Source organism: Leptosomus discolor, chromosome 2 (genome assembly GCF_034619465.1).
Source record: "Leptosomus discolor isolate bLepDis1 chromosome 2, bLepDis1.hap2, whole genome shotgun sequence".
Lineage (NCBI taxonomy): Eukaryota > Metazoa > Chordata > Aves > Leptosomiformes > Leptosomidae > Leptosomus > Leptosomus discolor.
In genome coordinates this window covers 46,543,160-46,604,218 of record NC_141392.1, presented here as the reverse complement: position 1 = coordinate 46,604,218, position 61,059 = coordinate 46,543,160, and the positions used below count along the sequence as shown (strand labels likewise).

The 61,059-nt window shown below is 41.8% G+C and overlaps 2 protein-coding genes across 3 annotated transcripts; one reads left to right on the top strand and one right to left on the bottom strand.

The window, feature by feature from the left end:
• The first annotated feature begins 12,633 nt into the window (after positions 1-12,633).
• Positions 12,634-19,303, top strand: AGT (angiotensinogen). Its single transcript, XM_009945894.2, has 4 exons — positions 12,634-13,431; positions 17,436-17,700; positions 18,165-18,309; positions 19,112-19,303. Exons 1-4 carry the CDS (start codon positions 12,642-12,644, stop codon positions 19,301-19,303), a joined length of 1,392 nt encoding a protein of 463 aa, XP_009944196.2. The 5' UTR covers positions 12,634-12,641.
• A 5,231-nt stretch (positions 19,304-24,534) lies between these two features.
• Positions 24,535-56,573, bottom strand: COG2 (component of oligomeric golgi complex 2). 2 transcript variants are annotated; one of them, XM_086482365.1, is made up of 18 exons: positions 56,487-56,573; positions 55,537-55,698; positions 54,670-54,735; positions 53,660-53,740; positions 52,932-53,035; positions 51,516-51,624; positions 49,525-49,704; positions 47,454-47,578; positions 46,046-46,172; positions 42,130-42,269; positions 38,738-38,799; positions 37,305-37,456; positions 35,680-35,880; positions 33,116-33,188; positions 31,767-31,909; positions 29,313-29,452; positions 26,440-26,620; positions 24,535-24,815 (listed from the first exon to the last, which is right to left on the bottom strand). In XM_086482365.1, exons 1-18 carry the CDS (start codon positions 56,553-56,555, stop codon positions 24,714-24,716), a joined length of 2,217 nt encoding a protein of 738 aa, XP_086338491.1. In that variant the 5' UTR covers positions 56,556-56,573; the 3' UTR covers positions 24,535-24,713. The 2 variants fall into 2 exon arrangements, with proteins under 2 accessions (XP_086338491.1, XP_086338490.1); XM_086482364.1 differs by having other exon boundaries at positions 26,422-26,620; positions 56,487-56,555.
• Positions 56,574-61,059: the final 4,486 nt, after the last annotated feature.

The following is a 61,059-nucleotide window of genomic DNA, read 5'->3' as shown; positions in this document are numbered from 1 at the left end:
TGCCAGGATCTGAAAGCAGGAGGGAGTCCAATGTGGCCAACAATTTTGGTATCACCAGTTGGGTGCCCCTCAAATTAAAGTGAATCTGAAAGCCATGCCCTTATTTCGGGTTGCAAAGGGGTCTGTCTTTTTTTATACTACAGGTTATATTTGGAGCAGTGAAAATTGCTGCTGCTGGCCCGAGAGAGTTGCAGTTTTGCCCCTGTAGCTGGCTGGCTGTATGGAAGCTGCCTTTCAGTGGCTACAACTCGAGAGTCCAGTAACCCCCACAATGGGAAAGAAGCCACTGTTTCTCACTAATTTAAACTGCATAAACTGTATATGATTAAAACCACTCCTTGAGTGAGGCAGGAGACCACCACAGATAGTCTTCTCAGAGAAACACTGAAGAGCAGCCAAAATAGCGGAGTACTGCTGCTTGAAATTATTTGCCCACCCAGGGCAAGAGGCTGTGGGCAGAGGAGCAGGAGGGGTGGATGTGGTTTGAGGGAGGCTGGGGAGAAGACGAAGGGAAACCTGAGTTTGCGCAGGGAGTAGAGGTATCCCAGATTTCAAAGGTCTTTCTATGGCCATGCTTCGAATTTCCAGGCTAGGAGAAAACTATGCCCTGGGGACAGTTCAGCTCAGGACCAAAAAATGCAATGAGATTTTCAAAATCCCAGTAGTGCCAGCAAGGCTTAGCCTCCTAAGGTCTCACTTAGAAGATCCCCAGGGAGTAAATCTTCACTGAGATTTATGCAGCAACCTTGCAATATTGAGGGGAGCAGGATGTTTGGTGGTGGAGTTTTTTGGAGCCAAATATTGTGGCATCTCCCAGACAGCAGTCACCTGGCTGCTTCTCTTACTCATCTTGGGGAACAGCTTGAAGACTTCAGTGGCTGACCCAACTGGGTGATGTTGGGACAGTGCAAAATCCCTCCCTGGTACAAAGGCATCCACCAGGAGAGTATCATGGAAAGTGTATAAATCCTGATAACAAAGCTGGCCCCAGCTCTTTGAGGCAGGCATCTCACTGTGCAGGCACTGCCATCCTTGCTCGTCTGTCTGGCAGCTCTCATCTGAAGGATGACGATACGGCGTGATCAAATAAGTAACACACTGGGCTGGGAGTCAAGAAACCTGAGATGTTACCAACCTGCTGCATGACTGGAGGTGAATCAGGTCACCTCTTTGCGTCCGCTTTGCCTCTTAGGACAGATTCACTCTGTCCTGGCTGCTTCAGTCTGGGATTGTCTCTCACTCCTCACAGGCACAGCACCTGCCACAGGGAAGGACCCAAAATCAATTACAGATCGCTGATATAACTATTAGACTGCAAAGTATTTTGAGATCCTCAGGGTAGGAGGTTCCCTTTGCCCACACACACAGTGGGCAATGGTCACACCTCTGTGTGCATGTGCAGGCCGTGCATAGACCATTTTTAAAATGCTATTAAAAACTGCATCTTCCACTGGGAGAGTTAAAAAATAGGGTTACAAAAATTCAAGGTAATCTCTACACTCAGGGCCTGCAAACAGATGCCATAATAAACCAAATGTAATTATAAGCTGAAACAACAAGTGCTAATGTTAATATAAGCTCATATGGGCATTAAATCATTAGAAGAGTTCCACAGATAGGGGATCATCAGCATACAGTCCTCCCTCAAGGGGACCGTTCCTTAAGAAGTAGAAGGAGATTTGGAGATCGTGATGCTCCCTCCTCCATCCCGAAGGATTTGCAGCACTGCCAGGGTGGTGACTGCTGGGGCAGCCAGCACAGCCAGGGCACCTCTCCTCCTGTGGAAGGGAGGGCCCAGCTATGTGAGTCAGCTCTCTGGCTGCCCCCTCACCGTGTGCATTTTTGGTACCATCCAGGCTGGCATGCTGCGTCCCTCCACTCCAGCACACAGGTGGCACACGTGGTCCATGGGGTTTGTAGCAGCAACGTTACCAATTTTTCCATTGCTCCTTGCTGTGAGAACCTGTGGCAGAAGCCGGATAATCTCTCTCTTTCATCATCTGTACTTTGAATGCTATTATTGAAAAGCATTTTTGCAATCCTCTTTACACAAAAAAATTGGGCAAGGTGAGTACATCCCCCATGCTTACCAGCCGCTTTCACAGAAAAGTGGTTCCAGACAACAAGAGCAGTGGTCAGGTGTACAGATAAAACATGGGAAAAATCACATGCAAACCTATTCCTTATCAAAGTTTTATTAAAACAGTTAAAAAAATTACTTTGCATGGTCTTTCCCCACAGAGATAGCAGAAATAAACGAATAAAATCAGGCCCATGGCAGCTTGCCACAGTTCTCACAGAATGGGGAAAATTTGTTTATTAATGTATAGAAACCTGCCTGACCCGTTGCCAGAGCTGTACCCCTTCTTCCTACTTATTTACCCTGGAAAAAGTCATAGAATCATAGAATGGTTTGGGCTGGAAGGGACCTTTAAAGGTCATCTAGTCTAACCCCGCTGCAATGAGCAGGGACATAGTCATGCTCAGAGCCCCATCCAACCTGATTGTTTCCAGGGATGGAGCTTCTACCACCTCTTGGGGCAACCTGTTTCAGTGTTTCACTACCCTCATTGTAAAAAATTTCTTACTTATATCTAGTCTATATCTGCCCTCTATTAGTTTAAACCCATTACTCCTTGACCTATCATAGACTCATAGAATGGTTTGGGCTGGGAGGGACCTTAAAGATCACCCAGTTCCAACCCCCCTGCCATGGGCAGGGACACCTTCCACCAGACCAGGTTGCTCAAAGCCCCATCCAACCTGGCCTTGAACACTCCCAGGGAGGTGGCAGCCGCAGATTCTCTGGGCAACCGGTGCCAGTGTCTCACCACCCTCACAGTAAAGAACTTCTTCCTGATACCTAATCCTAATCTACTCACTTCCTTACACCTCATCCTATCACTACACTCCCTGATCAAGAGTCCCTCCTCACCTTTCCTGTAGGCCCCCTTTAAGCACTGGGAGGCCGCTACAAGGTGTCCCCGGAGCCTTCTCTTCTCCAGGCTGAACAACCCGAAGTCTCTCAGCCTGTCCTCACAGGGGAGGTGCTCCAGCCCCCTGATCATCTTTGTGGCCCTCCTCTGGACCTGCTCGAGCAGGTCCATGTCTTTCTTGTGCTGGGGACCCCAGAGCTGAACGCAGGGTGGGGTCTCACCAGAGTGGAGCAGAGGGGGAGAATCCCCTCCTTCGACTTGCTGGACAAGGTTGTCTTGATGCAGCCCAGGATGCAATTGACTTTCTGGACTGCGAGCGCACATTGCCAGCTCATGTCCAGCTTTTTGTCTACCAGCACCCCCAAGTCCTTCTCAGCAGGGCTGTTCGTCTGAGTCACAGAGTGCTTTGCGTGCAGCTGAAGTGAGAACAGGGCCCAAAGGTCCATCAGGAGACAGAGACATATTTCAGACTCCAGTGCAGTAACTCTGTCACTGGTTAGTACATGTACCCTGATTAAGAGAGAATAAAATGTGAAAAGTGGCTAACTAATAGAATCATAGAATCATTAGGTTGGAATAGACCTCAAAGATCATCAAGTCCAACAGTTGACCTAATACCCCCATGCCCACTAAACCACGTCCCAAAGTGCCACATCAACACGTTTTTTTGAACAATTCCACCACTTCCCTGGCAAAGAAAATTTTCCTAATGTCCAATCTAAACCTCCCCTGGTGCAACTTGAGGCCATTTCCTCTTGTCCTGTCACTTGTTACTTGGGAGAAGAGACCAACACCCACCTCACAACAGGCTCCTTTCAGGTAGTTGTAGAAAGCAATAAGGTCTCCCCTCAGCTCCTTCTTCTCCAGACTAAACAACCCCAATTCCCTCAGCTGCTCCTCATAAGACTTGTTCTCTAGTCCCTTCACCAGCTTTGTTACCCTTCTCTGGACATGCTTTCAATATTTCAATATTAAAAGCCTACCCACAGTTTTTGAAAATTGTTCATAATTTCCAGAGCATATCTTGATTTTGAAGACATAGCAGTGGGTTCTTAATGCACAGGAGCACCGCCCAGCAATGCCAAGGCTGAGGGTCAGGTTTGCTGGGCATGATGTTTCTCTATCATAGCTCTACTGAAAGAGTATTACCAGTTTATGCTGCAAAAGGAGCCAGAAAATCTGGCCTCAGCTCAGACATCTCTATTTCCATTGCAAGTTGAAGACAAGCCCTTAGAGAGGAGTGCAAGAGCTGTTATATGGCTCAAGATAAAATTCACGACGGTCTGCTGTCTGTGGATTTCCCGAGTTAGCAATCGCACTTGGGCCATCATGTTCAGCAGCCTCCAACGGCCGTGCCCTCTGTGATTTCATTTAATCTCTTTTTGTACCAGCTAAGATTTTTGGTCTGCACAGCATCCTATGGCAGTGCCCCCTGCAGTTTATATATACAAAAGGGCCCTTCCTTTCATTTACATTTGCTGCCTGATAATTTTACTGGGAACTTGCTGATTCTGGCTTCATTATAAAACAGTAATTCAGGACTTTCTGCTTACTTTCACCATTTTATGTTTATACTCCCCATACCAGTAGTTTCTTTTCTGAACTGAAGCATCTTGATCTCAGTAGGCACTTGGCTGCTCTACAAAGATTTTTCCTGGATGTCTCACCAATGGTAGTCCTTCCACTGTCACAACTGCCTGCCATGCCTGGGGCAACTACTGCACCAGACGATGAAGCGATATTCCCTGTCTTCCCTTTGTCGGATCCTTTCACACAAGCATTCTCTTTTTCTTTCCTTCCTGTCCTTTTCCCACTGCCTGTTTGCACTCTCCATTGGGTGCTTTGTCCAAATCCCACTGTCTTCCCTTACCAAAGCAGAAGAAGGGAGAACATTATGAATGTTGATGGGGTGTAGAGGTTTATGATTACCAACAGCAACCCATAGGTTGTATAAATGAACTGTTTGTAGCCTACTTCTCTCTCAAAGTACCTTTAGTCTTCAAAAAAGAAACCCTCACATTTAGTAATGAATTATATATGACCATGTAAATGCTGTTATGTCTGAGTTAGCCATATATTAATCCATAATATATGTAGGTCAGGCATGCCAGCTCAACCTAGGAAGAGCCCATGTGAAGGTCTGTCGTTCGAGGTTGTGAGCAGAGTAATTTATTATCCCTTCTCCATGACTCCCACCATAATCTTGCAGGAGACAAGAACATCATCACAGGAGTACATCTGGCTCTTTTAAGTTCAGATCTCAGTTCAAAATTTGGGAAAGCTTGAAAACAAACTGAACAAAATAGAATAAAATATTTACTATTGTCTCCACACAAAGTGCTGAATTTTATACAGCTTTTCCCAGAACAACCTGGATCAATGAAAAAACACTTTTCAACAGAGTGGAGACACAATGTTCTTCAGCAAAAGAATAGCCGCCTGGCCGATCAATTGAAATTCTAGCTTGGACAAAATAATTTTCCCATTCAAGACTGAATTACATGCCGTCAGCTGTAGGGTTAGTGTTCCTCTGCCAGGGTTAAAATTTCTGAAGTCTATTTGACAGTATTTACATGAGGAAGTGCTAGCAGCACCATCACCGAAAAACACTTGTTGGGCCGGGGAGTGCCTCCCCATTAGCACTGCAGAAGAGTGAGGCTGACCAGGAGATCTGATCCCTTTGAGCGTGGCTGCAAGGGAATCCATAACCACAGCACCAGTGTTTTTCCACTCCTCTTCGCTCTCTCTCAGCAATGACCATGAATAACAAGCAGGAAAAACAGAGGCAGGTTTTGAAGAGAAATGAGGGCAGTGGCGGGTGGGGGGGAGAGAGGGAGGGAGGGCCCTGCTTATGCAAGAGTGAGTATAAAAGGGGGAGCCGACTGACCCTCTGAAATCGGGAAGAGTGAGGCAAAAGGCGAGTGCGAACCCCTTCGTTGAAGAGCAAGTTTGAGAGGTCTGTGTTTCTTTGTACCTTTACTGCGGCTGTTGCAGGGAGCGGTTTGTTAGGAAACATGCGTGGGCCCTGGGCTTGCTTTGCACAGGGAATGCCTGTAGGAACAGCCTTGCTTTCACCTTCTTCAGTTCCTAGTTGCCAGAAAGCTTTTTGCCTAAGTTTGACCCAATGCAGGTTTTCTGGCACAGCTCTCTTCAGGGAGCCATATCCTCAGACACCGGAGCTGAAGGGCGGGATAGAGACCCTCTCCTTTCCAAAGTCGAAGCTCTGTCTTTAAGCACATGCTTGTTCGTAAAACCGTGGCAACCCATCAAAAAAAGCCTGACAACAGGGTCCACAAACAGTAATTGGAATAACGCTCGCGCACTCCCGCTTAAAAATGGCTCAGAACTAAAATGAAAGTCTAACTGTAATTAAGTCCTGCTAGGATCAAATATGTTCCAGGTGTAGCAGTCTATGTTCTTCATAGTCTGAAAGCTTCTCCTTTAGTAGAAGCTGTGAGAAGATAAAAGACAAAGATCTAAGAAGTGCGCTAGTGTGTGATGCATCTTACTAGGGGAATACTAATTGAGTGAGCATAAGTGACTGGCAAATCAGGGGGGAGTTGTGCCTGAGCTTTGTAGTAGGGCATGAACGTAAGGTGAAATCAAAGGTTCACCCTCATTACTGAGGCCAGCCAAATTCCCGGTGGTCTGAAGCAGGAGGAGCACTGTGGTGAAAGCAGTCATTAAACATTTTCAAGTGAAACTTTTTTCCTGGAGAAAGCTGAGTATTTTTATTTGATGACTTTATTGATGGTGGGGTGGTGGGGGTGGAAGACGCCTGCACTCCTCAAAGATACTGACAAGTTTTTGTCAATAGAAAACCATAGAATTGAGTGCACAAACACCAAAAGAGCACCAAAGGTCGACTTGGCCAAAAACCCTGAGAACTTTTGACTACAAACTGAGCTTTCTTTATGTTACAGAACCACCAGAACACCACATTGGAGTCATTGTTCAGGTGCCTCCTGCTCCCCCTTTTCCGCAGGGCAGCATCCTCTGCAGCCAGGGATGCCCTACTTGGGGCTGGTACCTATAGCAAAAGGAGACCACCAGCTACAGCACAACCCGGTGATGGCCTGGAGGGGAGCTGGAAGCAGGAGATACCCAAACAACACCCTTCAAGTGCTACAGCACAGAAGCATTATGATTTAAGGAAAAAACATACAGTGTCTATAGGTTATGTGATTTCCTTTTCCAGTTAGCAAACACATATCTCTGGCAGCTGTAGCATATGTTATTAGCATCACTTGTAGCTTATTATCCAAAGTCAATAATTCTTGTTAATAAGGATACTTCCCAGAGCTTTACAGAACACCAGGTGCCCTTCACTGAAACAGCCTTGGTTTCTGTGTCCTCCATACTGAGAGTACCACGCTGGGTTTGCTTTGTCCCTGTGTTCAAGCCTTGCCTAGGAGGATGTAGCAGACCAGCTATAGCTCACAGGGACAGTGTGGTCTGGCCTCTTGTGCACACTGCTTGTGCCTAGTGCCTCATGTGGACCCAAGTCGGTGGCAGTGCAGCAGACAAAGATTTGGGCTGGCTGTCACATGTCCCACTCACTCCTCCACTGGCCTCTAAAGGACCAGCTTTATCCCCCAGCCTCCCTGAGGGAGGGGCTCTCCAGGAGAGGGGAAATATTTGCAACCCAAAACCTAGCTTTGTTCTCTTAGCATTTAGCTGAACAAAATGCATTTTTAATGGAGAAATTATGTCTCCCATTGCCTGGATCCGTGGCTGGGCTGCAGGAATTTTATAGCTGCCTGGAGACGGTACAAACACTCAGGGATTGTTCTGCTGCCAGATGCTTCCTTGACGGAGATGCTCAGGCAGCAAGAGGACAAAACACCTTGAATAGCTACCTAAAAGGAAGTTGTGGTGAGGCTGGTGTTGGTCTCTTCTCCCAAGTAACTAATGACAAGACAAGAGGTAATGGCCTCAAGTTGCACCAGGGAAGATTTAGATTGGGTATTTGGAAAAATTTCTTTACTGAAGGAGTGATTAGGCATTGGAACAGGCTGCCCAGAAAGGTGGTGGAGTCACTGCCCTGGAGGTGTTCAAAAGACGTGTAGATGTGGTGCTTAGGGACATGGTTTAGTGGTGGGCTTGGTAGTGTTAGGGTAATGGTTGGACCCGATGATCTCAAAGGTCTTTTCCAACCAAAATGATTCTATGATTTCAAGCTGTTTGTTTAAGCCTTGTGTGTGAGATAGCATGCCATACAGGCCTGTGCTCAGAACCACTTTCAGACTTCATCAGAGTCAAGGTAATCAGATTGTTTAAAAGAAAAGCAGGGCTGCAGAGCCAGAAATTTCCTGTCCCTTTGGCATTAGGCACCTGGCACACAGCGCTCAGGCTGGCAGGACTCGATTGTCCCTGTCTTCACCTTCAGCTCCACCAGGTCCGACTGCTGAGGTGTACTGAAAACATCCCTCTCTCTCAGCTCCCTCTTTGAACCCAATGTGTAGCTGGACACTGCAGTACAAACCACAGCTGACTGGCCTTCTAAAAGCAGGGAATGGATGTTAAATCAGCCCTACTCCCATTAGAGCCACGGGATTGTAATTATAAACTATAATAGGGACACTGAACAAGACACAGTCTAACCCAACTGCATCATCCCTGGTTTGATTCACTGTTTGTTTACTTAAAGAGGAAGAAAGGGCACACCAAAACTGTGGACTATTTCAAAAGCAGCAGAAAGATCTCCAAATCCCACCTCTTTTGCCAAACAGGACTTGGGAAGCTGAGACTGCAAAGTGACAAAGTCTCTGTGATCTGGCTCTGGTAACCTAATCCACCTAGATTGCATTCTCTCTTTTTCAACACATTTTGTTTTGAAGAGGAAAAGAACAAACTTTTCATCTGGATAGATCAAGAGGGAAAGAAAGGGTAAAAATTGAGAACTTAATCACTTTACTCTGTAGTAGCATACGTGTCCCACTCATTGATGGGTACCCAGGCTGCAAAGAAGAGATTAAAGGCAATTTATCTGTGAAGAAAAAAAATCTGGTCTGACTGTACAACAAATACAGGTACAGAGAAATCTGCATTCCTTTCAGTCTGGCACAAAGCGAGCCAAGCTGTTTTCAGCACCTATAATTGGTTCTTCTGTGTAGTAAAATGCCTGTGTCTGTCTTGGTAAATGTGTAACTGCAGGCTACACAAACGTGTTGGGTCCGGTTAAAGGTTGTGTATCCATCCCTGGAACTTTCTATGCAGCTGGTGTTAAGCCATGCTCAGGTTTCATCGGGTCCCGTCTGCCCTGAGCTAACTTTTTTTGGCCCCCCAGCCTGTGATGTAAAGTAGCTTTGCGCAATGCCACTGCAGACATGTAGAAAGGGCCCTCCCGTGGAAAGGGCATAAATCCACACTGCCCCACTGCAGGGGGGAGAGGTGTCGTAAGGAGCCTGCCCGAGGAAGGACAGCATTGGCGGGCCAGCACACACCAGGACTGAGGCGAGTAAGCACACTTACTCAATTTGCTCTGAATGCCAGTTTTTCAGCTCAGGCTCTCATGCTTTTCTGAAAGGCTTGGGGCTGACTTCTTCAGGGAAATAAAACACGTGGACTTTCCACAGATGGGGCTTAGCGTGAGCGCTGGTAGTGAGAAGTACTCCTCTTGCTTCTGCTCATGAGAAAAGAGCTGACATGGTGGGGAGTAACCAATGGTGCCTAATGGCACAGCCTGGCTGGGCGGCACAGAGTCATCCTCCCTGCTGCTACAGGACAGATTAAGAAACGCTTCAGAAAACTGTATGATGGAGAGAACAGGGTGGGAATGACAGCGCCTCTAATTTGCAGCTTTTTGGTTTGCTTTCCTGAGCTGTACCAATCTGGAAAATGCAGCAAGTAGTCTAGAAATGCACTAGCACAGTGGCTGGGCTAACTGTGAAGATGAAGCTGGGAAGGCACCTCCCAAGATAATTTTTTAACTGGTCATAAGCAATGAAGAAGCTCTGTGACACATATCACCTGCTGCCAGCAGGGCTGGGGAGGTGAAGACAGGGCAAGGGGCAGAGGGGATAGCAGCATCGACTGCCAGTGCCTACATGCTAATTTAGAGGATGGCGTGGGAGTTCATGGGGAAGAGCAATCCTTGGATGAAGGCACGGGGCTGGAGATCTACAGCAGGTTCTCCCCTGCATGCCTCGGGGAGCAAATCGTTTCAGGCGTGACCTGCAGGCACCTGCTAGGAAGAGACTCAGACATCCTGAGGGACCATGACAACAGCAGAAAATCCATTTGCAAACCAAGCTGCTAGATAGGACCCTACAGCCTGGGGATGTAGATGTGCATGTTAGCAGGCATATACACATACTTAGCAATGTATGTCTAATTACCAAGCATCTGCACATCTCAGATTTTGTATTTGCAAGAGTGGTGATACTGCCAACCAAAGTATTATTAGGCATGAAACACTTGGGGATCCCTCAGTGAAACAGATACCGTCATACATTGTAAATCAGGCTGGGAAGGTGCCAGGTCTTCAACAGCTGGATTTAAACCCAGATGCTTCCACCCTGTGTAAATTAAAGCATTGGTGAGACAGACATTGCACTGTGTCCTCTCAAAAGGCTCAGGCCACCAGAATTACAAGACCTGACTGGCTGGTGCAACTCAAAAAATCTGGGAGAGAGAAGGCAGAGAGCAGAGCTTGGTTACTAGCAAGGCTGTTAGCATTTTGCCCATCCAATGAGCTCTGCAGAGCTTGGAAAGGGAAAAAGAGGGTGAATAGAGCTACAATAAACAAGAAATGACTGGTAGAATAAAAACACAGCTCTGAATAATAGTGTTTTGGTCAATGACAAGTGTTACAGATGCATAATTTCCAATGCATTTGGATTTCAAATACACAAATTCAAAGTTGTATACTAGAAATCCCAGGAAGGTACAGCAGAGCTATTAGTTACCAAAAAAATGGGTATAGGAAAAGTGAGAATTATAAAAATGCAAAATTTGTCAGTGTGTTTGTGCACATGTGTATATGTATGTATGTCTGTGTGCCCATGACTTTCTCATTGCCAATATGCACTATATCCTTTGTGCCAAAACATCAGTGACATCCACATCCAGTAAAATTCTCTACTTCTCTTCAGAAAAAACAAGAGCAGCAGGTGGTCTTTTACCACATGAGAAGACTGCCGGTACAGTAGAATAAAACTTGGCTTACCTTTTCTAATTCTGTAGTCAGATAAAGAAGGTGTTATGAAAATGGTTTGTCACGGTTTGAGTCTGGGCCGGCCACTAACAAATGGCAGACGCTCTCTACTAACCCCTCTCGCCTCCCAAAAAGGGAAAAGGAGAGAGAACAAGGGAGAGAGACTTTACGGTTTGGAAAAGAAAACTAAAACAGCTTTAATGGAACAATAACAATAAAAGAAAAGACAGTAATAAGAATAAGGAAATAAGGAAATATATACAATACGTACAAATATATACAAAACCAATACCAAATCCAACTCCCCCCACCCTGATGATGATACGTCACCACCACACTGCAGGGCTGGCACTGGGGCAGTCCCAGGCTGGACTCCGCAGCAGACGGGGACAGGATGCAGGAGCTGGACTCAGGCACTGGATTCAGGGATGCATGGATCAGGATCGATGACAGAAGAACAGACAGAGTCCTCCTCAGATGTTGGCCATCGAAGAAGAGAGAGACCCTCGTGATCTTTCAGCTTTATACTGAATATGACGTATATGGGATGGAATACTCTGTTGGTCAGGTTTGGGTCACCTGTCCAGTTCGCTCCTCCCTGAAGGTGCAACCTTTTTCATGCTTGCGACCCTTTTCACTCCCGGCACCCCAACACGGAGTACAAGATTTACCAGTGACCTTGGTCGCTATAAGAACAAGTATAAGCAAGGGCCTCTCTGTGTACCATTCCTTGGTACGAACTATAAACACCAGGCCTTATCACTGCTAGAAGCTGTCACTGTCTGGAAAAACATGCTGCTGTTTCAGAAAATGCCGTTATTTAGAGGAGACTTAACTGAAAAGTTAAAGCACTAAAACAGAATTAGTTGTGATTTAGCCCAAACCAGGACATGGTTTCAGTGTTAGCATGTTTGGATAAAGAAGCCTTGAGTGTGTTTCCCTAGAAGCTAGAACGAATGTTTGTGCAGGGCTATGAAAACACAAAATGCTCTGCTAGTGCCAAGTATTATGCTGACTAGACATACAAAGTGGGATTGTTCAGTGGCTGGACCTTAAGAGACCTGGTTTCCAAACCTACTTTCCACGTCACAGAAGGCAAATTGCTTAGCCCATCCGCGCGTCAGCAAAATTTAGTGCAGCAGTTCACAGAGATAGCTCTGACCAGGTCCCAGGAGCGGTATAGTTTCATTATGACAATGTTTTGCCAAAACTAGCACACTAGTTTACAAGCGTGACTAGTCGGCATGCACAACCATATTGCTTCCTGTGCTAAATCGTTACGGTACTGCAGTGGGTAATGGAGTCAAATCTGTGCTTAGCACTTCCCTGCTTGCCGCCATTGAAACTGGTGGCCATCTCACCCTGGGCTTTTCAGGGTCAGAGTCAGACCAGCTAGCACTAAATACTGAAATTCTTGCCTTTGTAACTCCAACGCAGCACTAGCACCTCACTCTGCAAGTAAGAGAAATAGTATTTACAAGAGACTGATCAGTCTTCTTTCCTCCCCACTTTTTTTTCAGCAGACAAAGTGGAAGCAATTTTTCAACATGAACCTGGTAGCAGATCTCTGTTTGTTGGCGTGCCTCACTACAGTGGCTTGTGACCGGGTCTACGTCCACCCTTTCAATTTGTTTTCTTACAACAAGAGTACCTGTGAGGAGATGAAAAGCCTGGTCCAGGAGGGAAAGAAAACCTTTGTCCCTGTCCCCATTGAGTCCCAAACTGCACCTGCCTACGAAGATGACCTGAGCGACAAGGACAAGCTGGAAGCCCCGAGCTTGAGTGGCCAGGGGAGGCAGAAACTGAGCTACATGAAGGGCCTCGTGTATATCCTGGGTGCACGCTTTTACAGTGCACTGCAGGAAGCGCAGCGGGGCCAAAACGTGCTCCTGTCCCCAACCAGTCTTTATGGCTCCTTGGTGTCTTTCTACCTGGGCGCCTCAAACCAGACAGCAGCTGATTTGCAGCGTTTGCTGGGATTTGTTCCCCCCTCTGGAGACCCTGACTGCACCTCCAGGGTGGACGGAAACAAAGTCCTTTCCAGCCTAAGGATGATCGAAAGCCTCGTCAAGAGCAGGGACGAGGAGCTGCTCTTTTCCAAGATGCTCTGCCTGTTCTCTGCCCCTGGTGTACCTCTATCCCAGCTATTCGTGCAGGACTTGCTCCCTTCCACTGATGCTCTCTACGCCCGAGCTGTTGACTTTACGAACCCAAGTGAGGCAGCAAAGCAAATAAATGCCTTCGTGAAGGCCAAAAGCAAGGGCCAAAGCAAGCACTTACTGACAGACATCGATCCATCCACCGACCTGCTGTTTGCAGTGGACATCCGCTTGGCAGGTAGGAGGCAGCACTGCTTGTTTCGGGGGTAGGCTGGGTGGAGGACAGGCAGCAGCCCTGCTCTCAGGAAGGAAGCAAGGTCGCACCTGGTCAGCAGTGAGAGGGAAGGGCTGAAATGGAAGGCTGGACGGCTGCTCCATGTACAGCGCCCTGCTCCCTACCGCTGTGCTGGGGGTCCTGCCTGCACTCTGCTATCAGCCAGCAAGGGCAATGGGGAGGAGGTGGAAGGAGACGGCCTCCAACAAATTTTCCTTGTCCAGGAAGCTAAGGATTAGGAAAGGTATGGGAAGGTGAATAGGAGAAGATTGCTCGGCATTTCTGACTGCAAAGGGACTAAAAGTCCTGAAGGACCTCCAGGAAAAGTGATCAGGAAGCAGGTTCAAAGCAAGCCAAAGAAATACCTTTCCCCAGAACCTGTATTTCCACAGGAGAGCTGGTGGTAACAGGCTGGAGGTACAGGTTCAGGAAAGGCTAAAAACTATAATGGAGAGGACTCCTCTAGTGGTTGTTAAACATCGAAGTTTGGAGGCAACTTCTGTCTCAGGAAGTAACCAAACAAGCTACCAATTACGGAATCAGGGAGCATATACAAAACTAGAACAATGAAGGCAATCCCATAATTACCTAGTGCAGTTCCATGCTGCTGTCCCAGAAATCCCCCCATACCACAACCGAGCCTCCTTTTCCACTGCTTTTCAACATCCTTGTGACCAAATGCAATACCAGAGATCACACAGGACAGCTTGCCTACCAGTGACTGTATTTCAGAAAACCTACAGTGATCCATAAGTTTCTAAGACGGCCTCTACTGCTAAAGGTAGAGCTCTGGTGACCATGAAATCCTTTCGTGCTTTCATCTTCCCACCTGTAAAATGGATATCAGCTTTTCTTTGCCTTTCATGGGTGCTGTCATTAACTGATTCTAGCCCCTCAGGGGGCTGTGAGCATCAGCTTTCTCTTCAGTGTAAGGTATAGCATAGAGATGATACTGCAAAAATAATTTTCATGTTACAGGCTTGGGCATGGTCACAAGAACAGAGTTGTCCTTTAGCAGAGTATTTTTTTTTCCTCTTCTTCTGTAGTGGAAACTTTTAATTTTATTAGCTTAGGAACACATGCTTCAGGGTCTGAGTCACTGGGTCAGCTCTACTACTTCCTCTCTCTCAGAAGGGTGCACTTGAGATGTTGTAGTCTCCACACGTGGGATGGAGAAAATTGGCTCAAGAGCAAATGAATTAGATAAGCAATTCTCCTCTAATAAACACAGGAGATGACTTCAGCTTTGCTTTGCCATTTGGTTGCGGAGGGGCAACCATGACAGCAGATGCTGTCATGTTCCATATCTGTCCCTAAAGCTGCAGAAAGGAAAAAGTACTTTTTTTTTTTTTTTTTTCCCTCTGGAACACTTTATACATTCTCCTGAGATGCTATCGACAGACACAGGACTGATAAAATGTCAGAAATCCATACAAAACAACAGCTAAATGTTCCAAAGGTCTCAACAGTTGTTTGCTTGCACACAGTTGTTTTCACTTCCATAGACTTGCTGCCAAGCAGGGGCTGCCATTTAGAATCCAATGCAGAGCGTCAAGTTCCTATTTTACTGATAGACTTTTTTTTTTTTTTTTTAAAGTTGCAAAACAATTACAAACTAGTGAATGAAAACATCACCATGGGACTGCACGATCTTAAGTGCCCTTTTCTTCCTTTTAAACTCTCTTTTGAACAGACAACCCTTGATGACTTCAGTTTTAACTAGAAATTTGGTAGGATGCTTTTTGCTATATATATTTTTTTTTAAAAAAAAAAGTAAACAATCATAGCTTGCCACAGAAAGTCATCCTCTCATTAAGCTTGTCAGGCTGGCATAAAGCCTGTATTACAGAACATGAAGCTCATTACCTGAAGCAGAGGTGTCCAACATTTCTTTCCCATTCTCTCACGACAGAGTACTCCTTTACTCTCACAGGCTACTTCTTTGCTCTGTGATTGACAGCCTTTTCCGCTTCAGTTCTCTTCCCTGTACTGTAGACACAGGTTTCTTTCCTGCTCTGATGCGGTTGCCAAAAGTTTGCCCAATCCCACAGCTTCTGTGTCCTCATACGAGAGATCTCACTGCAAGAAATCCTTTCTTCCAGTGTTGTCACCTGTTGCCTTCTATAGAAGGGATGTTCATCTTCTTTAGTCTTCCTCATTTTACATTGCAGGTGTCTGAGGCAAAAAGCAGGGTTTCTTTAGTAAATACGTCTCTCCCATGTCCTAAAAAAATGCTGTAAGAAACAAATATTAAGACTGCTAACATCTTTTAGAGCACTTTCATGGGACTACACACAGTTATAGGTTTAAGGGCACAGACCCTCAGGATGTCCAGACCCTCACCTAGCAGAAGGCCACAGGGAGCCATTTCAACCACAAGGGTGCTGATTTGTCATGGTTCATGACTGGAACGATATTAATAGACTCAGTCTGAAAGTCAATATCAGAGTTTTGAAATTTTGCAATATCTTTCCCAAGACTATTTAAAACCAATTACTATCCCACCTTGACACATTTAGCTATCTGAATGCTCATTTTTTTTTCCTATTATTTAACTCTGTTACAATCTTGATTTTCGCTATTCTGTGAGAATAAATTCTGCACGTTATATAGACCCTGTGAAAGTGGCTCCTTTCTACTGTCTCCTTGCATCCCTTATTCTTTTAAGAAAAAAAAAAAGTGAACAACTCTATTTCCTTATTCTTTATTTTGCTTATACCTTTGACATCTCCTACCTGCTGCTTCTTTTTGTAGGTGAAAGTCCCTAAATGCTCTTTTTATGCAAGCTCATTTAAAAGGCAAGTGTTCCTATGCAAAATCACTTGCTACGTAACAAGTATGGTAGGGTCCAGCATTTATCTGGATTTATTGGAGAACAGAGTAGTTAAGAGCACAGCTAGACCAGCTCCCATTTTATAATATTAATTACTTTAATACAAGGAGCGCCTTTCATTACCACAACATATACATCTGTTTTCCTAATTCCACCAAACAGCAATTCCGAGATTTCTGATATCTTTGCCCTTCTTGCTGATGGCAGCAGTTTCTTTAATGCCAACAGGATAACCTGCCTAATTGGGCAGCAGCAGCACTGATCTATGGCAGTGGCCAGGTAACACGTTGAAATGCAAAGCTGTGCAGCAGCAGCGGAAGGTGAGAGCAAGGCTTCCCATACTTGTGAACCCGGTAAGAAATGTATACTAAGGTTTAGCAAGCATTCACCTATGTCCTTTTTAGCCTCCTTGGCTCAATCAACACTTCGGTGTTAGGCTTACTATCTCCCACCTTGCTTTGGTTCATAAGATCGACAAGGTGAGACCTCAGCCAGAGCTTGTGCTGCCTTCCCTCTCCTGAGCCCACCCACCTGTCTGAGAGCGCTCCTGCAGCACGGGCTGGCCCTGATGGATGTGCTCCTAAATGTGCCATCAGCGCCACCCGAGGGATGGAGACGAACTCCGAGCAGACTCTCCGTAGAGGCCTGAGAGCCAACTAGGAGCCACGTGGCAGCCTGTGAGGAAAGAGGCAACCAAGCAAGCAGAAATACCATGCCCAGGAAAGGCTGCAAAGCCAGCAGAAATCACAGAATGTTAGGGGTTGGAAGGGACCTTGAAATATCATCTAGTCCAACTTCCCTGCCAGAGCACAACCACCTACAGTAGATCACACAGGAACGTGTCCAGGCGGGTTCTGAATGTCTCCAGAAATACAGCAGCTTTGGCCAAAGTCCTGATGGTCGCAGTCCCTGTGCCATGAGCCTGTACCAGCCTCTGCCTGATGCTACCAGAAAGCAGGATAGGTTAAAGGCAGGATACACAGGTTTACAGTAGCTAAACATGCATTTATACACCAGCCCTTGACTAATGCATAGTGTGTTGTTTTTAAATAAACATATATACCAGCTAAGGGACAGAGGAGAGGAGTGAAGGACGAGAAAAAATAAATTTCTTCTTTCTCAATCTGTTTTTCAGTGAATGTTAAGCAAGCCTCCCGGCTCAAAGAGCCTCAGGAATTCTGGGTGGATTCCAACACGAAGGTTTTGGTCCCTATGTTGTCAGTCATGGGGACATTCAAGTACAAAACTGATGCCAGTGGGTTTTTTTCTGTGGTGGAAGTCCCCATCAGCAAGACCACGCTGCTAGTGCTGCTGCAGCCCATCAATGGCAGCGACCTGGAGCATGTGGAGTCCAAGCTGCAGTTGCAGTCCACAGCCTGGCTTCAGCAGCTGTCCCCAAGGTAGGGCTCGGGCAGGCACTCCCTCCCGTAGGGATGAAGGAGCCCGGGTGCACTGTCCATGGGCTGGGGTCAGATCCTGCCAGGGAGGGTTTAACATTGAGCACAGAGAGAAACACCTGCAAACACCAGGGGCCTCACCCTAAGGGAGCTCAACTTCGGTGGGATCAGCTTTCTATCTGGGGGTATGGTATTTCAAGGAAACGAGCAAGTGTCTTTCCATAGCTGACAACACAGGATGCACGATGCGGGACTACTTGAGGTTTAATAGCATACCCAGGGCAGATTTAGGGTGACTTCCCCATTGGAAACAGTAACGTGATGCCCATCGGCCCTTGGTAGCTGTCTGCCCCCACACACCAAGCAGTTCTTGTGGCTGTTTTCCACACCTGTTTCCTAGGACTGCCCAAACACACATTTCCATAGTGGAGAACATGTGCTCACTTGTCTCTCTCTCTTTTCTGCAGAGAAATTAAACTAACACTGCCAGAGTTAACAATAGAAGGTAGCTCTGATCTACAGGAACTTCTTGCAGATATGGAACTGCCTGCACTGCTGGGGAAAGGGGCAGATCTCAGTAAAATAAGCGACACCAATCTAACAGTTGGAAAGGTACAGTACACATCACTGGCATCTAAAAATACGCCTCCTGCTCAGCTTCAGCCTCTTTAACTGTATAAATTTACTTAAAACAAACCAGTCGGTCATGTGGGGACTTTCAAGATGACTGAACAATGTGAACATTCCTTAGCTTAACCTACTAGCAGCAACAGGTTTGCCTTAAACTACTCAAATTTCATCACTGCAGCAAACACTACATTTAACACAGAGATGAAGTTTGAAATCTACGCGTGCTAGGCGCTGTACGTACTTTGTTACCACTTTCTGGCTCAAACACCTCCAGGCTACTGGGCTGTGAAGGATAATTCTCCATCACTTAAGAGACCACTCCCAGAAACTGTGAACACAGAGGTGCTTGCAGCACATGACCTCACCAGAAGACAGGCTCCAGCGTTCAAGTCCCAAGGGGAAGAAGGGAGAGCTTGAAGGAGAGGGCTGTCTTTCATACAAAGGTGGCAAATTGTATTCCAGAAGTATAATTTGAGTGCCTTTGCTTTTATTTAATTTTATTTTTAGAAGGTGCCCTACCTTGGAAGTTCTGTCAGGGGCTTCAAGGGTAGCAGGATTTCATACAGCCCAAGCATACAAGCAGCTGTACAGCTTTTTTACGTTATGGAACAAGTACTCCCAACATCTTTTTAAAAAACATCCATGGAGTCTCTCCTCTGCTGCTTACAGCTTATATAAGTTATTGTTTACTTCACATGCGTTATCATTTACTCAAACTCTCATTTGTCTCTTCACTTACCATGCTCTGATAACTCCAGAGTTACTCATCTGTTTTGCCTTACAGGTAATAAATAAAGCCTTTTTCAAACTGACCAGTGATGGAACAGATCAGCCAGAAGACTCCGCAGCGCAGAACGAAGATGTAATGTTCCTGGATATAACACTGAACAACCCATTCCTTTTAGCTGTTTTTGAAGAAAAGTCACGGGCAATGCTTTTCCTTGGCAGAGTAACAAACCCTCTGCATGGGGTTTAAACACAAGCACATGTGAGGGGAATGATGTGCATTTCCCATCACCTTTTTCTTATTCATCAACTATTTTTACGATCCTGGGAGTGCTCTACTTAGGTTTGAGATGAAGCAGGTAGTGTTTGAAATACAGCTTTTTGAAAGCTAAAACATTGCAACATTTCATCCTTGTTCATCTGTTCCCCGTGAGGCAACTCAAACTCTTCTTCCAGCTTTTCTTTCCTTGTTCCCACTTTGTCTCCCTTCTGCCACAGCTCCCTTCCTCAATGCAGTGGGGACAAAGTAGTAGCCAGCAAGGCATTGGCTTAAAAAATTAGTTTTATAAGCACAAGCAGCATTTACTTTAGAAAGGCTTGGAAAAGAACCTCTTCATTCCTTAAGAGGTCACTTTTTAACTTTTAGTTCAGTCCGTTTTACAAGAGAGATCCCCTTTTACATTACAATGGAAGTTTTACAGTTATGCACAGGGATTTCTAGCTTCAGCAGCAGCATTTTCCTTTAAAATGCTGCCAACAGCACAAGCAGGCTTCACTTGGCCCTCCGAGACAAGATTTTTTTGCCTTGGAAGCAAAAACATATTTAAAAGAAGTTTCTTCTTTCTGCAGCCCAGATGGATATGTTCATTTCTTAACTCTATGGAAAAGCTAAAAATAGGGTTTGGTAGCATTAATGAACTGTGATGGATAGTAATGAACTATTTCAATACAATTCCATTCCTTGGATTACTTTCTAACCTGAGACGCATTTATTACAGCCTTACAGTGAAGAGAACATTACTGGTTCTATAGAGCCAGATCTATAAACTTTAACATATCCAAACCATATGCTTTTAAAAAAATAGTATTAATGGCAATAAGCTATACTAGTATAAATGGCAGATGTGCTGCTAGACATGAGTAAAAAGGATCAGTGGTCCAATCCAGCCCTTAACAGTGTCATAAAGGCTTGAAACATTAAGCTTATTAGATGACTCTTGAATTAGAAGAGAGGAATTGGGAGTGCAATCTTGGCACTAAGGAAAGCCTCTTGGAACAAGGATCTCTCATCTCTAGATTTGTCTTTAGCACTGATGGCATTTAGAAAGCAACTGCAAACCTCTTTGGTATATGACGCCGGATGTATCCTACAGAGCACGGTAGCTCACTGTCATCCACAGTGGCCCAAATGTCTGTCCAATCCAAACCCACTAATGCCATTGGCTTGCTATCAGTGATGTAGGTATGTGACAGATCCTTCTAGTTTCATGGAAAAGACTAATAAATAACACAACTCTCAAGAATACTAGGATTTCAAGTGCTATGATACAGCATCCACGTATTTATCCGATTACACTGTATGTACTCCAGATGATCTAACATCTAAATACTGTACTTGTGTTATATACAGAAGCAATTAACTGCAAAACATGCAGAGGTGGAAAGACGCAAATAAAACCACTTCCAAGTTGCTTTGCCACAGTTCAGCTGGGTTTATGTCCACAACTACATCCCTTGTTCTGGGTTCTGAAATTTGCTCCAAGTCAGATTTCTCTCTTTTAAGCCAGTAAGTTGCAAATTATCGTGTACCACAGCCAACGATATAGCTGTAAGTATGAAAGAGGCAGCTTTAAAAGTTATCCTATTTACTCATTAAAGTCAGAAGGCAGCATCAGCCACAAATAAAGTTTCAGACCAAGAAAGTTCCATTTCTATGATGAAGATGGAGGATAATGAAAGGGAGCTCCTGGCCTCACTGCCAGGAAGTTCTGGGACAAAATGCTATTATTCACAGGTGGGGGCTGCATGCCGTTGGATGACTCCATACCCTGTTCGGTGGTTACCAGCAGAAAACCAAACAAAACCCACCACCCACAAGCCAAACCCTTTTCAGAAAAGCAGCTCTGTGGTGAGCACCTCTCCACTGACATCCTGGAGAAGAAAAGGAAGGAACAAAGGGCAGAGACGGGGGACTAAAAGTGTACTGGCCAGAGCAAGGACTGGGAAGAGAGGTACCGCAGCAAGTACTACAGCACCAAAAAGATAAGCTACCCGTACACACACCCATTCTCCTAGATACTGAAATGGTAAACAAACACACCTCCCCCAACTAAATCTCTCCACTTCCCCAACAACGTACATTGTCCCGAGACTTGTTTCTGACATCAACTCTGCATCTAAAATTTTTTATGGCATTTTATACTCCACTCCTCTCCAGTGGTCTCCTCCAGTTCCACCAAATTCCTCTGCCAGGCACGCAATAATCTGCATTCCAAGCACCCTAAGCATCATTCACACACTGAGCTCTCCGCTGCAGTCTACAGCTCAACAGTCCAGTGAATAAAGCACTTAAAATCATGCTCTAACAGATGGGAGATTTGGAGAAAGAAAATAAAAACAAGGATAGGCTTTTTAAATTTCATTGAAACAGCGTAGTTTATCCCTGAGCATAGCTGACACGCTCATAAGCTTAAAAAAAAATAGATAAACTAGGCAGTTTGCTTCCTCATCCCTCCAGTTCAAGCATGAAAATACAACAGCTGACGGAAAAAGGAGAGCAAATACTCCTCAATATTGAGTGGTCCAGACAAATAGACATACTGCTAGGTATCTTTAGGTGATGAGGTTGAAACAGTCTGGTCCACTTCTGGTATAACTCACAAACTTGAGAATCCAATTACCATTTTAGAGGAAAACATGCCACCACTCTTTCCCTCCTCAATACTATTATACAAAACCTCTTCCAGCCAAATTCCTTCCAGACTTAGAAAGGCACAGCAAGTTTTCTACAAGTCCTACAAGGGAGGAAGAAAAAGGCATAAAATCTGCATTACTGTCATGAAGTGAAGTGCACTTGAGAAAAATAAATCTGAGGAATGGAAGGAAGAGGATTAGTAGCAGAAGACATCTCCAACCGAACATGCTTACTTACACAGTAGATCCTCTCCTCCTGACTGATCCACCGTATTTGAAAATGCTAAAATTCATTTTACCAAAGACAAAGCCAATTCACACCTCTTCTTTCTTTCAACAGGGGTATCACACAAATTTTTAACTTATGTTGTCTTCCACTGAATGACGATTAAATGCTATTGAAGTGAACAAAAACAAGAGATGGGGAACTGACAGAAAACAGCGATGTAGACATTTACAGCGATCACAGACCATTCGGTAATTTTGATTTGCTACACAATGTTATTTCCAGCCCCGAAATTAAAGCTGGCCACCGATGGAAAAGAACAGAATTCAGCCTGCATACTCAGCAAGCTGATGATGACAAGTAGGAAGCGTTGTTATTGCAGAAAGATGTGGGAAATCATGTGCAACAGAAGGGCAAGTCACCTCTTCCTGCCTTTTTGGTTTGGTACACAGATTGCATCCTTCTCCCTGATTTTGGAGGATACAAAGCTGTTCTACCTTCAATCAGCAGTATGCACCTCAGAATCTGCTACTTTTGTGACAGCTGTCTCAGAAATTTAAATTTAAAGAGATATACACCTTCCAAAATAAGAAGTTGCACAATGCATTTTCAGTACTACAGTCTCAGGCTACACTCACTTCATAACCAGAAAACATCGTTGAAAACAACAGGAGCTAGTGGTGGCAGTACGTCTCTACTCCGGACTCTTAATAAAAGCAAACGAAGGGTGCAGGGAGACCAAGCTTTCTAGGTTCATCAACTAGAAACCTGGAAAAACATATCAGACAACACATTCTTGCTCATAAGCAGCGAGAGTTATGTTCATTTGGTGGTGTGTACCTAAGCCCTTGGCTGGCTCAGGATCTCCACGTCACTGAATGAGACAAACAGAGCTGACATCCAGCAAAGTGGTTCACTCTTCTCTTTCCTTCTCGAGCAATCAGTTTGGATGCTCTCTCAGTTGTACATGTTGCCATGAACGGAGAGACGCTGAGCAAATTAGAAGAGCCAAATCCTGCTCTCCGTTACTCAGACCCAAGAACCACCATAATTTTACACAGTAGTACTTTCCTCACTGCCTTCCTTCACAAGATTAATTTTAGAAGAGTCGTAATAACCACCTATCCTAATAGCTTCAAAAGCACATCACATCACGTACGCGGGTCTTCTCAGCTAAGACATGGTCAATTCTCTGACAGCGAGGAACAAAAGCCTCAGTGCTGTTAAAGGTTTGCTCACTACAACTTCAATGCTACGTAACAGCCATGTGCTAGAAACTCTAAGTACTTGGAAGATTTGCATCATCTTCAGCTCCCCCATTGAGACCCAAGCTCTCCACATACTTTAAGAAGAAATGGGTATTTTAAATTCATAAACATGAACTAGAACTCCAGTGTTACATTTTCACAGGGTAAAAAAATACAAAACAAAAAAACAAACTAAAACCACAAACAAAAACCTACCTTCACTCACAGAGGGCACTCTGTTTGAAAGCCTCAAATTCACCTCCTACTGTCCCCACGCTGTGCTACTCCCTCCCATATAAAAAGAGAGGTGTCAATAGACAAATCACTCTAGGTTCAAGAGAGCTCTTTGTTAATCCTTCTACCATTTAAAACCGTAATAACACTTCCAAACTTCCTGCTATATAAAGATGTACCCTGTACTGAAGCAACTAGGTTTGAAGTTACAAGAATTCTACATGTATTCAGGCAAAATACTCCCCTGAATTCTAACAGGCAATATAAAACAAATCAGAAATATGTCAACTCTGAATAAATTCTAGCTTAGTGAATTAAGACTTAGTTTGAAGGAAAACAGGTAGCCTGAATGTAACAGCCAGTAAGTTCCATACTGATACTAGAAATAATTTTTGAAATTAAAGTACCTTAAAAGCTTTTTTTAATGCAGCACTTCTCACCACAAAGTCCATGAAAAAACACAGATCAGTAAAATGAAAACATTCAAAACCCAAACAAGAAAACAAACAAAACCCAAAACCCCATATTCCACGATGAGGCAAAGCAGGTAAGTGCAAAGCAGTAACAAGAAACAGTAGATTCCTATTCCTGTAAGCACTTTTTTTTTATTCCAGAAGAGCTGGAATAAAGTTCTTTTGAAAGCTTTTGACAGCCACCAATGAATACATTTGATTCAAACACACAAGGGACATCAAAAGTTAGGAAGACAATTTATTACCTATTATTTTCATCATATAATATCATTCTTCTACATTTTAAGATGTACAACAAAAATAAAAAACACATTTTCTTCTACTTTAATTCTATAGTAGAAAGTTTAGAATTTTTTATTTGCTTTCCATATAATGGAAAACTATGGTAAATTCTCAGTCTTTTGGTGAAACAAGCCTGTCTTGACAGAAAATGCACTGATTGGTTGCTCAGGATACATTAGGAAGCACTTCATTGCTACTTATTTTGGTAAAATAAAAAAAGAGCTAAATTCTCTCTCCCTCTTTTAAGGACACGGCTTATCTTCAATCACAGGCTTTCAAAACCATCTAGGATTGTTCCGCTGTAGCCTGATCCTTGGCAGTTAGAACCAGCTCTGTAAGGGCTGAAAAGCTTTTTATGCTGCTTGTTTCCAGTCCCATCTTTCGTATCTAAAAAGACACAGAAGAAACATTAATTTTCTTTGAAACATCAAAAGCTCACTAATTTTTCTACTTAAAACATTTCACAAAGCATATGTTTTGTCCTGCATTGACATGTGGCACTGCATATAGCACACACTGGAAAAAAAAATATTTGTATCCAACTTTGCTCAGTTAAGGCTTTCCAGTTAATGCAGTGTCTTGCACGGAAATATTTAACCACCTTCTAGGCAACTTGTAACTGAAGCCAGTTGGAAGTTTTCCAGTGAAACAGTCAGAAAGAGAAACTTGGCTGTACATTTGTTTTTAATGCATTGATTTCAACCGAAATTTTTTCAAACCCCAAGTAAAGTTTCTGGGCAAAACTTTAAAGATAAACATGAACACATCCAAGAACAGCCGACAGCATCATGATGAAGGCATTTCAATAGGCTGCAAGAGCCTATGGTTCTAGCCTCAAACTTCCTGGGGGATGAAAACCGCTCTACAAATAGAGAGGTTGCTACGACTCATTTCCTACCCAGGAAATCCACTGCTCTGACAATTAGAAAAATACAGCCATGAGAAAGCTAAGAGTGCACTGAAAAAGAAAAATCTGGATCTAAATAAAACCATAATGAAAGGATTCTGAACAGGTGTTCGCTGCTGGAACTCTTTGTAATGTTCACACGCACCAAACAGCTCCTAAATGATTATCAATAATCTATCCCAGTTCAGCCTAGATTCACATTGCAGTGACGTCAGTGCACGTAATAGGAATAAAAGAACAAAAGCCCAACCCCGGCCAAAACCTGCCAAATAACAGCTCTTGTCAGTAAGATTTCCATATGCCCACTCGAATCTTCTTCCTTTGTGATAAGTCTCAGATATGAGAAAAGCAGCACCTGCTCACACCCAGGCAGACTTTATCTACCTGTTACACTGCATCAACAGCATCTGCTCATGAACAAGACTGACAACTGCTTGGCAACTAATGACAGGGACTTGCACTTGGAAGTTTGTTTGTTTCTTTATATAATTCTCAGAAATAAACGAGTACAAAACAGTACGCTTATACAATTTGATGTAGCTACTGCACACATTTCCTGGAGTATCATCATCTTTTATTTGTTTTGTTATTTAAGGTCTCATATTTGGCACTGAAAGGAACTTACAGTTACACAGCACAACAAGTAAGGCTAACATCTTCAAAGTGCTTGGGAATAGACCCTTGACTACGCAGTAAGTCAAGCCTGGAAACATCCAGAGAGAAGGCAAACAAAAGCAGGGCCATACAGATGCTTCCATCAGAGCTAAGGAAGGTCCCTGCCCCCTGATCTGTCCACAGAGTGTTTGATCTTTGTGCTTCTAAGACCTAAGCAGTACTTGAATTTTTAATAAGAAATACAAGCTTTGCAGTTGTGTAAGAAAGGACAGGAAAGCATGCATTCGGTAAGCGGTATCTACAAATCACCAAGGTCTCAAGTCACCTCCTTTATACAAAACAAAACCAAAGCAAAACCTCCAAAAACCAAAACCACACTGACAAAGCTTTCACGACCAAAAAACTAAGTCAAGCTTCCCTCTCCTCCTCCATCTCATTCCCTTCCAAAACCAGTAATAACAGTCAACAAACTTGTTTCTCATAACTTACTTGTTCTCCAAAATACTCTACATCTAGGGCCAGCTGCAGACGGATTTTGTTATCATCACTCATGCCCCCATTTGTACCAACAGGGTTTGAGGTTGCAGTTCTTCTGGCTTGCTTCAACCTTTTTAGGCTTTCTTCCATTTTCTTAACAGAACTCAGCACATCAGATACAGTTTCATAATACCTAAATTAAGGAATATTATTGAGAAAGAAAAAAATTACACTTTTACAGAAAAGTCTACTTCATACACATCCCTACATCACTGGCCCTGAGAAAAATGCTGAACAATGCTGAAAGGAGTAGTTTGCCTTGTGAGGAAGCTGCTTATAGTTCCATCATTATCAATTAATCAGTATTTCCATCATTAGTTCTAGAGGTCAATCTGAAGATTACTACTCAGTTTTGAAGTCTCCTTCCCATCATAACATTTTTGACCTGCTCAAGATGTTTGAACTCTATTGAGATCAAGGAATGCAACAGCTCAATTTCAAACAGTCTGAATCAGCCTCTGTTTACCACCAACAGCATTAAGTAAAATTCCTTTTACAAACACGACAAGAATAACAGCCCAATAGACAAAAAAAATACAGAGTTTTAGACAAGTTATAGAAGCTGAGGTGTATATGAGAGCATGCAAGCGCACACCAGACAGACATGCCTATTTCTAAAATGAAGAAACTGATCTAGGGCTCTCAGGAAGTTGTCAGGAAGTCACAACACTAATGCCAAGTTAGAAATGGTGTAGACGGAATAAAACACCACTTCCCACATACTGGGATCCACGTTAAAGAAAACGTAGAACCAAACAAGGTGAACAAATCAACTAATCTACAAAAGTTCAAAAAGCCTTATGGACTGAAATCTCATGCCTAAACAGGAAGGGAATAATATCATATAAACTAACAAACAGATGCCCAGGACAGCGAGCTGTTAAGAGGAGAAAATATGAGCAACAACAGGAAATTAGAGGATCCATAACAGAAGTGACCAGATTGAGTTATGTTCTATAATTCGCTAAAAATCTGTAACTTTCAATGGAACTTCTCTATGACAGTGATCAAACTACTACCGTAAGAATTAGAAAAGCTGAAAGAACCTTCTCAATGCTGACTTCTAAACAGAGAGGCAAAAGAAAGTAGGCAAGCCTTTTTTAAGGGACAATTAGACAGGAATGGCTAAAGAAAAAGTGCTTGCCAGTGCCATGGACGCTGTTTCAAGGTACCATCCTACAAAAAGTAAAAGTATACCAGTAAAAGTCAACCCTGCTCTTTTCCTATCTTAGTATTTCCTAGTCCCTCTCACTCATGAAGACTTCGTACTGCTGCTGTACTTTGAAGTTCCTCTACCATTTAAGCAAGTTTAGTCCTCAGTGATTTTTAACCAGTTTATGCTTTTTTCTCTTTTTCTCATCTGGATGCAAGATACTGTCACAGCAGGAAATTAAATGAATCACTTGCATCTGCACTCTCAATGAAGAAACTCCAATTCCTCCATTTAAGAATTCAGCTTGTCTCTTGTTCAGCGAGGGTAAGACATTTCAAAACAAACTGATCAAAACAATAACAACAAATAATGAAAACAGAATTCAACAGAAAATTTTAAGGAATTAACAAATGAACCTGCCAATCTTCCCTGTGTTTAACCACTGGGAACTAGTAAGTAAGTACCCGAGAGGTGCCAAAAGTGGAGCAGCAGGGAGTGATGAGGAGGCAAAGGGCAAGAAAGAACTCATGTTCTGACTATAGTTTAAAGCCTCAGTATGATGTGGCTAATTCTCAGAAAACATCAATCCAATGCTCAGCAGAGTCAAGAGACAAGCCGATATGCTAAGCATTATTAGGAAAATCATGTAAGGACAGACAGAAATCACAGCATCATACTTTAACCTGCACAGACTCTTCTGATCATACCATCTATGACCAGAAAGGACAAAGAAAACCAGCAAACAACTATAAAAATAGGAAGAGGAAAGAAATGTCAAAATAGGCTAAGGGGACTCTTTAGCCTGAAGCAAGAGATATAAAAAATTACAGCTGGCGTGAGGAATAAACTGTCCACAATGCCAGAAGTAGGGGGTACCCAGTGAAATTTTATCTGGCAGAACGTCCAAACAAAAGCAAGTTTTGCTTCCTCATGTTACACAGTTTAACTGGCTGAACTCACAGAATGCAACATCCCATGGCAGTATGAATTTAAAATACAGCTAGACAAATATACAAAACAAAATCCCCTAATGAACTTAATGCAGATGGATATTCCTACTCAAGAAGGCCTCATGATGCTAACTAGGAACCAGAAGATCTTCTAGATAAAGTACTGCTTTACTGCCTTATTAAACTGTGAACAGTTAGACTCTTCGGCAGTTAAAAAAAAATCCAAAGTGTGGTTTGTTTGGTTTTTTGTTTGGTTGTGTTTTTTTTTTTTTTTTTTTTAAACCACTAAAAAGTTGGATAATCATTACATATGTTAAAAAAGTCAGAGGAAAGCAGAACTCAAGTTTCTTGAAAATTTCACCATTGTTCACTGAAAATAACATGAGGTTAAGGTCTTATGTCAATTCTGAAACAAAATGTAAATTTTTAGTTCACTGTTCCATTACTAGAGCTAAATCAATTTTTCAAATGCCCTACCCACAATGTCATGGTTTGCACAGGTCTGAGCAGAAGCCTGTTCTCTGGATTCCCTGCCCTGCTTTTCATCTGCTTAATAAACACCAGAGTAAATCTGAAGAAATACACCCTGCCAAAAGAGCGGTATATTCTTGTTTTCTTTACAGTTACGTTAATTCATAGTGTTTTGGTTTTTTTCCTGTGCCCATTCAATGGACACTGGAGTTTTTATTTAATACAAAGAATGTTCTGTATGGTTCTCTTACTTCTGTGTGCTTTCAGAGAGGGCACCTTCCAACCAGTGATGAATCATGGGCTGCTTCAAGGTATCTTTGTATTCATTCTGCAATCGGTAGAAGGGCTTAAGAGCGCTGTCAACATAAGGTGAAGCTTTAGTTGGCACCTCCTGGTAGATGACAGGGAAACAAGGTGGGGGGAAAGAAGCAGTAATTTACTTACTGAAAGTATCAACACCAAATTCTAGCACATATATAAAATGCTAAGCCTGCACTTCAGCAAAGAGACACATGCACCACTCATGACAAATCAATGAAGAGGTCATCACACATAGGAAAGACACCATCACAAAATCATCCAGTAGTGTTATACAGGGTGGTGTAGTACAGAACAAGGTTCAAAATGACCAAAGCTTTTTGAGAGATGAATGTGCCAGGCCAGCCACTCCTATTATCAGGGCATGATCCTGAATGCTCTTTCTGCTCACACAGATTTCAGAAAAAGCTGATCAGACTTGGTGTCCACAACAGACTATTGTATCTTTGTTAAAATACCTACTATTTCGTACTATACTTCGCTAAATTGATGACATTGTTCCTTCTGTTCTTATATCACCCTGCTCCCTCAGTATATTTTCCAGAATAATGCTTTTGGGATAACTAGGATTCCCTCAGTACCATCTTCTCAGCTAGTTTTGGTTGCAGAATGCTTCATCTCTCCAGGGATGATTACACACATGGCTTGGGTGAACCTCACGCATTGCAAAGCAACAGAACGTATCCAGGATACAGAAAATCTCTGACACCTGAAGTACCTTATTAACCTCTTAAATAAGAGTTCCAAATTTCAGAACTTGGCCAAGCAAAATAGTCTTTGCACATCCAATTCCTGCAAAGACTATCTTCATGCCAAATTCTGAATTCTGCTGAAAAATCAAAGTATTAGGACATAGTAAAAACAAAGTTGCCAGGACTTCACATGACTGTAATAATGTACCTTCTCTACCCAAGTTGTCTCTCTCCTGTTTATCAGTTCAGGCTTCACACCACATAAAGCCAGTTAGACTGACGGCCAAGAGAGCAATGCAGTCACACTCGGGGAGTACAGAGCTCAAGCCAGCAACTCGACTGACTTGAAGGTGGCCAGGTCCTATGGTGCTTTTTCGGCACAGTTAGCCCACCACCTGCTTAGACACCCCATGGACAACTGAGAGATTACTGCAGTCCATAAAATCACTACGCAGAGTTTGCTTTCAGATAACTGAGCTAAGCAGTGTAGGGTTGTTGGGTTTTTCACCCTCCTTGGACTTATACACTTTGTTCAACTCTTTCCTTAACTTTAAAGTAAAAATATTCTCTGTTAAAGACAGAACAATCTAGTCACTACATCGATGAATTTATTAGCCTTGAGGTTGTTTCTTCTTTTTAGATAAAATTTCTGATTATGTCCTTAAAACTAAGACAGTGAGAAATCCTAGTAATAAACTAATAAACTACTCCCTTAGGAACAATTAATCTTCCAGCTTACCCTAAAAGTTTAGCACTCAAAGAAAATTTAATAACCTTAAAAGAAGACAACTGATCAGCCCTATTTTTTTTTTTTTTCCATTTAGCCACTGAAAAAGTACAGCATTGCTGGTGGCAGCGCAGTTTCTTCATGCTGGCCAGGAAAGTGCTCTTGATTTTGGTGAGTCAAGGCAACCCCCCCCCCCAAACAAAAACACCCCACAAACAAGTAGGAAGAGAAAGCAAGGGGAGACAGGTGAATAGGGAAGAACTGCAGCCTTTCCCATTTCAGCCTGCCTTCTGTGTTCTAGCAGACTGTGGTTCCTGTTACTCCAATTTTTCCTCTGTTGTCTGAATTATATCAAGCTAACTACCAACACGACTATGCAGAGAGCCTGGCAAAGGAGGCAAGTCACAGTAGCAAAACAAGCCAAGATCAGACAATTAGTTTTGGTACTGTATTTCACCATTACTTTTTATTAGTTTCTCAACAAATTACTCTTTTTTTTTTAGTCATTCTCATCTTGTTCCTTTTGTGCAAGATACTTCTTGAATCAAATCCAAGCAGCTAGCTCACTGGAATGAAGTCTCTCGACATAGCAGACAGAAGTGTCACCCTCCCAAAAGAAGCCTGCTACTCAGCAGCACTGCATCTTATGAGATATGCTGTGACATGAGGGAAACACATTTATTCTCATTAACCCTCTTCCTTTTGTGCATCAACAGCTCTTGCCCTTCCTTCTATCTCAGGCATGTGCTATCATCCTTGTTACCCTACCTAAAATGTTGAAAATACCTTTTGTTTGCTTTGCAATGAGGTAAACCATAAATCACTAAGTTACCTCAAGGTATTTAATAGGGCTCTTGACTGTCAAGCAGATATAGACAGACCTGAAGAACTCATAAATGTACTGCCTCGTTAACGTTCTTAGCATGACCTTTCTGAGATTTATTTTTTCAGCTGCAACCAGCACTGACCTTATTGGTTCTCCTATATAATCTTGGAACTTCCAGTGCACTCTTCAGGTAAGCGAAGGAGGACTCACTGAGATCCTGGATAATCCTGTTATTCAAGGTAGGCACACAGGCTGATAAAGAAGTCTTTGAGTCTTCCAAGGCTCCTATTGAAGTAAAAATGCTAACATTTAAACTGAGCTACCTGCCCAATCACAACACAAATGATGAACCCCCCCCCCCATCATCCCAGTGTCACTCACTATACTAGATGGCTGCTGGTGTCAAATACAGGATTCTTACTAAATAAACACACACCAGCCATATATAAAACATCACCAATAACATCGACCATTCCTCAGCCAGAAAAACAGATGGAGGGAAGGAAATAAAAAAGGAGTAAAGTAACATTCTCCAGGTTCATAGTTTTTTTTCACTATTACCAATGTAGCAAAGGGCTTGAATCAAAAGGCTCTGACCTATCAAGGAAACTGTGGTTGTGAAATTCTCTCTTGCAGTACCTAAATTCCCTACGGAGTGACTGGAACATGCTCAACTTAATGTTGTGATTGACAACAGACCATCTACTGACCGGGGGACGTGCACAAGCTCCTACTTCTCTTATGGGCGTGGACACCTACCAATAAACCTGATGTAGAGATTCAAGTGGAATTCACAGTGCAGAACTTATGGCTATATTTGAAGATAGGGACTAGGTCACTCAGCTACATGCCTGGCTTTAATTACTAAATTAAAATCAGACTACATGTTTCACATGGAGAATGATCAGATCTAAAAACAAACAAAAAAAACCAAACAGAAAAAAAAAGAGGCTAAAATACTTAATTGCTTCTGTCCTCTGAAGTTAAGGTATCTACCTACGAAACCTTGATAACTTTCCTCTTCACATGATTGACCAGGCCAGAGAGAGAAAATTCTTTTTAGAAAAATAGTCTAGCTTCAATTGGATAACAGAAAGCCTCTCCTTACTTCTTCCTCATCTCCTTTACAGGTAGGACACGAATCTTCCAGTTTACTGTCCCCCACTTCCTGGAAAAGCATCCTAGTAACTGGACAATGACGAGTTACTTACAAAAAAAACCTAAACAAAACTCTCCCACAAAAAACCACCCCAAAACCCCAAAGCACTTCAGACTCACTCAGTTTTAATCAGATGTTTTCCAGACTCAACAAAATAGTTTCTATTTAACAATTTAAACCTAAAGCAAGCTTCATTAAGTAATAAAAACATTAGTATTTTAAAATATTTCATTGTAAATAATGAAACTGCATGTAAAGGCTGATTCTGTTTGGTTGGCAGAGGAGATTTGGGAGAAAGGGGAAAGAGACTCAATTCAGCCTCTCAGCTTTACCTGCAATACAAGATACATTCTTGAAGCCAATCATTTCAAGTTTTGGTTTAATCATTTCTAAGATGTCAGGAATCTGAACAAAAAAACCCAAGAGAGATACAGTCATGTTATAAAAAAATATTTTAATTACTTTTCCTACATTCTGTAAGTTTCTGTGCTTCAAAAGACACTTTCAAACTTTTTTGTATTTTTACTGCATTTATGGGTGTGCTCATTTCGGCTGGGATAGAGTTAATTTTCTTCACAGTAGCTGGTACAGTGCTGTTTTGGATTTGTGCTGACAACAGTGCTGATAATAACCCGGTCAACATGACTGCGCAATGTGAATTTGCAGTGCAGAAAGCCAATCACATCCTGGGCTGTATCAAGACAACTGTGGCCAGCCGGTCGAGGGAGGTGATTCTCCCCCTCTACTCTGCTCTGGTGAGACCCCACCTGCAGTGCTGTGTCCAGCTCTGGGGCCCTCAGCACAAGAAAGACATGGACCTGCTCGAGCAGGTCCAGAGGAGGGCCATGAAGATGATCAGGGGGCTGGAGCACCTCTGCTATGAGGACAGGCTGAGAGAGTTGGGGTGTTCAGCCTGGAGAAGAGAAGGCTCCGGGGAGACCTTACAGAGACCTTTCAGTGCTTAAAGGGAGCCTACAGGAAAGGTGGGGAGCGACTCTGTATCAGTGAGAGTAGTGATAGGACAAGGGGTAACTGCTTCAAACTGAAGGAGGGGAGATTTAGATTAGATAGTAGGAAGAAATTCTTCACTGTGAGGGTGGTGAGACACTGGCACCGGTTGCCTAAAGAAGCTGTGGCTGCCCCCTCCCTGGCAGTGTTCAAGGCCAGGTTGGATGGGGCTTTGAGCAACCTGGTCTGGTGGAAGGTGTCCCTGCCCATGGCAGGGGGGTTGGAACTAGGTGATCTTTAAGGTCCCTTGTCTCGGTTCTGCTGGGATAGAACTACAGCCCAGCCACGCTAGGCAGGCTGTTAGCAGTTTCAAGTCAAGCCAGGGCAGCTGACCCGAGTTATCTGACACCATAATGTCATGCTTATTATAAAGGGTGAAGGTCTGCTGAGGAAGGAGGGTTTCTGTGGGATTCCTGCTGGAGTTCTTGCCGGGGTCCCTCTTGCTCCTCCTCTTCTCCTGCTCCCAAGGACTGTGAGGGTCAGGCATTCTAGGCTGAATATAACTTTGTATCCTGTATTTCTTTTGTTGTTTCATTAAATCTGTCTTCAACCTTGGGATTTCCTCTCCTTTTCCTGATTCCCCTTCTCAACTGGGGAGGGGGTCATCAGGTGACAGAATATCTGCTCTATTTTAGCCCCAGCACAGGCTAAACGTAGATATCCCTTCCAACCCAAACCATTCAATGATTCTACAATTCTATAATACAGAGATGCTGTCGTTACTGCCAAGCAGCACTGACACAGAGTCAAGGCCTTTTCTGCTTCTCGCCCCGCCCCACCAGCGAGTAGGCTGGGGGTGCACAAGCTGGGAGGGGGCACAGCTGGGACAGGTGACCCTGACTGACCAAGGGACATTCCACATCGCATAACACCATGCTCAGCATAAAAAGTTGGAGAAAAAAGGAAAGGGTGACGTTCAGAGTTATGGCGTTTGTCTTACCAAGTACCCATTATGTGTGACAGAGCCCTGCTTCCCTAGGGGCGGCTGAACACCTGCCTGCCGAGGGGAAGTGGTGAACTAATTCCTTGTTTTGCTTTGCTTGCACACACAGCTTTTGCTTTACCTGTTAAACTGTCTTTATCTCAACCCATGAGTTTTCTCCCTTTCACTCTTTTGGTTCTCTCCCCCATCCCACTGGGGGGGAGTGAACGAACGCCTGCATGGAGCTTAGCTGCCGGCTGGCCTTAAACCATGACAACGGGAAACCAGTACTAGAGGAATACAATATTCATGGGAACTAAGGCCTATGCACAAACCCTCTACCTTACTACTGTCCTCAGAGGAAATAATTTAGAATTAACAAACCCAGATGCAACTTGCAACTTCACAAATCACAGAAATTTCAGCCTTATTGACCAAAAATACACAGAAGTAATCCCTACTGGAAGAAAATCAATATCATACACCTCTTTTCAAGATTCTGGATCATTGGCAAAGTATAATCATGCTGATAAAACCTTTTTCAACCTCAAAAGCTAAAACTAGTAAACATTCAAAAGAGAACCTAATACTAAAGCTGAATATCTCAAACTCCAAGCTGCAACAGAGGATTTTACTAGCAAAGGTAAGACTCTAGCACAGTGACACTGTGCACCAAAAATGAGCAGAAGCATAGTATTTTTAGGGTCTAAATCCAGCAGCTACTGATAAAAAAAGAGTTTAAATACCTGAAGTAGTTTCTCTGTAATCTGCCATTCCAAAAAAAACCATGGAGTATTTATTTTGGGTGATATTTTCTATATCAGACTACTCCAGTTTTAGCATTTAAGATAAAAAAAAATAGCTTTATGGTACATCAAACAATTTCATGTCCTTAACAAGATGCCAAACAGTATTGGCACACAGATCAATGAAGACTCTTTTGTAAGTAAAGTCACAAGCACAAACCTGATCCTGTAGTTTGTCCAGATCTGCAGCAACATACACCAACTGAGTACTAGATATAGAAGGCAACGGCTGACTTTCTGGAGAAGACCCGTTCTCTTGGTCCTCACTGGGGTTGAGGCTTACAGAAGATTCCTTTCTACCAACTGGCACTGACTTTTTGCCTTCCTTTGTATTCTCACTGGAAATCGGCCTTACAGAAACCTGAAACATCAAATTGAGATGTGAACCCCAGCAACAGTGAAGGCAGTTGAAGCTGGACAAACAGAAACAGTGTACAAAGGATTTCTAAGTTCTCAGCATTAGAATGCCACAATTACAAGGGATATTAACATTCCTAAATTACATTTTAAAAGATACTTGTAAAACAGTTTTTGGTGTACTAAGGAGTTGGATGATTTGGAGCAAGTTTGTCACTACAGCAGAGACCAGTCCAGTCCTACAGCAATTTTCACCTATGTGGTGTTCAAATGAACTACTGCACTGGAGAAATGTGCAAGACCAAAAATGTGATCCTTATCTGCTTTGCAGTAACACAGTTTATTTTCATATGCTGGAATACAAAAATCATAACCACTCATTGCTGTCAAACCACCCCTTTCTCCCACCTCCTCAAGCCCTCTATTCTCAGGCACTTGCTTCACTCAACTACTGTTTTAACTCTGGTACTAATCAGCACTTCTCATAAGCCAATTTAGCTGAGAGAACTGAGTCACTGAGTCTTAAGAAAATGACACAGGGAGATCTCACTGCTCTCTAACTACCTAAGGGGCAGGTACAGAGAAGATAGAATCAGACTTCTCCTTGACGTACAGTGACAGAGTAAGAGGCAATGGACATGGACTGTAGCAAGGGAAATTCTGATCAAGTATCAGGAAAAAGTGGTCAGACATTGGACCAGGGTTCGCAGAGAGGTGTGAAATCACTGTCTTTGGATATACTCAAAATTCAACTTGAAAAGGTTCTGCACAACCTTATCTAAGCTGGCCCTGTTTTGAGCAGGAATTGGGACCAGATGACCTCCAGAAGTCCTTTGAAATCCCTATTATTCTATCATGCTGTCTTCCTACGATACAAGAAACAGGGTGAAAGTTGTATGGCTAGGAGAAGAGCAAAGCACAACCTCTCCTGCTCAGAATCAGGGAATCATTGATGTTGAGTCAGTTGCCCATGAAACTTCCAGTTTCAGTCTCAACACTGAGCAACTGATTCGGACTAACTTACCGCCCCCTCCCTTTTTTTTTTTTTTTCAGGGTTAGTGTTCACCTGGCTCAGTTTCACAAGCTCATTCACTGTATCAATAAGTAAACACTTACACAAACAGAACAAAACCAAAAGATTGTGGCTACATCTTTCAGTGGCAGAGGCAAACTTAAGCATACATGGAAGTATAGCCTTAGCAACCATCACACAGTAATACCACAGCAGCACCGATATTTGTGGTTAACAACATATTTTGCAGTGATACTTTTTATAAAACAACCTCATGAACTGGTTGAAAGTGCTAAAGAATGTTAAGTTGAGGAAAAAAGCTCTTAAAAATAGGTCACACACTTTGCTTCAAAAGGTCTCTTACTGGTTGGTGGACATACCCAATCACCAAAACCATAAGCATGCTGTTCTCTTACCTCACCAATGAACACAGAGTAGCGTGCCAAAATTTGCAGACTAAGTTTCCACAGACGATGTGCTAATAACGGTAGAAACATCTGATCTGACCAGCACTTCAGAAGACTCATCCAGACCATGTGAGTGGCCAAAAGACAGTAAGAGCTGCCAGCTAGAAACAATCAGACAACTAAGGTCAAGTTCCTGAGCGCTTTTTCAAAAGATGTAACATCAGCACAATTGCATTACCTGAGGTTTAAAAAGAAAGTAAAAAAAAAAAAAAAAAGTAAAAAAAAAAAGTCTTCCAAAAAGACACAATCACAAAGATCCCAAAGAGGATTTATTAAGCATTGTACGAAACAAACTTAAAATATTAGGTCCTCATTGCTTTAGACTTTAAATTCCACTAAGTCTTGCTGTAGCTGTGCAGGCAAAAGCAACAAATGAGAATTTGCCTGCAACAAAGGCAGCAGCAGCTTGGCCAAATAATCCACTTCAGGAAATAACATTTCCAGGATAATTTCTGGCTGTCTTATGAAGTTGTATTAGACAACAGAAATAGTCCCTTAGGACTGAACTACTGCTCCTGTCACAGTTGTATCCGAGATATCTGCTAGAAATGTCTAAAACACAGTAGGAATATCCATTTAATATTAAATATTTGTTTTAAATAACCAAATTTTTTAAAGCAGTTCATGCACTAACATTTTATAGCATACAATTAGAGAGCTAAGGAATGTGTCTGCACATTCCAGGCAAACACACTGAAGTGGCAGGATTTACGCATTTTGTCTCCAGTAGGATTTTTTTCTCCTTGCTCTCTTCAAAAAGCGTGTGTGTATATACACAGACACACATATTTATGTAGCTCTTAGCTGCCTTCTTCGTAAGTACTTACTCTGTTAACTGAACTAAGTTTCTCTGACTATAATACACTTCTAACAAATACACCAGGTTTCCCCTTCCACCCTAATCCTTCCTGTGCATACCTCCTCATCTGCTCATACACCACTGTACGTTTCTGGAGCAGACACCAACACTATAAACCATAGCAAGCCTAAACGCTGCCAACAGATAGCCATTTTCACCTCTACATAGCTCCGTAACAATTAAGAAAAATACACCCCAATAACACAGCATAGCCTTTTGGTTGTCACTTCAAGGGTGCTAAACGCCAATTTAGCTCCTTCTTGCACTGAGAGGATAGTTCCACAAATATGTTAACGGCTGCTGCCAAAAGGGGTGTTTTTAGTAAGTAAAGAGATCACTGAACAGTACTCTCATATTGCCTTCTCTATAATACTGTTTAATCAGTTCATCAGAAAACAGAAAGCTCATGTGAACCCGTGGGATGCATGTTACTAAATACTCAACAGACAGGGCTGTAACCACTGCTACTTATGCCACTGATTCCTTCACAATAGAGAAATTATTTTTTGCAATAAAAGTTTACCTGGTGCTTCCTCTAGTGTATCTGAAAGTGCTTCTTCTAAGGCCCCTGCTATTTCTCTGAATCTGAGAGACAGAAAAGTTTTGAATACTACAGTTTAACAATTGCTTAAATTGATGCCTAAACATTTTTTTTCAATGTTTACTTCAGTATTATTTCAATGTGCTTTCAATATACACACACAGCTTTTAAACGTGGGGTTATTTTTGCCCAGCATAAATTGAGATATAAACCAGACCAACATTCAAACACTTGAAAGAGAACCTTTGACATCTTACAGGCAGATACAAAGCTTATACTCTGGGAAACTATTAAAGTTGAAGTTGCAAACATTATCAAAATGATAGCTCACAGAGTGTCAAGTCCTCAGCTTTTTTGAGGAGTGAAGTTTTTTGTTTCATTACTAAAAGTGAACACATTGTCTCATACTTGCTTTAGCTGACCTTCAGGTACATCACATGACACTGGAGGCTTCAGCTTTCTACATGTTTGTTAATGAACCACAGCATAAGGTTCTGCAAACAACTCTGTACCTGATAAAAATCAATAGTTCTTCACAGGACACCTTGACCCCCCCCTCTTTTTTTTTTTTTTTAAGTCACCCTTCAAAAAAGGAAAAAAAAAATCCCACCTCCCCGGTGTTTTAGGTATAACAGCAAAGTTAATATTAAACCCTCTGATACTTTTTCATATTTAAAGCATATTGGATAAACAACATGGCATTTTCCTCATCTAAAAATTGTCAAGCAAGAGCTGCAGAAAATTCTTCTTTAACCAGGTTTTCCCTTTAAATGCTGAAACAAACCTATCATTTTAAGCTCCCCCATAGAAAGTTCTATTGTCATTGTTTTCTCCTTTCTTATTTTTGTGTGCACCATAGTAACACTAAGCCTTTCTGTCAAACTTACTAATCACAGCCCTGTAGGGCTCCTCTTAAAGCTTCTTAACTGTCATTTCCAGATCAGAACAGGGCTACACCTAGTTGCTCTTGTTCAAACTCCTGATGGACTAGATGCATGTTTAGCAACTAAACATATTTTAGAAATACTTGTGAAATGGCTTAAAAACCTCATTCCTGCCTATGCACCAATCTCACCAACAGAGCAGTGTCTTTAAGTCTTATGGTGAAAAGGATTAGACGATGGAATCAGATTTTTAAAGACGTAATTTTTGCTGAATGTTTCTTACATAGGAAAAAAATTTCCCCACTGTGGTGTTCACTACAGTTCCACCATCAGTTGTACTGACATAGTTGAAGGAATGGCAAGGGGAAGAGTTACTGTGGCTGTTTGTGCCAGCACTGCTACGTAAGAAATGCCTGTACATTCATCTGTTCCTCAAAGAATCGTTTGTAAGGGCTTTAGTGAGGGCTGATTGTTCTGGGTAATTTCTGTAATTGAATAAAGAAAAAATCCAACAATTTTAACTATAAATGCCACAGTGTGTGTGAGATAACACTTCAATAAAAATCCTGTATGACTTAAGGATATTAACGTACATCAAAGAAAAAGATTCCCTGATACATATATATATAATGAACATGTTGCATTGTTTTCACAGTTGTGCACTAAAGAATTCATGGGCACTTCTGAAAGCAGATTATTGCAATATATAGAAATAATATGGTGAAAGATGAACCAGCTGCTGTTATCCAACCACTTATCGAAATAGTGCACTATTTAGATTTACAGCAGTCTTGGACTAAAGGAAAATTATTTTTTAAAAAAAGATTTTCTACTCAGTCAGAGCTCAAAATACCTAATGGGAAAGAACATTTTTGAACAGAAAGAGTATGCTGAAGCTCCATTTCAGTTTTATGAGCAAGAGTATCAAAGTTTGATCAAGTGGTCATTTATTAGAAAAGTTGCCGTTTCAAACAAAAGTTGCAGACTCACAGACCTATTAGTGATATGTATCTGTTAAAAGGTTCATAATGGCTACAGTGCCATGGACACTTGTAGTCTGTGCACTCAGCACCGCTACTGTAGTGAGTACTCCTGCCCCTTCCCTTGGGCCAGCATGAATATATCTGTACAGTTACGTGGTTTGAAGAAATTGATTGAACATCAGCCTTTTTTTTGCCCAGGGTAACAGATCCTCCTATCGGTTCACTACACAGCTGCAGGAACAGATGTGCAATCAAAAAACCAAACCAGGATGTCAGAGGCTGGGCCTATCATTTTACAAAACGCAGTGAACCATCAAAACACTAAGACCCTGCTCCCAGCCCCATGCTCCTGTCACTTATATTGGCTCTTGCACTCCTAAGATTCCTGGATGAAATTTTTCAGAGCAATGCAGATTTATCCTGGATTAAAGAAACTGTATAAATCTGCCTATGGTTATATTGTTATTGCCAGTTATAGAATCAAGCAATAAAAAAAGCCATTAAAGTGATCCAGGTTAAAAATAAACATCTATTTCTCTCTGCCCTCTCTTTTGGAAATTCTACCTCTCTTTTTTTTTTTTTTTTTTTTAAAAAAAAAAGTCATCTGGGAAAAAAAAAAAAAAAAAAGAGACTCTCAGAAGGCTTTGGAGCAAAAGAGATCACAGAGAGCACATTTAGGTCATGGCAGGCTTCATCAACAGCTCGCTCTCTTGCCTGGAGGCTTGCTATCCAGCCCTAAAATCAGATGTGTAGACCACACTTTCGAAAAATATGGTTTTACATTCTATTTTGTTCATCAAAATTCTAGCATTACTAGAATGCTTTCTTGGCATTTAAATGGGGCTTTCTGGGGGGTGTCAGCTCTCTTCTAGCTGCAAGATCTGTAAAAGGTAATACTACAGGTACATTAGACCTGCTGAAAAAGTAAACTAAAACTTATTACTTCACTCCTCAGGAAACGGGAATAGCTGGGCAATCTTTGGGAAGTCAACGCTACAAGACTCAGCACTTTACAGAGTACATCCTTTAAGACACAAAGGATGTCAGAAACATGGCTAGGTCTGGAAAAACTACAAGTTGTCAAGTCCTTTAATTCTGTATCTCTAAGAAGAAAGACTTCTTCCCTCACAGTAAGTATTCCTCTGGATTTGCACAGGTAGCATCCTTCAACATACAGTTTCGTTCCAGGGACACTGGAGAAAAAGAATTTGAAACAAGATTTCAAGACTTATCTAGATCTGTTCTTGAAAGTCTTATGAGTTGCATATCAAATTGAGTGTAATAACAACACAGTACATATTGAAGAGTAGCTGGCCGCAATTTTGCTAAATTGCTGAAAGATACATAAAACAGTTACTTGGCTTCGTAACTGAATTCTTAGTTTGACTTCTGCTATGATTTATTGGCAAATGAAACTTCCAACAATGAGATCTGACTGTAAGCCAGATCATCTTGCTGTAGCTGAACTCTACTTTCTAAAGAGGGAACAAAACACATGCATACTAACCTTATTTGAAAATACACAGGCAAATTCCACTTGTTGTTAAAGCTATGGTAAGAGGGATGAGATCTTAACCGTTTCACGCTGGCCTGGGAGCCGCACTGTCGTTCAAATTTCCGTACAAAATCCATACTAATAGTGTACTTCTGCAGAAAGAGAACCATTCTGATCATGCACAGGGTCCCAGCAAACAAGGAAGGCCAACCCTTGTATCATGCTACACTTACACTTGAGGCTCAGAACAGGCTGATGATCACCTCATCATACAAGGCTAAAATCATTGCAGTGAAATCAAAACCAATTAACTAGCAGGTGTTATTCTATGACAAAAAAAGCTATTGCAGGACACTTCTAAAAAGCATAAAATTGTCCAAGTACCCTGAACAAGCAGAACTGGTCAAAGAGATGCATCAGTATTTCTGAGCTGAATCACTGGGGTGGAACAACCGTGCTGCACAGTACTAACAGCAGAGTCAGTCACAGGAGACTAAAGTATACAACAAACAGAAACAACCAGGAATAAAGCCCATAAGTACATATATGCAAACACACGAGAATGAAAGCATGATTTTTTTTTCTGTTATATAGGACCTGTATTATAGGGATTTCTAGAACTATTCCCCTAAAGCCATGTTTTCCAAATAGAAAATATTTGCAGAAGAACTTCAAACAGTTTCAGATAAACTAGCTCTAACCACTGTATGCTTCTAATAAGATGTTTACAAATAGTATTAAGTCAGTTGCAAGCAAAGAGAAATTACATTAATCCTCAAGTGTGCTGTGAACTTACTCTCAACAGTAACACCCCGAAAATAATGAAATAAATTAAATCATACACAAAGCACTTGAGTGAAAACCAGAAGCAAAATAGTGCACAAAATGTTATTTCACACAAAACAGACCTTGCTAACAGAACACAAAGGCTATGTACATCAATATACAGCTACAGTTAAAAATCTACCTCTTGCAATGAAAACCAGTTTGGTTTATGTGCAAGTTTCTTCTATAAACCAAAAATACAAAACCAGCCATAAAACCTATCATATATGCTTATTAAGCCACTGCTGAATTAATGAAATAAGCCTGACTGAACCTCTCAGTGCTTCTGACTTCACTGCAGTAAGAGCAGCAGCAGGGCCGCAGCGGCAAGGCTTTTACCACAATTCAGAGCACCGCACGAATGATGTGATTTTGCCTCTTAAGAAGCAGTAAAGCATTCTCAGAAGCTCTTGAGTTGCTGCTTACAGGTTCTGCTCTCAGAAACTCTCCTGCAATCACAGGACATGCACTGACATGGCCATGCTTTTGTGTTGTTTATCTCCGTAAGTTCATAACTTTCTGTTAAAGGTATAATTACAGCGTATTTTTCTTGTGACATGGCAGTTTCAGTGTGTCAAGACAGTATTCTGGAAATTGCACATAAAAACTTTTAGGCAACTACTTTTCTCCCAGCACGGATGTATTTGTAACACAATGGAACCATAAAAGATGCTGGAGTTAAATGCAGAATGAATGACAGATTAGTGCTCTTTCAGGCCTCCTTTCTTAAATAATAAACCCAGCGCTGTAAAAAAGCAAACAAGCTGTTAATGCTCTGCTACCTCAAGTATTAGTCATAGATATAAACCAAACACCCTGAAAACACCTTTCAAAATAGAGACGTTTATCTAGTTACCGGCAACATTATATCCAAGAGAGAGAACTAACTGCAAGATTCGTTCCCATTTCAGCTTCTAGGACTGGATTGTTGACTGCACAAAGTTATTTAACACAAGCTAAAGTGTGAAACAAAAATGGAGCAATATTCAAAGAGAAGAATCTAAGCTTAAACAATCTCAAATGCATGTTTAGGGATAGAAGTAGTACTCTTTTCAAATACCTGTAAATCTACAAATCTGACTCAGAAATAAGGACATGACACCTGAAACAATTTATAGAAAACCAACCACTCTGCACAAGTAAATAGTTATTTTTAACATATATGCTTAACACTGACAGTTTCATTTTTACAGGATTTGAAAACTGAATTTAAAAATTGAAATTTTCCATTCCCCACCTCTACATCTAAAAACCTAAGAGATAATACTGCATATTCAAACTTTTCAGCGTTAAACCTATACATATATACATATGCAAACAAACCTGGAGAAAGACTTTTCTGCATTTCTATCAACCTAGAAAACAGAGATAGAAGATTACAGTCTAAAATCTGTGTTGTACTACTCTGATTAACAGCAGTGCAGAAACAATTTTAAAGGGTTTTTTTTTCCCCCCCTCTTAATTCAGAACTATTAGTCTTCAGACAGCCATAATAGCATTTTTACACTTGGCATTTCAACTTACTGATTTTTAGATAATATATTTTAATGATTTAGACTCTGCATCACTTCAATAGTTAAAAGCAGTCTGGAAAGTACTTTAGACTTACTACATGATTTACCTGAAAGTCATGGGGTGTTGTTGGGTTTTATGTTCATTTGTTTGTTTGTTTAATAAATACAGTGTCACTGTTGGTCAATAATGGCTTAATATAAGATGACAGCCTTTTAAAAATAATTCATTTAAAACAGCTAACCCAGCTCTTTTGAAGATAAAACACATTCTTGTGTAAACCAAGCAGCACAGCCAACAGAAGCCCAGCACTGCTCACAATTTGCAGTATGCAGGGCATTAGGTGAAAGCTTGAAAAGCAGCTGGAACTTTATAGGAAAATAAGTACTCTCACTAGGGAGGGGGAACACCCTACAGTGTCATTTGCATAGCATTACCAAACTTTCTTCAATATCCCTTTCATTTGCTTCTTATTCAGAGCCAGTCCTGCAAACATGCATTGTCATGCCTGCCCACCTTCAATTATTCAATATACCTGTATGAAAGAGATCTTAAAACTCCAAGAAAAATATAAGTAATTACTAAAAACATTTCTGCATGAACACAGGAAGAATCATTTGCCTTATAAAGCTCCACCAGCAATCTAACATTTCCTTAAGTCATCTGTCCTGATCTGCCGACTATGCCTTCCTTCAGACAATTTATCACTGCCTGCCATCTCCATCTTGAAAAGAAAAGGTTTCACACTTATCATAAGTCAAGCTGCAAAGAAAAAAATGCAGTTATTTCAGCAGTCATGGTTACATACAGGACAGACAGGACATGAAGAAAAACAGAAAGCTCATACTTTCTACTGGTGACACTAATAAAGTACTGACAGAGCCGATCTTCATACTAGACCAGGAAACCTGTTTCAACATTGGTAAAGGATGACCTTTTAGAGGCAGAGAAGCACTGCCAATGATGAAAATACAAGTACTTTAAATGCATTTGATAAAGCAAGCTTGCTTCTTAATTGGTTGCCATACCAGAGAAAATACTACTTTTATGTTCTAAACCTCATCACACTGCCTCCAAGTATTTTTGTTTCTTTTAGTTGACTTGTGTTTCTAATCACAACATCATCTGCAGTACTGACAGAGGGCAAAAGCTAAAACAAGCAAGTGATACAAAGATTTTTTTAACTTTCCCATACAGTAGAGCAAGTTGTATTTAATTAACATGACAGCCCTTGCTATACAGAAGTCCTAGTGCTGGGCAGTGGAGTTGTCCACTCCCACCTTCACTTCTGTTGCAATTCTACAACTAAGAAAGAACATCTACTCCTTAAACAAATACTAAGGCCAAATTCACACAACTAAATTGCTTCCAATAAATTCAGTATGAGCTTTCCTGTCAAACTTGAGGGAAGAATTAATTCCTATAAAAACTAAACCAAGTGATTTGATACAATCTCCTCTTCTGAGCCATACAACAACACGAATTTACACAAAAGCAGCAGGGGGGGAAAAAAAAAGCTAGAGAACATGACTCATTCATGTCTTGTGTGTATCAGAGGAATCACAAATGGAAAAAAAATACAATAAATTACCTCATGAAACACATCTGGGTTTCCAGGGTTAAAGAGTGATGGCAATTTCTCTTCTAAACCATGTACTATTTCTGGCCACACTGAATTCACCAAGAAATCATATCCAGGAACAATATCGGCTTTTTCACTGAAACAAAATCGCAATTATTCCATGATTACGTTTTACCACCAGGCTTCTATTTGGAGGTAGGGATAATTAAAAAGACATGCACTGCATTAGACAAAACATAATTAAGCTTTTTTTTTATGTATGTCTTATGATTCCCTTAAACTGTTCTTCCTTTGAGGTTTCTTACCTGATCCTACAGTCTCATCAAATGCAAGGTATTTTTTATTACTCTCAAAGTGTTTTAAAATTTTATTGGTTCTGTATTTTGTGTGTTCTGGAAAACAAGGACATTTCAGCTGAGAACTCCTATTCTTACTTGTATATTTCAAGTTTTAACAGCTCCAAAGTTCAAAGAGGTACCGAGTAATGTGACTAATGCAATAGAAAGAAGCAGAATTTTTTCATAACTATTCCAAGTTGTATTTATACATGATATTGTGCTTTGAAGCAAGAGTAAAAGCTACCTTGATTACGAAAATTTATAAATTGAGAGCGGAAGAGATAAAAGCATTTCAGTTCAGTACACCACAGTTGAATGTAGAAACGTTCCATTATTAAGAAAGAATAAAGATTAAAACTTGCTGAGGGATTAAAAGAATTGAAGTGTTAGTAAAACCTGGGAGTCATAAAAAGCTCAGCAATGGATGACTAATTAGAAAAGTAATTCTGCTGTCCCTAGGGGCTACATCCATAGTTCTGCTAATTACAGCAGTCTACTCTATTAACCAGCCTGCAAACAGATGAATAAATGGATACAATTCAGTAGACCTAAATTATTTAAACTCCAAAACAGGCAATTTAATTGCACAAAAGCACTCTTGAAGACAGTGGAAGCACAAATCAATTAAACCTGTAGTTCCAGTACATGCAATGAAACAGTCAAACCTCTGGGGATCATCCCCACTTTTCTGATGTGCACTAACAACCCAGTAACTTTTGAACTTACTGTTTTTAACAGCTTTATTATGCCCTTCTCCTTGGTTGAAGTGTACCATCATATTCCACAGATTCAAAACCACAAAGTGTCTGACACACTGTACTGTGAACAGCACTCAATCCTACTACTGAAAGACACAATTATCTTTTCCTTCTCTGGAGGTCTGGGCCACCAAGAAAGTTTGTTCACTGTTGTGTTTCGAAAAACACAGACATGAGAGAGAAATCAAATTTGACTATGAATCTTCAGAAAAGGCCAGAGAAGCCATTCGCACATGAAAACTAAACGTGCAAAGCATGTCAAAAGTATGTGATACTTGCTGTAACTTTAGTGCAACCAAAAGAAACCCCAAGATAATTTACCTTGAAATAGCTCCCCCTGTTACTTCACGCAAGAGACGGCAATGATGAGGAACAAACTCCAGCAGTTTATTGTACATAGCCTGAAGGCCATTAGGATGAGATTGAACGTACTGTTCCACAATCACCTGCCAGGAAGAGTTCAATGTTAAATGTCAGGAAAGTAAACATAAAATACTGTAATGCAAGACTCACTCAAAACTCCTATGATGATAACCCCAAGCATTGGGATAGTCAATGTATTACTTTTTTATATTACAGTTTCCAAGTATAACTTGCCAGCTTGAATTATTACCTCCTTTAATGCAGCACTCCAACTGGCAAGACTGGCCCCAAGAAAGAGAACAAGCTCCTTGCTTTTAAATGTTAGCCACCATGTCTGGCTCCTCACCCACTGCACACATCACTGTCACCTGAAGCAGTCTGTGAGGTTAAACAGGTGACTGGCAAAACCTAATCAAACCTCAGAATAAAGTAAAAAATTTCTTCTAAATTTAGAGGTGGTTGGTCTAATCCCAAATGCAGGTACACCAACAGCCAAGAATCTTCTGTGACAATGCTAAGCCTTTAATGCAGCTAGCAAAGCAGTTTGTCTGGACAGTACCTCATACTCAGTGCCAAAGCAGCTCTTGTACTTCACAGTTTTTCCTCCTCACAGGAGCAGGAAAATTAATACTGCGGAAAGATTCATAATGCTAGTTTTAGAACAACAACTTCATAGCCCTGGTGCTGGCCCAGTTTAACTTCTTCTTTAAGGACAGTGAATTTAATGCATTTGTGAACTACTCTGACAATCTAGTGAAAGCCAAGGAAACTTCCTGCAACAGGGCAGTCAGTCAGCACTAGTAATTACATTGTAAAAGGGCACTGATTCAACTCTCAGTAGGGAACAAATATCCTCTGAAACAATGGAATTGCGACCTGACCTGGACATAATCCCAATGCACTGATGAAAAGGGTCAAAAGAAGTCTTGGTATTATGGCATTATGGCAACATCACTTCAGCACATTCATTAAAAATGTAACAAACCTGTTTATCAAGTCATTTCAAACACAGCAGACCATCAAATACTTTCAATTGAATTTTTAGATTTTTACTTGAATCTCAAAACTAGAGTTACCATAATGTAACTGTAGGCCCTTAAAAATTATTTTAGTGGCAACTGCAGGTGTGCTGACATACAAGAAAAATTGAGCACAACAGACTGACTTGTTGATTGTTACACTATTGCGTCAGGTCACAGTCCAAGGATGTTTTTTGAGAAATTATATTATCATCAACCACAACAAAAAGAAAAAAAAAAAGTAGCGTAGACTAGGCACCAACTGTTCAGGCCAGAAGAAGTGGCAAGAACAAACAGTGCCACAAGAAGGTGAGGAACAATTTGCACGGTCAAGAGTATTAGCAGGAAGTCCCCTAATTTCAGAAAACTTAATCAGTACTTTGTGATTGGTCCAACTTGGTACTGTAAACTCATGGCCTACTGGAATCAGTTTCTCATGAATTGAGAAACTGGCCATCCAACAGATTTTTCCCCACCAGACAACAGCAAATGGTTCCCAAACAAATACTTGTTCCTGCTCTTCATAATGTCCTGGTACAGCCGGGAACTGCAGAAACTGCCTCTTCATACAACGGGAAGAAAAGGACATTGCACTAAGAACTACTTTTGCTGCATTTGCCTGCTACTGAGCCAGCCATGGAGAAATGAAAACCCCAGATCCAATCCAATTACCACAGATGCACCCTGGTCCAGAATAAATTTGGTTTGACTCCAGTCATATGCTTAGTTTAAGGTTTGTCTTTTGGATTCCTCGCCCCAAGACAAACATAGGTAAGAAAAAGAATCCCAACCAGATGTAACCTGAAATTGATGACAGGCAGACAGAGAATTGCTCCACCTTTTTTTCTCAAATAGCAACAACAAACAAAGTGACATCGTGTTGGGGCTCAGTTCTCCTGCTCTCTCCACAAAGGCATTTTGGTGCTGCTACTGAAATCTGGAGGTTAAAGGGAAAATTAAGCATGTTTGCAAATCAATTCATTTTCTTAGGATTCTTAATTTTTTCTTACCTCATCTATATAAGGTTTTACAAGCACTTGACCAACTAAAGCCTCTGCATCTCGCGTTTTGTCAATTGTTGCATAAGTGCGAAGACAGTGACGTATTATGTCAACATTTGAAGTCTGAAGGCCTTCCAAGAGCAACCCTTCCAGAGATTGCTGCAACATAGCTGTTATTCCAGCTATACGCTATGAAGAGAAACAAAACAGTGTAAAAAAAAAAAAGAACCAAAACCAAAAGGAAAGCCTTCCCTCATCGCCAAAGTAAATTCTTCCAGAAATACCTAATTCAGCTTTCCATTTTCATTTGAAAGGTGCACAAGTTTTGATAACTGTCAGCATTACATGAGCATTAATACAAGTTTAATGGGTTACTGCTGCTACTTAACACAGTATTTATTATAACAAGGTTAAAAGGCAATTATTTTCCTCTATACGTTGCAAGTTATGTGGTAACTTATCTAAGGTCCCTTTTATCCTAGAGAAACAGGTCAATAATTGTTCCTTGTTCAACTGAACCACTATGTGTGATAATACACAAAAGCTTTACAGTAAGCCGCCATGGAAAACAACTGTGGCACTTAACCCCCACTGTCAAAACCGAAAATTACAGTGTGTTCCCAGCACTACTTGTCAAGTTACTGCAAACCAAAGACATGGAGTGACACTGGCAAAAACTGACATGTCGTTACAGATTCCTCCTGGCTTCTGCCAAACAGCTGCTTCAGTCAACAAATATTCTCCCTTTTGCTGACCATTTGCTGATCTTCTGCTACATCTCTTCCACTAGATCCAACTCGTTGCCACACTACCCGCACATAAACTCCTGGCCCAAGATGATCACTTACAATGCTGTATTTGAAGCAAGTTCAGCACCACACATGAATGTAGTCATAGCTGAACTACCAATTTAACCAGTCAAATTTCTTCTCTGCCCTTCTGCATGCTGTATTGTGTCCATCCATCCTAAAATAATTCCATGGAATTTGTTCTCAACATGCAAAGTCAGTAACCCAAGTGCTGACTAGTGATAAAGCCTACAATCTGATGACCCTCAGCAACAACAGGTACAGGACAGAAGTCCTCGCAAGCACCATTAAGGAAGCACACAACAAAGTACCAAAGGTTCTCCGACCATGAGCACTACTCTCTTGCTCACATTTACTCCTGTTATTATCCATGTTTGATAACTCAGTGGCCAGAACAGTCTTGTGAGCTGTCCAATATGGAATCAATATGGTACCACAGAAGTCTTGAGCTGAAACATGTTCATATTGCCAACAGGCATACGTATATAGTGAAAAAACTGGAGCTACGAACTACCTCACTAGCTCAAAAGCCATCAAGAATGACAGCTCCAAGCTCACCAGCCTAAAGCATTACCCCATCTCCATATTCATATCATCTACCTTTAAGCACCAGTTTTCATTTGTTCCCTCTCTCCAATCAACAGATAGAAGAAAACAAACAAACATGAAGACATCAATTCATCTTTTACAGCAGATAGTTATTACAAACAGGTTATTAGGGAGATTAGCATATCAGCCTGAGTAGCCAGAGTTAGGCAACAAATTTCACCAAAAGACAAACTTGAATATATTCAAGGCAGCCACCCTGTAGGCACATTCTTTTTATATTCTGGTCCGCACACTGCAGCTAACGAAACCAACACAAATCTCTAGAACTAGGCCTCAGTTTCAGTATGCAGACAAACTGCAAGCCACATTAGGCTGACAAAAATGTCTGTTGTATTTCCTACTCTTGTTCTTAGTAATTTACCCTAAAGAAGTAGCAAACAAAGCACAAACCCTCAGAAGCAGCAATACCTCTAGTCAACTGATAAAAAAAAAAAAAAAAAAAAGACAACCTCTTGAACCTCATTTCCCCCCATGAATTAATTCAATAAAACCCTGTGGAAACAGGCATTTGTCCTCCAATTATACTGGTTTTGCTTGATCCTTACTTAACAAGTGCTAAGCAGGCTGTCATGCAATACTTACTGGTCTCACTTTGTCCAAAAGGGGCATTCCTTTGCTTTGTACGGCATGAAATTGTAGTTGATTAAATTCTGTGGCGATTCTCTCTAAAACCTGTCCAGTTAACAGTGGGCTAGAATAGAGATGATACAAAATGAGAATACACAGTTAGATCCTTTCAAATTAACTCACTTTCACCTGCAGCAGACAGACAATGGTCTCCCCAATTTTTGTGGTTTACTCTAAATATTTGGAATGCCAATAGGTATTACTAAAAATTATTTCAATCATGCAATAATAATCTGGAACAGACTACATGATTAGAGTTGTTTTGGAGCTACTAAGATATGAAGTGGGTGCAGCAGAAGCTGAGAGGAATGCAAGACCTTGCCTTAGCAGTATGAAGCACTGCTTTCTATATGGCAGTGCTCTTTATTGTCACATGAAAAGTCAGTCTTACAGAGCTCAGAAACTGCAGTAAGCGCTCTTCACCATCCAGATTTGTTTCTTATTTCCTGTTTCTGTCATGTGGTAAAACTAATGACAGCTATCTCTAAACAGGCCTGCCCTTCTCAGGTCCACATAGTCCAAATAATTAGCCAAAATTTCAGCCACTCGAGTACAATCTTGCTTCCAAACATAATTCTGCAAAGTGCCTCACCCTGACTGAAAACACCTGCATACGCTTTGTCCCTCTAAGTATCAACCTACTCTTCTGCCTACCTCCCCCCACTCACTACCATGTGATCCAGTGCACTAAACTGAAGTGTCAGTGTCACATTCAAACAGGTTCACGAAATTGTCTTTTTCCTCCAGCTTAAGTTGCACTTGCATCCCAGTCAACTATTTCAAGCATATGGCTGGTACATCAGTTCCAAAACTGGCTGAAAGACATCTTCCATCCCTCAGCAAAGGCAGAGGGATAGGACACTTTCCATGAAGTTGTTGAAAAACAAAACTTGGAGGTCTGACTGGAATTTGTCACAACCCTTCCTTGTACCAGAAGTATTACACGTGTGGCTTGCCTGCCTTAAGACTATTCTTGCAGCAGTCCTTTCAGTTATACGTAAGCATGGAAAAAAAGAAAAGCTACTTCCCATTTTACTTCCAAATGATATTGAAATAAACTCTACTGCAGAGAGTATTTCAGACGTGACAGGATTAGCGACTTCCAAGAAAAAAAAAAATTATTGCATGCAAACTTCAAAAAGCACATTTACTGAAAGCGCTACAAGTAATTCAGAACTTTGGAGGCTGAGTTACGTAGTCTGTGAATTACCAGTCTGTAGTAGTCTAAAACTGAGAAAACAGTCTCTTATTTCATTGGAGTTGCATTTCTAAAGATATATCTTAATGCTTGTAAATTCATCCACAACAATACCATGAAATTAAGTTAGTCCAATCAATTACAAAGATAATTGAACACCACATATTTTTTACCTGTTTCCCTCTAATGAGGACAATTCTTTAGTGCCTTGGGAATGTAGAATCTTCTCGATTTTCTCAACAGACTGAATAACATGAATAAGTCTCAGGACACACATCTGTAATTAAAGAAACATTTTTCATGTCTGACCCCAATCTAAATTTACATTAGCTAATGACCCTGAAGATATTTTTGATGTTTTTTTAGTGGTTTTTTTTTTTTCCCTAGTGTAAGTTTTCTCCCTCCATCTTAATACTTGAGTCATGCCTTAGTTGAAGTGTTGCTTACGTAAGTCCACAAAACCCCATAAACAAATGTTTGTCACAGACATAGAACAGCTGTTCTTATCCCCGATTTTTTTCCACGTTAAGCACAAAGACAAACGTTAGTGTGTGTCCCTCCATATAAAAATTAAACTGCTGTCTTTCAATTACATTCATAATAAGCAAGTTTATTTACTACTACAAGCAGAAACAAAAGTAACTATAATTAAAAAAGCCAATAAAATCAAACATGTGTTTTAGGCAAATAAAGTAAAAGAAAGATTTATGATCTACTACGCACTGTAAAAAATGAAGTCTGTCAGCCAAAATGTCAATAATTATTTTTACAAGTATGAAATCCTGCCCAGTGTGCATCTACACAACCTAGAACTTTTAAAATTTCATTTTCCCTGCATTAATGGCAAAATCAAAGTCTTCCTAAGGAGGATCTTTTCAAGGTAATGATTTATCTGTTGTACCTTTTTTCTTCTAATATCTTCTTGTTTAGTCATCCGGTCATCTACTGCTTGAATTCCTTCACTGACACACGACTTAAGACTCTGAGAGAGAGAAAGTCAGTAAGTAAAGCTGGCTTTCCACCTGAGGTTTAAAGAAACCTTAACTCAAAAATCTAAACTTAAAACAGGAGACATTAATTAGGAATAGAGGATTAATAAAAGCAACAATGCATCAACAGCCCCTTATGTGAAAAAGCCAGAAATAAGACTAAATAACTGAAAGTATAACCTGCTCCTTAAGCACTGCCACTACAAGCATCATCATTTCAACCAGAAGTGTTCTTTCAGTACCTTACAGAGAATAAACCACCTTTCACCCAGAAACAGGCAATAAAACCAATATGACTTTATGTCTTGATACTGGAATCATAAGTCAGATTTAAGTAGCATTTTTCACATAATAAATCTTTCTCTATGCTAACTGAACCTATTTTCTGTTTTAGGCATCAAGACTGTGATATTTTGAAGGCACATTTATGCAGCATACATCCCTTTGAACAGGCTGCCAAGATGATCGAAATTGTCCTTTGCTAAATACCAAGTCACTGTGGAAGAGCCAGAATAAGACCCGCCTTCAAGAGGGTGATCTTTTATGGTTAAACCACAGGACTGAGCAAAAAAAGTCCTTAACGGGACTGTGTTGCATCTGAGTTATTTACTATTATCTTTAAATTACTCAAATATTAAAACAGTTTCAATATTTCACCATAGACTTGTCTTGCAAGAGTCCATTCATTTATCACGTTTAAGGAATTCTTCATCTCTTAGTTGAAAGGCACTATAGAAAATGTAAATTTACTAATACTACAACTGCTCGAAAACACAATGCCTCTCCAACTACCACTCTAAGTCACCGATTTTCAAAGTGAAGTTCATTACAATAATTATTAGCATGAGTAAAACACACTCTGTACATCATGAAAGTGAGCTGAAGTTTACCAAGTCGCATATACTGATTGTTTTGAGCATACCATAACTTCTTCCCTTAACTGTCCCAAGGGTACTGAAAGCTGATTAAGAGCCTTGTCCATGCCAACCTAAAGAAATTACCACAAAAACATTTATGACCTTTTTGATAAATTCATATGTGAATTACTGATAAAGCCTATCATTTTAGAGATACTAAAAGAGAACTCAGAAAAGATTCCTCCCTTTATAGTCTCCAGTTCTAAATTCAACGCAAAAATCTGTTACCTCAAATACAGGAGGCATAGAGATAGCAGACTGCTTGTCAGACAAAGCCAAAAATTAAAGAAAATCTTGACCTATGGGAAATTTTCTTCCCATAAAAATGTTAAATTGCAGTCTTTGAACCTGTATAATTGGAACCTGGATGAACTGGAGTGAAAGATCAGGAGACACAGCGGATAGGACATTTTAATACAAAAATTATTATGATTTTCAGTCAAGTAGGTTGGGTTGTTTTGGTTTGGTTTGTTTTTAAGATATATTGACTGTATAGTAAGTTTAAAGATTCCTAAAAGAATCATTCAGAATGGTCTTATTTGTATAATTTCTCTTCTATTTTAATTATTTGCTTCAATTTTATAACCACTGGCAGTTTGGGAGGGAAAAAAAAAAAGCGTGCCTTGAAACTAGTTTTTCCAAGGAAAAAGCATACGTCTAAAACATTTATTACAGGCCAACAGCAATTCTGCACAGTAGCTAAGTTCTACAGGAATGGTCTTTCAGTTTCTCTCAGTGCAAGGGATCACAGTCTAAGATGTCTTAAATCTAACACTGCCAAAACAAAACTTATATATTTTTCATATGAAAAATAAAAATCCCACTAAACTATATTAAGTCTGAACTATACAGTACAAGTTAATAACACTTACTAGATTTGTTGAGAGATTAACAAAATCTGCATAGTCCTTATTTATAAGTTCCACCATTGCAGTTTTAAGGAGTTTATAATAGAGCTCCAGATCCTCTCTGAGCTCTTCCAACTGCACACGTTTCCTGCAGTCTGATACAAAGTGATCAACATCAAAATCTGGCTAAAAATGGAAAGGAAAGAGAGTAGGATGTAAGTAAAAAGTTCAAATCAGGAACACACCCCTCCCCACCACCAAAATAAAGTATTCCATACACCAGCGAGCAGACCATACTAAAGCTCTGGGCAACAAAAAGGCTATTAAACGAGTAGTTTCCAGTATTCCACAGTCTTGGTCTTTAATCTCAAAAGGACACAATGCCGTGGGTCACAGTACCTAGAAGACTAGACCTCCAAAATACAGGGTTGTATATTCCCTGTATACACTTTGAAAACAAAACAACCGACCGAAAGTCGAAATACAGTATTAAGAACTACTTTAAGCTCTCCAGGCAAGGAGGCCTGAATGCCGGCTACCAGCCTGTGTCCAACTTGGCTTCAAAGTAGGCGGAGTATGATTTGGAGGAAGCACGACTCGGGTCTGCCCTGGGAGGTGAACCGCTGCACTCGGCCCGGGCCCGGGCCAGAGACACTCGGACCGCTCAGACCCCGTTTCAGTCTCGCCAGGCTTAGACGCAGCCCCGGCTTGGGCACCCCCCGGTGCAGCGGGGCGAGCCGCCCGGCTTTGTAAAAGGCCCGGATCCCCCTTTCAGCCACACGCTCAGCGCTTCTCCGGCGGCCCCAGCCCGAGGAAAAAGCCGTGGCGGAGCTAAAAGATCCCGACCAAGGCTCCTGACCCCTCTCACCCGCTAGGGAACACGCCACCCCCATCCTCAGGAGGCCACCCCCCCCCCCCCCCCGGGCCCACAGCGCCCTTCCGCAGCCCGCCTGCCCCGGTAGTCCGCCCCCCACCTTCATGAACTCGTCCTTGTCAAAGCAGAGGTTCTCAGGGCCCCGCGGCAGGTTCATCTTCGCCTCCATGACGGGTCCCGGCCCGCCAGGCCCAGCGCGGCGCCAGGACCCGCCGCTGCGACGGCACCGCCTCCCCCGCCAGCGCGGCACCGGCGCGGCAGGCCAGCGCGGGCGCCAAGAGGGGCGCAGCGGCCGCCCGCCTCCGCGGCAGCGCCCCCTGGAGGGCTCCGGGCGTCCCTGCAGGCAGCATCGGGCGGGAGGGGCGGCAGCGATCTCAAAATGGCGGGGCGGCGCGGGGGGGAGGGGTGTATGTGCTGACGTGTGAGGCCCGGGCCTTCAAAGCTGGCTACCCAGCCTCTTCGGAGGGAGTCCTCTGGTTCCTAGCACCGTGTGGAGTCAGGGGAGCTGCGCTGCTGAAGTGGGTGCCTTATGGCATACACTGAGCACATAAAACTGGCCCTGTCACATAAAGCTATGGGGCCACCCATCAGGGACCACGGCATAAGTCATGGAGGCCCAGGGCTGTGGAGGCAGGAAAGGGCTCCAGGGGATGGTACAGTGCAGCCCCCCTAGCCCTGAGTGGGGCCACCCAGAGCTGGCAGCCCAGATCCCCTCAGGGTTTGGGTATTGTCAGGGGTGGAGGCTCCACAGCCTCTCTCGGCAAGCTGTGCTAGGGTCTGACCATCATAACGGCCAACAAAGCTTTTCCTTATGCTTAAATTTATTGCAGTTTGTGCTCGCGTGGTTCTGAGTAACAGGAATCGACTCAGAGCATGATTTACTTCATCCTTCTGCTTTTCAGCAGGCTTCTGTTAGGGTCTTGTTTCCTTCAAAATCTTGTGTTCAATGTCACTTATGCCTTAGCGAAGACAAATTTAGCTCTAAAAAGCCTCCCTGCTGTCACTTGCATTTCTGTTTGCTGCCTCAGGATGGAAGGCAACAAACTCGCATGTACATTTTATGGATTTAATTTTGTCTCGGTGAGCTGAAATGAGGAGCGAGCCCAGCGCCTTACCAAACAGTTGTGAGGCCACATCTGCTGTAGCTCTGCTGGTTGCTCTGTGGGCAAGGGAGGAGAAGACTCCCTGGGCCCGATGGACGTGGGTTCAGTGGCACTGCAGTGGTATGCTGGGCTGGAGACCCCCAGACCACCTGGGCAGCCAGCATTTTGGCAGGGCCAACACGTACATCCCCACCTAATTCCGTCAGTGCTGCTGCAGAGCCTGGCTGGCCTGTAACCGGCAACGATTCGTGCCAGTGATTCATGGCTGGCTCTGAGTTCATTAGGACTTCACTGAGTTATTAGAAGTATGAAGAGCCAAGCGGTTCAGTGATGAACACAGTGGGCATGTGCACCTGCTGGCTGGCTCCTTGTGTGCTGATCTCCTCTGCTTGATTTCACACTGTCCCTTTGGAAAGTTCAAGACTGACATATTGCGTGGTGTCCAGCCCTCTCAGAGATCTCCCATGTTGGCAGGCATGGTTTATAGCTCTAATTATGAAATTCCTTGAGGAAATAAAAATTGTGCTTCCACTTGAATTTGTTTATTCATGAGCTCTTTACACTCTTCTTATTTAATGATTAATTGTAAATTAAATATGAAGTTTGTGGAATGTAATAATTTGCCAATGGAAACTGCAATATAGCAATTTCAGTAAGTTAACAGGAAAACCAGAATTAGGACTCGTGGGTTATTTCCACACGCTGCCCCTGAACAGCCATCTTCACCTGGGGCAGTGGTGCACAAAGTAAAGTTTCTCCAAGACAGAAGAGACTAGCAAAGCTGTGAGGGAATTAGCCGTTCCAGAAAGTCATATGAAGCTCTCTTTACTTCCGTTATTTTTTGCTAGGATTACTTAGTTCATTTCTACTACAAGCCCCTGCATCCCTTTTCTTTCCTGACTCTCATCACTTTCATTCCAAGATTTCCAGGCTTGGAAAACAGAGTTTTAAACTTTTTTTCCCATCATCCTTTCCCAACCGTGAAGACATGACACTTAATAATTTCTTGTGAAAACTGTAATCACTATTTAATCTGCAGTTTTTGGATAACGTATCATTAGTGGACCCATCAGATGAGTGAAGAGAGAGCATCTGAAAGTCTGTCTCAGTATTATTGCTATTATCTGAATAGGGATGATGTAGATGCCAGAGAGTAGAAGAGCTGCTTTTAGCTCTTGTGTGGGTGCTGAATTTTAAAGATTCCAGCATCCTTTCTTATTCTCAAATAAAGAACATTTTAAGGGATGTATAATGATATGACAAATGATATTTAGTATAATTGTATCATCATTTTCCTGAAGGCTGACAATGACTAATCCACTACCTTGGAAATACTTCCATTCCAGTTATATCAGTTAAATTGGGAAGGAAAGCAGCTAGTTTTGCTTCCCACCACATTCTTAAGATTTCTCTCTGGTTTTATTATTTTAAAAAGCTGAAGGCATTGTGTACAGTTTATGATAAAGGAGAAAAGTGTGATAGTGTACAACATGCAGGGACAGAGATACTATAATTAATTTGTGGTGGACACTCCAGGTACCAAGAACATTCAGACGTTATTTTGAGTAACTTGCCTTCCTAAAATGACATCTCCATCAATTTATCACTTGGCACTGGCAAAAATTGTGGAAGAAAAAATCTGTGTAGCTGCTTTCGTTAGATGTTAAGAACAATGAACACTAGTTTATATATGGAAGTTCAAGGCAGAAAAGGGTATTTTCCTAATATTGACATCTTACTGAGTGCCTTTATTTTATTTTCTTTTGGGAATGGAATTGAGCGCATGAATAAAGGTAGAAAAGTTTATGTCCCTGGTTCCAGTCCTGAACACTGTAGTGAATGTTGCTGATTTGTGTGATTAGCTGTCTGTCACTGCAACACCTAACTTAACTCCAAAGGTGTAAACAATCCTACTGCAGCCGTACTTAATATCAGTAAGTTGCTTAAAAAAGCTTTGGTCCTATATGAACAAGATAAAGAAGTAGTTTGCAAATTCCTGAAGAGATGGGTCTTGGAAGCCAACTATGAAATTGCAGTAATGCCATTGTTTTGTGATCATATTAAAATACGATTTTATATGTATGATATAAACATACATCTTGACATAAAGAAGACATTTTTTAAACAACCATTCACTGGAACAACCTCCCCAGGGATGTGCTGGTGTCTCCATCACTGGAGGTTTTCAAGATGCAATTGAACAGGGTGCTAGATAGTCTCATCTAGGCTCCCCTTCCCATGAAAGCTTGGACCAGGTGATCTTTGGAGGTCTCTTCTAACCTGGGCTGTTCTATGGTTCTGTGGTATGCACTATACAATCTGTAGTGAATGTATGTGAAGTGTAGAACTGCAGTATGAAAACAGACCAGCTTAAAACCTGTTTTGAATATATATCATGTTAAAATGTTGTAGAATTGTCCCCTTTCCCTGACATGTTAAGTACAGACTGATACTTTACATCAAAGATATCTTGAGTACAGAGAGATGAGGAGAGAGAGAGGCAGGAGGGGAGGCGTAGAAGGAGGAAGCTTCAGCTCTCTCATACTTGAGTTGCCATGCCCAAACAAATTGTAGCATAAAGGAGATGCTTAACTTAGGATATCCTGCCTCAGTGCTCCAAACAATAACTGAAAAAAAAGCTGTGGGTTTCCACATTCTCCTCCCCCTAACATTGACAGTAAGTAAAGCTCTCAAAATGAGACTTCATTATTTTGAGTTGACCTGAAAATTTCTTCTGGGTTGTTGGCTCGTTAGCTGGCTGATTGGAGTTCAGTAGGATCCCAGGCAGCACAAAAGTAGCGAAAATGCAACTGAGAAACTGCCTATACCTGATTCAGCAAACTCTTACCCAAAACTCAGGGACTATTAACTTGTTTCCATCAGGAGGGGAAGCAGATGGTGGAGTTGTTTATTTCTTTGATAATGTGCTTATCACAGTAAAGTACAAAAGCGTACCTTTTTTAAGACAAGAGGATTCAAACAACAGCATAACGTATTAGTTTGTGGATCCAAACATCCTTTAGCCAGTGCTGTGCCCAAAAGTGCCTGCTAAGCTTTTCATCAGGATTACACTATTCACAAAAGGGCCATAAAAATGGTCATAGGGGTGGAACACCTCTCTTAAGAAGAAAGGCTGAGAGAGTTGGAGGTTTTCAGCCTGAAGAAAAGAAGGCTCCAGGAGACCTTGTTTCAGCCTTTCAATATATGAAAGGGGCTTATAAGAAAGATGGAGAGAAACTTTTTACCAAGATCTGTGGTTACAGGACAAGGATCAATGGTTTTAAACTGAAAGAGATTTAGATTGGATATGAGGAATGATAATATAAGGATGATATAATGATATAAGGAACGATGAGGGTGGTGAGATACAAGAACAAGTTGCCCAGAGAAGCTACGGCTGCCACCTCCCTGGCAGTGTTTAAGGCTAGGCTGGATGGTACTTTGAGCAACCTGGTCTGGTGGAAGGTGTCCCTGCCCATGGCAGGGGAGTTGGAACTAGATGGTCTTTAAAAGTCCCTTCCAACCCAAACCATTCTTTAGTTCTGTGGTTCATGATACTATGACTGTGCA

What these genes read in the sequence shown, in the direction of transcription:
- AGT (XM_009945894.2), top strand. Translation starts at nt 12,642, where the DNA reads ATGAACCTGGTAGCAGATCTCTGTTTGTTGGCGTGCCTCACTACAGTG. An exon ending in AGTGGACATCCGCTTGGCAG is followed by an intron (nt 13,432 to 17,435) that starts GTAGGAGGCAGC and finishes TCTGTTTTTCAG; the next exon opens with TGAATGTTAAGCAAGCCTCC. An exon ending in CTTCAGCAGCTGTCCCCAAG is followed by an intron (nt 17,701 to 18,164) that starts GTAGGGCTCGGG and finishes TCTTTTCTGCAG; the next exon opens with AGAAATTAAACTAACACTGC.
- COG2 (XM_086482364.1), bottom strand. Translation starts at nt 56,555, where the DNA reads ATGGAGGCGAAGATGAACCTGCCGCGGGGCCCTGAGAACCTCTGCTTT. An exon ending in AAGATATTAGAAGAAAAAAG is followed by an intron (nt 53,036 to 53,659) that starts GTACAACAGATA and finishes CTTTAATTACAG; the next exon opens with ATGTGTGTCCTGAGACTTAT. An exon ending in TCCTCATTAGAGGGAAACAG is followed by an intron (nt 51,625 to 52,931) that starts GTAAAAAATATG and finishes TCTCTATTCTAG; the next exon opens with CCCACTGTTAACTGGACAGG.